This window comes from Mustela lutreola, chromosome 8 (assembly GCF_030435805.1).
Source record: "Mustela lutreola isolate mMusLut2 chromosome 8, mMusLut2.pri, whole genome shotgun sequence".
Lineage (NCBI taxonomy): Eukaryota > Metazoa > Chordata > Mammalia > Carnivora > Mustelidae > Mustela > Mustela lutreola.
Window position 1 is genome coordinate 122,790,235 of NC_081297.1, and position 60,948 is coordinate 122,851,182.

At 35.6% G+C, this 60,948-nt stretch overlaps 1 protein-coding gene across 1 annotated transcript; it reads right to left on the reverse strand.

The window, feature by feature from the left end:
- Positions 1–33,301: 33,301 nt before the first annotated feature.
- LUM (lumican) lies at positions 33,302–40,655 on the reverse strand. The gene is made up of 3 exons (XM_059186502.1): positions 40,319–40,655; positions 37,067–37,946; positions 33,302–34,138 (listed from the first exon to the last, which is right to left on the reverse strand). The coding sequence occupies exons 2-3, from the start codon at positions 37,923–37,925 to the stop codon at positions 33,984–33,986; spliced, it is 1,014 nt and encodes a 337-aa protein (XP_059042485.1). The 5' UTR covers positions 37,926–37,946; positions 40,319–40,655; the 3' UTR covers positions 33,302–33,983.
- Between the last annotated feature and the right edge of the window lie 20,293 nt (positions 40,656–60,948).

Sequence of the window (60,948 nt, forward strand, 5' to 3'; positions counted from 1 at the left end):
AAAACCATACCCCTAAACCCTTTAATAAGTCAGTGTCTTGCAACCCTATGGTCTTCCATTATACAATTGACCCATGAACAATCAGGGGTTTGGGTACTGACCCACCATCTTCCTTCCCCCATCCTGTGCAGTCAAAAATCTATGTATAACTTCTGGCTCCCTGATAGCCTACCATTACTCTGGAAGCCTTAATGTAACATAAAGTTGATTAACACATATATTTTGTGTTAGATGTATTATACACTATATTCTTACAATAAAATAAGCTAAAGAAAAGAAAATGTTGGGGCGCCTGGGTAGGTTAAAGCCTCTGCCTTCGGCTTGGGTCATGATCCTAGGGTCCTGGGATCGAACCCTGCATCAGGCTCTCTGCTCAGCAGGGAGCCTGCTTCCTCCTCTCTCTCTCTCTGCCTGCCTCTCTGCCTACTTGTGATCTCTGTCTGTCAAATAAATAAATAAAATCTTTTTAAAAAAAGAAAAGAAAATGTTATTAAGAAAATCATAAGGAAGACAAAATACATTTACAGTACCGCACTGTATTGGTCAGAAAGAATCCACCCATAAGTGGACTTGTGCAGTTCAAACTCACGGCATTCAAAGGTGAGCTATATTTGTTTCCAACTGCTCTGGCATTCAAGCATCCAACCAATGTATCTGGCTATTAAAGTTTACCCTTTAGATTGTATCACATGATGTTTAGTACGATGGTATTTCTGCAGACCAAAACGTGGTTCCAGGCCAAGGAGTTAACACAATCCAGAAACAGTGAGGGCAAAATTATATTGCTATTCCTGTCTGGTGAAAGAAAACAGACTGCTTCTAGTGATTTTGTTTATTGAAAGAGAGGAAAATGACATTATTCGGATCAGTTGCTTCATGTAAGGTACTCAGAGCTCTAATGACTCGGACCACATACCGAATGACAGCTGCAACAGCAGTCGCCTTTTAATTAAACTTTGGAAAAATCCATTTCCATCCTCTAAAGCTATCCTTCCACCACCACCCACAAATGAGAGTCTGCCTAGAGTCATTAACTCTGTACATTTAAATCTTTGAAGGTGGCACTAATAGTTCTGATTCTTTTATTGAAGTGGCATTACTATTTATTTAATAATTTTATAGTGGTAGAAAGCTCTGTAATTTCCACCTTGATCTTTCCCATCAAAAGGGTACGTTTTTCTCAGATTTCAGATCTGGCATGAGAAATCAGTCATTTTGTGAGGTCATCTTTTCCAATGGTAAGTAAAAGAATTTAGGAAATAAATACAAGAAGGTATGGGTTGAACAAAGGTAAAGTCTTTGTTTCTCATCTTAACATCCGCAAACCCTTACTCATAGATTGCAGAAGTGTCCTGTGTCCCCATGTACTGGTTTTGCTTCCAAACCACATTTTTTCTGCCTCAAGACACTGTTACTCTGAAAATGACCTCTGGTTCTGTTGGGGTAAGACTAGGTGAAATAAATAAATAAATAAATTAGCACAGACTTGTGATATCCATTACAAAGTACTTATTTAAGACAAGATATCCTCTCTTAGCTTTTGGGATCTCTAGATCCATGATTTAACTGAGGTTTAAATATTCAGCGAAAGGCAGAAATTCTCCATCCTTTGTCATAATGGCTTATCCATGGCACTGATGAGGCCGTGCTGGAGGACTTTTTATTTTACAAATCAGATAGCTCCACAGGGGTCTTCACATCTCTTTCCTTCCCAGATCTTTAATTCTCAACTGACCATTAGTAAGTGAAGCTCTTTCAGCAAGCAAAGGAACTTCAGTGGGATCGGGTTTTAGGCATTCCTACTCATCTGGATCTTATTCCATAATCCCTATTCCAATTCTCAGGAGGCTCTTTGTTTCCACATCAATGCTCTAACTTTTTATAAAAGAGAAACTTTTTATAACCGTTTTATAAAGGATGAATAGTGCATTATTTCTGATTCAGACATTATAAGTGCTTGTTTGTCTTCTTTTATTTTTTTTTTTTCAATTTTAGCTCTCATCTTGCAATGGAAAGAAATAAGAACTTTACATTTAAAAAAATAATTTTATGAAGTTCCTGTATCTCAAGCCATAAACTTGAGCTGAGCATTTTTGGAGTTGAGCTTGCCATTCTCTCTTTTCCAGGTGTTCCATGGGCTTTTAGAAGGAGCTGCTCTGCCCTTCAGTACTATTTCATGGCCTCCATATTCTCCGATAACAATAGCAATGTGGCTTTGCTCTCAGGAGATGTGTCCTTTTAGGGAACCTCAGGTGGTAAGTCCCATTTCTATGGGTCATTGTCTTCCAGACGCTCAGCCCTGAATAATTTCAAAGTTTCGATTGCCCATTTACCTAAGCTATGCCCATAACCAATTGTGAGCTCCCCACATTTCCCAACAACCTGATGTCAATAATGGATATCTGGTATCAATACTTTTTCTACCAGATTCCTAAGCTAGAAGCACCAGATAGCAATTCTAGGTGTTGTAATAAAACAAAAAGAAAGGGAGGGAGATTCTTTGGTGGTGATAAGTGGAATCATGTAAGTGAGAAGATCTGGAAGTCTGGACTTGGAATATAGGCAGAAGAGGGGCTTCTGGGTGGCTCATTCTGTTCAGGTCATGAGCTCCAGGTCCTAGGATTGAGCCCCACTTAGAGATTCACATCTGGCTCTGTGCTCAGTGGGGAGTCTGCTTCTTCCTCTCCCTCTGCACCGCCCCCCCCAGTTTTTTTTTTTTCTCTCTCTCTCTCAAATAGGTAAATTTAAAAAAAAAAAAAAAAACTTTAAGGAAAAAAGAAAAAAAAGAGCAGGCAAAAGATAAGGAGGTTCTCAGAAGATAGACAGAAATCTAGCCAGGAAGTCATTACCATTATGCTGACCATCATTGGAACCAAAGGATCCCACAGACAGATTTCACTGGGAGCCTTCACTTGGGTCCTTCACTGGGGCTCATTGCAGATGAACTCTAAGCTAAGAACAGGCATCTACACGGCTAAGCCTGCCACAAATTCCACCCTGGCTTTATGAGGGTGGAAAGACAAGAGACACTTAGAGGCTACTGAACCTTACTCAGATTACAATCAAGAGCCGTTTCTTACATGTAGGGAAAGAGTTTGGAGCTGAAATAGATGGAGAAGTGACTGTCTTTTACTCAGGAAGACACAGCAGCCTGAATAAAAGCATAAATTAGACTTTTTTCATCACAAGAGACTTTTCCACGATTTGTCCCTTTCTTACCTCCAGATTCCCTCTCTTGATGGGATCCCCACCCTGAATCCACAGGCCCTCTGCTCTCGTCTTACTCAGACTTGCAGTTTTCTGATTTTACTCTTATATCTTCTTTCTAAGCCTTGCTGGTGATCCTTCCTCTACCGGAAATGCTCTTACCACCCCTTTGTCAATGGAACACAGTCAAATGCAGCAGTACTTCCTCAAAAGGGTGTTCAGTACTTTGATCCTTCACCTGTAGAAATAAGCATATGCACCTGTAAGAAGCTACTGTACCCAATGAATACTCAGTTCCAACTTAAACAATGTATAGTCCTTTCTACATCTGTCTTCTAATATATAAACTCTTTAACACCAGGCAAGTTTTGTTTGTTTGTTTGTTTTTTTCATTGACGAACACTGTGTTGGGACATCATAGATGCTTATATGATGAGAAGTAGAGATTAAATTTGGTAGAGCTCTCATGGCCTTCTTAGTCAACCTCTAACTCTCTACACAATAATTTTAAGTTACCTTCCCTGTTGAATTTTAAGCATCTAACTCTTAACTCTTTTCTCCATTGTGAGAACTGGTTATGAAAAAATTTTTAATATTATTAATAATTACTATATTTATCCTTTATTCTTTTAGGACTTCAGTTCTAGTGACTAGAACTACTCTTGGGTTTGGATATTCCAATTAACTATTTTCTCTCTCTCTTTTTTTTTTAAGATTTTATTTACTTAGAGTGGGGTGAAGGGCAGAGGAAGAAGCAGGCTCCCAACTGGGCAGGGAGCAGGACATGGATCTTGATCCCAGGACTCCAGGATCATGCCTTGAGCCAAAGCAGACACTTACCTGACTGAACCACCCAGGCACTCCTAAGTAATTACTTTCTTATAGATAAGTTTTTCCTTTTTTTTTTTTTTTTGACAAATACTTCTACTTCTTAAAACTTTATAAATAAAAATTACCTCTGAATAGGGACTTTTTGCATTTCCCTTGAAATTTAAAATGTATTAGAGCAAAATAACTTTAAGTAAAAATACTGCTGTAGCAATTTCCTCACTGAAGGGTAAATTGATTATTTTTTGCAAGACAGCTAAAGATGATGTGTAATTGAATGCTTACCACTGACTACACAAAGGATTTCAGTGGATGCTGAAGTACATTGGTTAGGCAGACTCCAGAGTCAGATGCCCAATGGATGTGACTTTGGGTGATTCTCCTCATCTTCTTCACTAGTAACATGGAGGTAATGATGACACTCACCCCATTGATTGTGTGGAAGACTGGGAATAATTTATATGTAAAATACTCAGAACTTAGGCAATCATCAAAGTTTAGCTTTTAACATCACTTCTATCTGAAGGAATGAGTCAGAATGCTAGAAGGAAACAGTTCAGTTGTTGTTAGGAAAGCTGGTTCATGAAAGTCCCTGACACACATCTTAATGAAGTCAGAAAATGGGTGTTCTATTTGTTTATTTAGCCAGACTTTGAGTGTGTATGATTATGTTAATTTTTCATAATGGCCTCTTTCATATTTTATTGATATTTTGCATTTTTTCCCATTCACCTTTCCTGTGTCTCTCCTCATGAACAATACCTTTAATATAATTAACATACACTGTTTTGTTTGTAAACACTGTTTTTGTTTGTCCTGTAAAAAGTGTATTTTTTGTATGAATACATTTTTTATTTATATAAATGTTATTGGTTATGTATTAGTATTTCTTTTTTTAAAACCGGCAATTATTTTTATGATTCAACCTTATGATGTGTATATCTTGTCACTACTTCTAATTGAGACCCTGACTTTTTCTTGAGGAGATATTCTTTGAGAAACAACTAAAATGTTATACAACAGTGTTCTTTTCTTTTCCTCGTTGGAACAGTCATACATGTTCCTGGCTAAAGATGACATCCATATTTTCCATATTCATAGTTTTGGATAAGATGCTATTTCTTTTTCTAGTAAAAAGATACCAGTCCTAATTGAAGCTTAAGAAAGAAGTTACCTAAGAAACCATAAAGAAAAAAAAATTTTGGTGCTATTGTGTGGTTATAAGAGCTAAAGTTGTGAAGTATTGTCACACAAACCTACTTTTCTTGTGTGTAACTTTTGAATAAAACCAAAAAAAAAATGTGTTTGTTATTCTATGTTTGATGCCAGTGTAATGATGGGGATTCCAAAAACAACTGTGAATTTCATTTATTGAATCTGAACAAATAAACTGCAAAGATGGCAATATAGCCAAAGTTTCTCTATCCTTTATCCACCAAATCATGGAAGCAGAAATAAAGCTATTGCATCAGGAAGGCCTCAGTCTGATGCCTATTGTTCTATAGCCAATGGGTTTAAAAAGACATTTGCTAGTAGTGTGAAGGGAAACTTATCAATTATTATTATTTTTTTTTGCATAAAAAATAATCTCATCACTAATATTTGCCTTTCAGGGTCAAACAGGTTTTTACAATTTTGTATATAGCATAATTTGGTTTTTCTTCTTGAAAAAAACACAATATGAATGAAGCAGTATTTAATGTTGGATGCCACAGCACGGCTGGAGTCGAGGACCAAACCAGGCCCTGACTTGTGTCTCCTTCAAAGTCCGGACACCTTGACAAAGTTAAGGACGGGAAAGTTGAGTGCACTGAGAAAGGGTCTGTGCTGTGTGTCGTGCGCTCGCCTACGTGACTTTCCACACACTCTCCCTGCAGTAGGGAACAATGTGGCCAGAGTCCAGAGTTCTTAGTTAATCCTTGTTGTTCTGTACCTCCCATGATCCACTCCCTGGTTGATTGTCTTGCTAATGGCTCTAGCCAAAACTACCTGGCTTCAGGAGGTTTGCTTGTAGTTCATGTAAACCTGTTATAGGAACTTGTGGTCATCTGACTAGGTACTGATGTAATGCTCCTCCTATTGTGGTCTGCCTTATAAATGCTTGTAAGACGTGGAATAAATTTGGCACTGTTGGACATCCTCCCCAGGGACCCTCCTCCCCCCATCTCTTTGTCTCTTAACTTTTTTTCATCATCCTCTTAGCCCCCACGGTTACCCTGGTCGATTCGTCGCGCTGGCCGTGACAATTTAAATGAACAAAACGAAAAAAGAAAAAGAAAAAGAGAAACAGATTCAGAATTTTAAAAAGAAAAGAAAAAATGTAATTTATTTGTATTTTAATTCCAATTATCTATCAACGTCAATGCTTCAGAAAGTTCAAGGAGGAAGAGATTTTGAAATGGTCATTGTCTTTGATCACTTACTTTGCTTGTAATTAATTTTAGAATTTGGCAATAATTGATGCCCTTAATATAAGCTGTTATTTGGTGAAGAAAAACAACGTAAGAGAGTTGAATAAAAGTAATGTTGAGGAAAGTCTTTGATTCTGTAGCCACTAGAGCCTGTGTTTAAGCAGAGAAATGTCACAGTATTTCAGTGCTAGATCAATATAAACTCAAGTTTGTAGTCATTTAGAAATAGCTATGAGTTACCCTGGTTGGTGCTCTAAAAGATACAAAGGATACCGAAGAAATCGTCTGCCATGGAGTTCATAAGAGCTTGCCCCATCTGTCAATCAAACAGTCTGCTGGACGCATTCATTGTAATGAGCCCCTCAACATCTCAGTGCCATCCTTTGTTTTTAAGGCTATTATGAAGTAATTATATGCATAAGTGCAAAATACATACTAAGGTATTAGAGGAGCTTGGAATACATCCTTTTTGAGACATTTACATTTTGTGACTGAAATGTCACATAATCAAAACTTTCCCCCAAGTCCAGTTCGAATAGCTGTGTTTTCTTATATGTGACTTCTATAATAGAAAGGTCCCATGGAATGATAGCTACCATATTAGTTTAACTGCGTCTATTGATTCTGAAGATTTATTTCTAGAATCCTTAACATGTCAGTGTGTGTGTGTGTGTGTGTGTGTGTGTGTGTGATTGCTATTACTAAAGATGGATTTACTTTGCAGAATCAGAAGGGAAAGTCCAGTATCAAATTAAAATTTTATGAAAGCTTACATTTTCCACTTTTGCCTGGGGAAAAGTGATCAGCGGGGCCCCATGGGGTAACAGTATCCAATGCCTATATCCGAAGCCCTGTGAAATAGTCTCTGTACATTGAAATCAAGCTTACCACTTTCACAAAAGGGCTGATGGACATTAGGTTTTCAAAATATCTTTTTCTTTGTGTCTCCAAACTACAAAATAGTGTCTTCACATTTGCAAAACTTGTAGTGAGCTCCAGCATTTCGTTTATAAAGGGATCTGTATCCAAAATGATGCTGCTGTTATTATATTCACCTTTTTTATCTTTTCCGTTATAGTCAAAGTTATTCCTACATCTGCTTGGAATTCAGTTAAAGAAAATTGTTAGAGGAAAAAAAAAATCCAAGGGGAAAACTGAGCAAGCACACACACTTCATAGAAAAAAAAAAAAAATCTTGTAAAGTAAAGCTATTGGAGTCTAAAGTGACTTGGCCAGGAGTACTTTCCACTAAGCATTTTTCCCCCCCTCTCAGGTAGAGAATTGCAGATTTTATTTGAAATATTAGAAATGTAAAAAGAACTGGTCACATAATCCACTATACATTTCACAAATTTCTCCCAAGCCAAACAAATTAATTCCAAATAATATTTTCATCCAAGGGACAATAAATATTTTCACTGTTAAATTCATTTTCAACAGTTCAAAATGCTTCCAGCTCATTGGCTCCGTAAATGGACAACTCACTCTCTACACTCATTTCTAGGATTTTAGCTCAAATGCATAAACCTGGTGAAAGAATATGGGAAGTTCTTGGCTTTTTCAGTTTTTTTCTTTAACAGTCAACTAATTGCACCCCTTTTAACCTATTCGCTCTATTAATATTAGAGAAAATGCTCCAAAGTCATTTTAAATATATACGTTCACCTTTACTTAGTTCTTAGAAGGACAATGACCTGAATTCAGTCTTCCAAAAGAACGTTTTCTGTAAATAATCCGAAAAGATAAAAAGAAGCTCATTTTAAAGTGAAAACTTCTTCAGATCCTTTCAATAGTCTTTCAGTACCCTTACCTAAGGGATTTTTAAAATTGAGAATCAACCAGGAAGCTTGTCAACATGTCATGCTCTTGAGCCTTAACTTTGGAGATTCTGACTTGGTAGGTTTGAGACAGAGTCCAGAGATCCACACTTCAATCCTGTCTCTAGCCCGATGCTCACTCAGATTGTCTAACAGCAGCACTCTGAGCAAATGTGCTCTATCTGTTTAACTAAACTGTGATTCCTGACCTCAACCATAATCTTTTTCCCTTGCGCTACCTAGGGCCTATAACAGAGGTCTTCCAAAAAAAATTTTTTAAGCTATATTCTAATCTGTCATTAAGGAGTTACTCAAGCTTGACGTGGAGAGAACAGCATAGAATTTCAGTCTGTCAATTCTGAAATATAGCCTTGTTGTCCTTTAAAATTTAGAACTTTCCATAGTCTATGAGAAGGGAGAAAAAAAATAGAAAAACCTTGAAATTACAGTCTGCCAATTGGCTGCTCTGCCAATGTGGGGACAGTAACGAAAAACCTGCCTCATTTTCTTTCCATTTTCACCAGCTGGAATCAATCGTTAACAATCCTTTTGAAAAGCCCCTCAGGCTGGGTGGAGTGCAATGTGGAGAAGCTCCGCTCCCAGTGTTGACAGGATTCCTATTTGTAGGTATCATTTCTGTCTCTGGGGAAACTTAGAGACGTCACCGCAAAAGGCGTTCATTAGTCTTTACTGCTAATTCGTTTTGCTCATTTGTTATCATGAGCTTATTCCCTGGGCATAGAGAAAGGAAACTCTACTCTTTTTCCAACTGGTCTAGCACAGCAGATGCTTTGGCACACTTCACAGATTTTAGCTGCAGGTGGGAAGCTACGTCGGGTCCCCCACTCCTAGCACACTTCTTGGCCAAGGCGTTATCCTTGGTCATCGTTTGAATAAATGGAGAGAGACACCTCTTCCAAAGAACTCATTTGACGTGGCTGTTGTATAAACAAGCTTAGCCCAAGCCACAGGGGGGTGTATGTCAGGAGGCAGTGGTCAGTGTCAAGCGGCTCAGATGAAGGAAAGAAAGAGAAAAAGGAGAAATAGAGAAGGAGAGAGGGAGGGAAGAAAGAAGTTCAGAGAAAGAAAGGGTGGTTTGATTTCATGATGGGAGGACAATAATGGATTTGTGGGAAAAGGGACATTTAAGGTCCCCCCAAAGCCTTCTGGCATGAGGGTGTGAAAGCGAAATGTATTGACCAGTGAGCGTTGAAGCTGGGTCTTAAAAAGTGTGCTGATAGAATTGCTGCTCATGAACACCGCACCAGCTATTATATTCAGTTAATCTGTGTTTAGCCAAGTAGAGGTTCTTTAGGGCATGAAGTATGGTTTAGAAGGAGCCAGAGAACATTCCACAAAACAGCTTGCATTGAGCACCTCAGGAGTTTGTTGTAAAAGACACAATTCCCTTTCTTCTTTAACATTTTGGAGTAGATGATGATAAAGACTCAAATTTCTTAGCTGTGGTAGGTATTTTGGGTTTCTTTTTCCAGATGATGCTTGAAGTTTGTTCTCATCAGTTATATCACTCTTGACTTAAAATGTGCAATCTTTACAATATGTGACAGTTAGAATGGCATCATGTTTTACCACTTAAGCAGATGATTCCATATATTTTTTATATGTTTATCAAATCTCTTTAAGTGCTATTATCTCCCTTCTGGGAAAATTCTACAAGGATGAGTTCCATGGAGAGATGGGGAAGGTCTGGGGTTGAGGAAGGAGAGTGGTGCTAGGAAATCATAGATCTCAGTTCAAAGGAGTAAACCAGTAAGAAATGCTCCTCAGATCAGAGAAAGCATATAAGAAACTATGGGCCCCTTATAACATCTGAATATTTCTCTCACAGTTTGCCTACCTAATCACTTAAGACACTAAGTCACAAAGTTTTCTTTACTGTCTAGTCAAAAACATAAAAAGCAACCAAGGCTAATCTCTGAGAGGGAAGGCTTTTAGAAGAACATTTGAAGAATTTATATATTTCTACTCTTCAGTTATTTAGCATTCAGGAAAGGGACACATATCCTGGTAAAACTAGCATAAATGTCACAATTAACTGATCCTTTCATGATTTCTGTAATGAAGGAAAAGGCACTACAGAAGATCTGGAAAAAAGGTTTTGTGCCATCTTTTAGAATTTGTGCCCATTACACAATATGAACTTGTTTGATTTCTCTGGATGGAAATGTCAGATAATTTATTTTTATAATGTGAGAAAACTGATGGATTGCATGTGGAATAAGAAATCTGGCCTCCATCAAGTTATTTCTATTTACTGTAAGTTTTGGACATCTGCTTTTTTCTCTTAGTTTTTCAATTTCCAGAACCCAAGGAGAAAGGGATCTTGAGTAATGGCCAAGAGCTCACCATGATTCTATGCTGTCCTACATTCCACTGCTCTTCTCCATCCCAAGCATCTGGAGAATAAATGCACAGAAGTCAAGGCCATACAATTTCTTTGAGACATGTTTTTCCTCCTGTAACAATGCTAGTCCACATGGAAGACACTTTTTTTCCTAGATCAGAGTCAGACATCAAGGGTGAAGGCAGCCTAAGATTTCCCTAAACCCACATCCAATTTTTATTATTATTATTATTCTATGTTACTAGAAAAGTGAAAATAGTGAGCCCTAAGCCTGTGCTTGGCAGGAATAATTTTATCCTGTGTCATCCTACAGATCTGTCAACTGGCAAAAATGGTAGACTAACAAGTGAAAGTGGCCTTGTGGAAAAGAAAGAGAGAGACAGACAGATTGAGGAAGAAAGAGAATGAGAGATGAGTATACTAGGAGATTCAAAGTCCTATGTAATGGAAACTATCCCCAACATTTCAGTCCTGTAAGTGCCTGCCCATCCAGCAAATGTTTATTGAATTACCTCTATGTGCCAGGAGCTACTCAAGGTCCTGGACTTAGTGCATTAGACATGAAAGACTAAAATATCTGCCTCCATAAACTTCTATTCTATGAAGGATAAAACACTTAAAGAATATAAATAAACAAAAATATATATGTTAGGTAGAGACAAATGGGGAGGGCAGTGGGAAAGGATGTGTGAAAAGGTTTCAAAAATCAGTTAAAGGTGGGATTTAGAGTCCAAGATTGTGGAAGAGTAGGAGACCTTAGTTTCATCTTGTCCCTGGAATACAGCTTGATAGCTATCAAATCATTCTGAACACCTGTGAATTCAACTAGAGATCTAATAATAGCTGCAACCCTACAGTTAGAAAAGTGACCACTTTCTGCTAGGTAGGAAGTGCAGAGAAATGAATCTGAGGCAATATATGGGAAGATAAATGGCAGGGGAGAGGGAGGTTCTATAAGCAGTTACTGGAAAGTGATATAGCAGTGGAGTGAGGAATCAGAACCTTTAGAAGTCTGCTCTGGTGAGGGATATCCCCGCCTGAAAGGTGCTCAGGTGGTGACGCTGTATGGAATCTTAGGTAGGGCAATGTGTTTCAGGACCCTTAGGGTCATAAGAAGACTGGGAGTGCCTGAGAGTGGCAGAGCTCTAAGGCATTGGAACAGGAAAGCCTGCTGCAATCAGTGAGCCCAGGAGTGTTATATACCACGAACCACGGCACAGTCAGGTGACCACTTTCTGAGCAAGAACCCAGAAACAGCAGAACCCAGCAAGACCCCTCCCTCTTCTTCCCCCAGGAGAAGTGCAGCTGAGCGCTGCAGGAATCTACAGAGTTTGGAGACTTGAAATGGGGTCATGTGCCTGAGATAGAAACAGTCTGTCACAGGCTGGGTGAGCATGGAGCACAGATGGAGACCAGGGAGACAGGACTGATGGACTGCTTTTCCCTGAGGGTACACTGAGGATTGGGGCCCTGAGCTTTCAGCTCTGGGGCTGGAGATTGGGAGGTGTCATTTTCATTCTCATCCTCTAAAGTTGCATGGACAGTCCTCAGGGAACAAAAGCCACATAGAGTAATCTAGAGCTGACTATTTACCTTGCCCACCCACCCCACCCCACTGGAAGGGTGGTGCAGTTCCACGTGGGGCAAAGACACTTAAGAATTAACACAACAGGCCCCTTCCCCAGAAGATCAGCAAGAATATCCAGGCTAAGACCAAGTTTACCAGTCAATGAGAATTGCAAAACTCCAGTGCTAAGGGAAAATAACAGAATTCATGTTTTCCCCCCCATAATTCTTTACTCTTTCATTTTAATTTTTCTCTTTATTTTTCAACCAATTTCTTATTTTATCACCTCTTTCTTTTCAAGTCTTTTTAAATTTTCATCTTTATAGTTACGTTCTATCCTTTCAATATGTTTAATTTTATTTTTGTATATACATCTTTTTCTTTCTTTACAGTTTTTGAGATGCAATCTCTTCTAACAAACCAACCAAAATATACTCAGGATATTGCTCCATTCTGCTCACTTATCTGTTTATAGTCCTCTTTTTTTCCCCCTCTTTTTTTAAAATTTTCATTTTAATAGTTATATCCTATCCTTTCATTAGATTTAATATTATTTTTTCTACATACGTAAATTTTTCTTTCTTTACAATTTTGGAATCTAGTTTTCCAGCAAACATGAAAATACATATCAGATCAAGTGTATTGCTCTATTCTATTCACCTGTCTGATTATATTCTCTTTCTTTGTTTCAGTGGGGTTCTTTTGTTTTGTTTGTTTTGCAACTTCGGGTCTCTTCTGATTTGTTTAGTGTGTATTTCTCTAGGGTTGTTGCCACCATTTTAGTATTTTGTTCTCTCATTCATCTATTCTTCTCAGGACAGATTGACAAAAAGCCAAGACTGACCTTAAAAAAAGAGAACAAGAGGCATTACTGACTGCCAGGGACTAAACATTATGAACATAAGTAAGATTTCAGAACTAGAGTTCAGAATAATGATTATAAAGATACTAGCTGGACTTGAAAAAAAATTGGAAGACACTAGAGAATCACTTATCAAAAAAGAGAACTAAAATCTAATCAGGTCAAAATAAAAAAGACGGTTAATGAGATGCAATAAGAAATGGAGGCTCTAACTGCTAGGATAAGTGAGGCAGAAGAGAAAATTGGTGATATAGAAGACAAAATAAAGGAGAATAAAGAAGCTGAGACAAAGAGGGATAAACAACTACTGGATCACAAGGAGAGAATTTGAGAGATAAGTGGTACCATAAAGTGAAATAATATTAGAATAATTGGAATCCCAGAAAAAGAAGAAAGAGAGAGAGAGAGAAAGAGAGCAGAAGAAGGTATATTTGAGCAAATCATAGTGGAGAACTTCCCTAACCTGGAAAAGGAACCAGCATTCAAGTCTAGGGAGCACAGAGAATCTCCATCAAAATCAATAAAAACAGGTCAACACCCCAGTATATAATAGTGAAAATTATAAATCTCAGAGTCAATGAGAAAATCCTGAAAGGAGTCCCAGGCAAGAGGTCAGTAACCTAAAAGGATAGAAACATTAGATTGGCCGCAGATCTACTCACAGAGACCTGGCAGGCCAGAAAGAACTGGCATGACACACTCAGGGTGCTAAATGAGAAAATTAGGCAGCCAAGAATACTTTATTCAGCTAGGAGGTCATTCAAAATAGGAGAGATAAAAAGCTTCCAGGACAAACAGAAACTAAAAGAATTTGTGATCACTAAACCAGCCCTACAAGAAATTTTAAAAGAGGTCCTTTAATTAAAGAGAGAGCCCCAAAAGTAACATAGACTCGAAAACAACAGAGACAATATACAGAAAAACTGACTTCACAGGTAATACAATGGCACTAAGTTCATATCTTTCAATAATAATTCTGAATGTAAATGAGCTAAATGCCCCAATCAAAAGACACAGAGTATCAGATTGGACACAAAAAAGCAAGACTTACTGATATGCTATCTCTAAGAGACTCATTTTAGATCCAAAGACACCTCCAGATTGAAAGTGAGGTGATGGAAAACCATTTATCATGCTAATGAATGTCAAAAGAAAACTGGTGTGTCCTTATACCAAACAAATTAGATTTTAAACCAAAGACTGTAATAAGAGCTGAGGAAAGATACTCTATCAAAATTAAAAGGTCTATCCAACATTTTCTAAGAAATGTAAGTGTTTATGCCCCTAAATGGGAGCAAACAATTATGTAAACCAATTAATAACAAAATTAAAGAAACACCTCAATAATAAGACAATAATAGTAGAGGACTTTAACACCCTACTTACTGCAATAGACAGATCACCTAAGCAGGAGATCAACAAGGAAACAAGGGCTTTGACTGGCACACTGAACCAAATAGACTTCACAGGTATATTCAGAGCATTCCATCCCAAAGCAACAGAATACACATTCCTTTTTAGTGCACATGGAACAATCTCCAGAATAGATCACATTCTGGTCACAAATCAGGTCTCAATCAGTACCAAAAGATTGGATCATTCCCTGCATATTTTCAGACCACAATGCTTTGAAATGGGAGCTCAATCACAAGAGGAAAGTTGAAAGCTCTCACATACATGGAGACTAAAGAGCATCCTGCTAAAGAATGAATGGATCAAACAGGAAACTTTTTAAAAATTTAAAAAAATTCATGGAAACAAATGTAAACACAATTATTCGAAATCTTTGGGATGCAGCAAAGGCAGTCTTAAGAGGGGAGTATATAGCAATACAAGTCTTTTTCAAGAAACAAGAAAGGTATCAAATCAACCTAACCTTATACCTAAAGGAGCTAGAGAAAGAAAAACAAATGAAACCTAAACCCAGCAGGAGATGAGAAATAATAAAGATCAGAGCAGAAATCAATGAAATAGAAACCAAAAGAATAGGAGAATAGATCAAGGAAACTAGGAGATGGTTCTTTGAAAGAATGAGTAAGATGGATAAACCCTGGCCAAACTTATCAAAAAGAAAAGAGAAAGGACCCAAATTAATAAATCATGAATGAAAGAGGATAGATCACAACCAACACCAAAGAAATAAAATTCTAAGAACATATAATGAGCAACTATATGCCAATAAGTTAGGCAATCGGGAAGAAATGGATGCATTCCTAGAGATGTATAGACTACCAAAATGGAAACAAGAAGAAATAGAAAACCTGAACAGACATATAACCAGAAAGGACATTGAAGCAATAATCAAATATCTTTCAACAAACAAGAGCCCAGGGCCAGTGCCTTCCCAGAGGAATTCTACCAAACATTTAAGAATTAATATCTATTCTTCTGAAGCTATTTCTAAAAATCAAAATAGAAAGAAAACTTCTAAACTCTTTCTATGAGGCTTAATTACCTTGACCTGAAACCAGACAAAAACCCTACCAAAAAGGAGAATTATAGACCAATATCCCTGATGAACATGGATGCAAAAATTCTTGCCAAAATATTAGCTAATACAATCCAACAATACATTAAAAGGATTATTTGCCATCACCAGCTGGGATTTATTTCTGGCCTGCAAGTTTGGTTCAACATCTGCAAATCAATCAATGTGATACAATACATAAATAAAAAAAACAAGAACCCTATGATCCTCTCAACAAATGCAGAAGAATCATGTCACAAAATACAGCATCATTTTTGATTAAAACTCTTCACAGTCTAGGAATAGAAAGAACATACTGCTATATCATAAAAGCCACCTATGAAAAGCCCACAGCAAATATCATTCTCAATGAGGAAAAACTGAAAACTTTTCCCCTAAATTTAGGAACACAGCAAAGAAGTCCACTCTCAGGATTGCTGTTCAGCATAGTACTAAAAGTCCTAGCCTCAGCCATCAGACAACAAAAAGAAATGAAAGTTATTTGAATCAGCAAAGAAAAAGTCCAACTCTCACTCTTTGCAGATGACATGATACTCTATATGAAAACCCAAAGGACTCTACCCCAAAGTTGCTAAAACTTATATAGGAAGTCAGCAAAATGGTAGTATATAAAATCAATGCACAGAAATCAGTTGCATTTTTATTCAATAACAATGAGACGGAAGAAAGAGATATTAAGGAGTCAATTCCACTTATAATTGCATGAAGAACCATAAGATACCTAGGAATAAATCTAACCAATGAGGTAAAGGTCTGTACTCTAAAAGCTACAGAACACTTATGAAAGAAATTGAGGAAGTCACAAAGAAATGATAAAATGTCCCATGCTCATGGATTGGAAGAACAAATATTGTTAAAATGTTTATGCTACCTAGAGCAATCTATACATTCAATGCAATCCCTATCAAAATATTGTCAACTTGTTCCACAGAGCTGGAACAAATAATCCCCAAATTTGTATGGAACTAGAAAGACCCTGAATAGTTAATGAAATGTTGAAAAAGAAAACCAAAGCTGGTGGCATTGCAAGCTCTATTACAAAGCTGTCATCATCAAGACAGTATGGTGCCGGCACAGGTATATAGACCAATGGACAGAATAGAAAGCCCAGAAAGTGGACCCTCAAATCTAGGGTCAATTAATCTTTGACAGAGTAGGAAACAGTATCCAGTGGTCAAAAGAGTCTCTGCAATAAATGATGTTGGGAAATTTGACAGCCACATGCAGAAGCATGAAACTGGACCATTTCCTTACACCATACACAAAAATATACTCAAAATGGATGAAAGATCTAAATGTGAGACAGGAATCCCTCAAATCCTAGAGGATTTTGTGACCTCGGCTTCAGCAACTTCTTTGAATTTAAGAAACAAAACAGACGACCATAGGAAAAGAGAGGAAAAAATAAAACAAGATGAGATTAGAGAGGGAGACAAACCATAAGAGACTCTTAATCATAGGAAACAATCTGAGGGTGGCTGGAGGGAAGGCTGATGGGTGGGTGGGGTAACTTGGTGATGGGTGTTAAGGAGGGCATGTGATTTGATGAGAACTGGGGATTATATAAAATTGATGAATCACTGACCTCTACCTCTGAAATTAATCATACATTATATGTTAATTAACTGAACTTAAATTTTTTTAAATTATATATTATAAAAATATAATTAACATATAATGTATTATCAATACATATATATGAATATATAATTGTACATTATAATACATTATACACTACACATCATAATTATACATTATAATACATTAATACTTAAAATGTCATCTGAGCAAGGTGACATTTTATAAGGCTCTGAATAAGGCAAACCCCCTAAATCAATTTGTTGTTCTTTGAGTTACAACCAAAATCAACTCTAGCTAATTTAAATATTAAAGGAGATTCATTAGAAAGATAGCATGGTTATTTGCATAAGTAAGGAAGAGAAAACCAATAAGCAAATCTGTAACAACCAAAACCAAAACAAAGAAATATTTTAAAGCTTTAGAAGGAAACTGCTTAAGAGATACCCACAGGCTTCTCCTGCCTTCCCCCAGCCCCTATTCCCAGACCCCAGCCCTGGACATGGATGGACTCTGTCCTTAATTCATTTACTGGAGATGACCTCATTCATCTCTGTGTCTCTTTTGAAGGCTTCATATTCTGGGGGAGAGAATATTACTGACTCATCTCAGATCCTAATAAAATTAGCTCTGCCTAGATGAGGCAGAGGAAGTCTAATCTGGGGGTGAGGAGGTTCTATAGGGGTAAGGTCACTGAAAATGGGTGGATGGACAAGGCCTTTGAATTAAGCAAAGAGAGGAGCCAATTTGTATGTACAAAACATAAAACATTTTTTAAGAGTATAAGAATGGAGAAGAATTTAAGGGATTATTTTCTGCTGGGGGTGTCCCTCTGAGTGTCTCTGAGTGGTCTTCAGGTGTGATAAAACTACTAAAGATTTAGTGGGCAGTTGAAACCATTGACTGGGGAGAGATGATGAAAGAGGCAAGAACCCAGAATGAGTCAAAGGTCAATTCTGCTTCCTTTGCAGGGTATAATATGTCTAGCCATGCTCTGTGCAGTTACCTGGAGTACCTGTGTCTCTGTCTTCCACTGGTCAAGGGGGCCCAGTAAGAAGAATATGGAGATAGACAATTAATCTACCTGGTAATCCTAAAGTCTAGCTCTGTGACCTTGAATCAATTGAAAGGCACAGAATCAGCACCCACAAGACTGGGGACTTACATAGTCCAGTTTTCTTGATTCATATAGAGGGGTATCAAAGATCAAAGAAGTAATCACTCAGCCAGACACTGAATTGTCTGTATCCAGCTGTGTCTATAATCAGAACTCTTTACTCCCCACTGGGTCCTTTTTGTGCTCTATGAAACTAGCTGGTTAGAAAACCTTGCTTCATTTTCTTCTTTTCAAAAAAAAAAAAATGGGCATTAATGTCTACAGAATAGTTCATAGTCTTTTTGGATAAGACAGATCTGGTTTAATTCTCAACTACAGAACTTAAAATCTGTGTGCAATTTGACTGGTTAACATAAATTTCCTGAGCTTCAAATTCCTGGTTTGTAAAATTAAAATAGGATTTACTTCATGGAATGTTTGTGATTATTAAAGGAGATAATTACATGAGAATTTTGAGTAAAACTGTTGATTTTCTAAAAAAAAAATAACTTATTTGGGTTGTTTGTAAAAATCCAATTATGTATTTTATCAATACTGTTTATGTCTGTTGTCACAGCTTAGGTTATGAATGGCCGTCAGTGAGGGAAAAAAAAATGGAAAAGGAGAAGAAAAGGAGGAAAAGGTAGGGGGGGGTTGGGGAGGGAAGGAAACCATCACCAACCAAAGCTTATATTCCAGATGAATAATCAAACCTTCCAACGTTGTCCTCACTCTAAACTTGAGATGAAAAAGGTATGAATGAGAGAGAATTCTTTTATTTTTTAAAAAAGATTTTATTTATTTATTTGACAGAGAGAGACACAGCGAGAGAAGGAACACAAGCAGGGGGAGTGGGAGAGAAGAAGCAGGCTTCCCTCCAAGCAGGGAGTCCAACGCAGGGCTCCATCCCAGGACCCTGGGATCAGCACCTGAGCTGAAAGCAGATGCTTAATGACTGAGCTTAATGACTGAGCCACCCTGGCAACCCAAGAATTCTTTTATCTTAAGGTAAATATTCTTATCCTCTCAGGGAGGGAGATTTTGGACTCATGCTATTGGAATTTGCATAGCTAATGCTTCAGCTCAGCAGGTGCTGGATGGGTTTACTTGAGAAACAAAGAAAGCATTTTACTTCTACAGTAAAAGAATTATTTGGAACCTGGCACACTGCTGCCTGATACTTCATCTCTGAAGAAAGAATTAGATACAGTTTAGAAAAAGTACAAAACTGAAAGTCTACTCTGGTACTAAGGGTAGGGAGACATCTATCATGGTTACAAATAGCACTGAAATGTGTCTCCAATTGCCTTTTCAAGGTCTAAGTGAAATCTAAGTCTACTTGTTTCTTATGCCTGGGAAGGATAAAGAAAGCCTAGAGATAAAGGCAAACTCATAATGGTTATCCTGTTTGAAACTGAGAATATTTAAAAATATAGCTATTTCAAAAAGATAAGCTAAAATTGCTCTAGAATTACTTTCTGGCATTTGTTAGCTTACTTTTAGGTGCATTTTTTAAAAGCTATTACCTTTTTAACTTAATAACTAAAATAGTGGATTGAGACAAATAAGACACAGTAAAAAGGTTTTTTGGGGAAAGAAAGTACAACCTTAGAAATAGCTGAGACAGCACTAGTAAAGGTTAGGGAAACTCCAAAATTAGCAAGAGCTGGAATGACAATGAAAATGACCATCAGCTGGCAGTTAGAAGTGGTTATCAAGATTATGATCAACCAGCTTTCTTCTGAAGGCCATTTAAATCCATATCTGGAAAATAACATAAGTGGGTATATTAGCTTCTGAGAATGTGTTGATTTATTTATTTAGCAGTTGTCCCCTGTTAAATAGATACATGTCTACTTACAAGGCACGGTCTCTTACTGAAATGATCTAAATTATGATATGTAAGGCATGACCAAAAAGTCTAGCAAATGGCATTGATTTCCTGCTCTTTTAATTAAAAAAAAAAGAGAAAAAGCCCTGCTTAGAGCAAGTCTTGGTTCAGAATTTGAGCAACTTCTTGACATTTTCAAGGGCTAGGGCATTTGAACACCTCTTTGTATTTCCTAATAGCCATGAGGTCATCATACTTACAATTTCCATCTTAGACAAATAAAGGTCATTGTTTTCTTAAACCAATAAAAGTTTAATAATAAACCTAGAATAAAGAGGGTTGTATTCAAGACTAAAGGCCATTTAAAAAAGTAAAAAAGTGAAATGAAACATTTATCCCAGAATTTTTCTGCGAAAATGCCAAGGAATAGAAATGGGAAGCCAGATGGAACTTTTTTTTTTTTTTTTTTCCAGTGAGTTGACAAATCTAAAAAGTTACTGCAGAATCTTGGAAAGGTTAGTCCAATTAACCAAAGAGAAGAAAAGCCATGTTCCTATCAACAAAATGCTCAGGTCCCATAGCAATGGCTCAGATTTTAAGTCCATGTATTTGTCTGGGGGAATAGAACTACTTAAAAGAAATTAAGACTAGCCAAGTGTGATTAGCAGAACAGAGATCTCTCCAATCCTCCCCCTCATCTTTTCCCAGCAATATTTAAAACTGAACTGATGTGGAGTGAAAATGCACATGGCAACACCCAAAAGAGAATGGAATACCAATCTCTGAATGGACTTATTTCAAGCCAAGGGCTCCTCTACTAATCTCTGAAGGTCTTTCAAGTGAAAGTTCTTGGGGTATTACCCAGCATAAATTCTTAAATGAGATATTGACCTGCAAAGCAAAATAACTCACTCAGGAACTAACTCTGGAAACCTGATAGGCTCAGTCTTGCTAGAGGTTAAGAAGGTAGGCCATGGACCCTATCTTTATAGAGACCTCCAAATATAGTTATTCTGAGGTATTGGGGGTTGGTATTTCAACGCAATAGTTTTTGGGAGGCATGAGTTGAGCCATAACAGGGAGTAAGAGAGGGAACAAAAGGACTAGGTTTGTTGTAGCCAGATTAACTGAAGCTTGCCCTGGGCCTACTGGTCAAGGTGGAGATGGGGAGAAATGGACACATTTGGGGTATATTTTGGTGCCATATTCATTAGAAATTGCTGAAGAACTGGATGTGAAATATGAAAGGAAAAGAAGAAGTAAGGATGCTTTCTAGATTTTTGTCTTGAATAATCTCTGGATGCCATTTATTAGTTGTACAAATCTGGGCAAGTCACCTTTTTTTTCTGTTCCTCAGTTTCTTCCTTTGTAATTTCATGATCTATCTAAAGCATAGGGAAATTGAGAGGGCAAACTCTATTAAAACATGTATGAAGTACTGAATTACATGCTATTAGGTATTTGTATATGCATATATACTATATATTATATAAATAGTATATTTGGTATATATTGATTTTGATTAATTTTTGAAATTAATTTTTTATAACATAATGATACCCAAGGGCATAATATCTAATCTAAGAAGTAAAACATTTCCAGTAACTTCCATCTACTATTTCCTGGTCCCTATGCTGTCCTTCTGCTGACCACTCTCAGTATGAAAATGATTGTCCTGAATTTTATATTGAACATATTTCGTTTTGTTTTGATAATTCATAATCATATATCATATATTTATGCATAGAAAATATATTTTTATTTTTCTTAGTATTGAACTTCATAAGAAGTATATCACACTTGCTTTTTCCTTCAATATTCTATTACCAAGATTCATCCATGTTATTGTGTTTAGCCATAATTCACTTATTTTTTAAAAAAGATTTTATTTATTTATTTGAGAGAGAAGAGTGTGCAAGAGAGAGCATGAGGTGGGGGGGTAATATAGAAGGATAAGCAGGCTCCCCACTAAGCAAGCAGCCCGATGCAGGACTCTATCCCAGGACCCTGGGATCATCACCTAAGTCCAAGGCAGACACTTAATTGACCAAATCCCCCAAGAGACGCCATGATTCACTCATTTTTACTACAGTATAATATTCCGCTGGGCACTATCTTTTATTAATTTTTCTATGAATGCACATTTGAATTATTGCCAGTTTTTTCCTGTTTTTTAAAGGACTGTTCTGGGTATTTTATGCTCATTTTTCCTTGCCATGCCTAGTATCACAGAATATAAAGACATGGCATTGGCTCTGAGATCCTATAAATGAGTAAGTAGTACTGTCTCCTGTTTCTAACAATGTCTGTAGAATGTTTTATATTTTCTATGTAGATAATCATATGGTCTGCAAAAATTTAGTTTTTTCTTCTTTTAATTTTTAATGCATTCCATTTATCTTTCTTTTTTCTAGTGTGTTGCCAAATTCTGCCAAAAAACTATTGAATAAAAGTAGTATCTTTTCTTTATTCCTATTTCTATATTTTAAAGGAAAGCATCCTTACTTAAATTGAACACTAATTTCTAATTCAGTAATAGGATTGAAGGCTATAAATTATACTTGAATTGCTAATATTACAGATTCAAATTCATTTTGATGGCATTAGTTTCACTATTATTTGTATTATATTTTAAGTCTCTATTCAGATTTCTTTTTTGATCCATAAAGAGTTTTAGAACTGTTTTCTTAATTTCCAACTATATGTGAATTACCTTTTTTTTTTTTTTTTTTTTTTTTGGTCAACTGATAAATTTTGAGAATGGGGCCTAAATATTACCTATTCTTTGAAATTTATTGAGACAAATTTGGCTTGTGGTCAAATGTGAAATTAATTTTTACAAATGTTCTATTTGAACTTGAGAAGAATGTTAATTTTCTAATTTTTGGATATAGAATATTATATCTGCCCATTAATCAAAGTTGGACATTTTGTAGTTCTAATCTTCTGTATCTTTGCTGATTTTTTGATCTGCTTGAATATTAAAAATTAAAATTTAGGCTATTTTAGGTTATGCCTTTAGGTTAATGCCTTCAGGTTATTTGTAATATCCTCCTATACTTATATTAATTTGGTATGGATATTTTGATATTATTTCATTACTTTCAGAGATATTTAAAACTATTATATTTTTATGTTATACTTAACTTTAGATTGTGACATTGTGATACTGTGAAGCTTTTCATTGCTAATGATGCATTTTATCTTTTTAATCTTCTTATATTTATTTTTTTCTGCCATCATGAAAAACTGTATTCTTTAGTTGATCAATTTGCTGCAGTTGAGAGTACTAATATACTGACAGTGAATTCTACCATCTTACCTTTTTATTTCTGCCTGTGCAATTAAAAAAAAATGCTTTTCCTTTCTCCTTTTTCACCTTTAATTTTGACTTATTGAATCTTTAATTTTTTTCCTTAGTCAACTTTTAAAATCTTTACTGGCTTTTAATTTATACACTATATTGATTTTTCTCACTCTTAAAATTTTATCATACAGAATCATGCAAAATAAAATGAAATGATATGTTGAACCCCCTATGATAAAGGGCTTAAAACATGTTCACTTATTTTTTACTTTTCCTAATTCATAAAATATATGTATATTTAATATGTATAAAATATATGATCTCTTTTATCTTCTTAAAAATACACAAATAAGATGTAATAATTATAGTTTGATGCTTACCATGTTGTATTTGTCAAATATTTGTCATTTACTCTAATTTTCTTCTTACTCTTTAAACAGTTCTTCTGAGATCATCTTCCTCCTTGAAGATCATTCTTTATGATTTCCCAGGTAGCAAACTGTGAAGTGTCTTTATTCTGAAATTGTTCAAAAATAATGTTTGCAAATACCCAGTTGATCCTTGAAATATGTGGGGTGGGATGTCAACCCTCTACAGAGAGCAAATTCCACATATAACTTTTACTCCCCCCAACTAACTACTAGCAGCTAAAGCCTTACCAATAACAGAAACAGTCAATTAAAACACATTTTGTAGTTTATATACTGTATTCTTACAATAAAGGAAGCTAGAAAAAAGAAAATGCTATTAAGAAAACCATAAGGAAGAGAAAAATTATTTACAGTATTGTACTGTTTTATATAAAAAAAAATCTGTGCATGAGTGGACCCACATAGTTCAAACCCAAATTGTTCCAGAGTCAACTGTATATTATCAGTTGTTTACTCAAAGTGCTTAAAGAAGTTACACCATTATCTCCTGTCTTCTCTGTGTGTGTGTGCGTGTGTGTGTGTGCGCGCGCGCGCAAATCTGCCATCATTCAAACTGATGTTGCTTTGTGAGTCATTTTTCTCTTCCTGGGTTAATGAATTCAAACTTTTTAATCAGCTCAGAGAATTTTTCAGCTATTACTTTTTTCAATATTTTCTCTCCTGCATTCTCAATTCTTTATTGGTCTTCTTTTGGTCCTACATTAAAAATACTTGTTCTAGCTTCCTTAACTCTGAATCTCATTTTTTTTGGTGTTGTTTTCTATCTCCGTACCTTTTTTTGTAGCCTTCTCCAAAACTTTTCCCTTACATATCTTATATATTAGTAACTCTCTAACTGTACTTAATCAGTTCTTTATCTCTTCATTAAGTTTTTATCAAGGATATTGTTTATTTCTAAAACTCCATTTTTTAAAATTTCAACAATTATATATTGTATTTCTAAAATTATCATCTGTTTCTATTTCTCCCAAATGTTTCCTATTTATTCATTTTTTACAACTGCAGTTTTATTTTTTTTAAAGATTTTATTTATTTATTTATTTGACAGACAGAGATCACAAGTAGGCAGAGAGGCAGACAGAGAGGGGGGATGCAGGCTCCCTGCTGATGTGGGGCTGGATCCCACGACCCTGGGATCGTGACCTGAGCCAAAGGCAGAGGCTTTAACCCACTGAGCCTCCCAGGTGCCCCAGTTTTACTTTTTATAACCATAAAAATTGCAGCTCAAGGTATATAATTCAGTGGGGTTTTTAATTATATTTACAGAGTTGTGCACAGTCCCAATATCTGATTTTAGAATTTTTATTATGGCAAAAACACATAACATTACATTTGCTATCTGGACCATTTTTAAATATACAATTCAGTATTGTTAAATATAATCACATTATTGTGCAACAGATACCTAGAATGTTTTTATCTTGCAACATTGAAACTCTACATCCATCAGACACTGACCACTCTTCACTTCTCTTCTCTGGACTTGCTAACCAGGTTTCTGTTTTCTGTTTTATATGATTTTTGACCATTTTACATATTTTTTATGAAGGGAATCATACTTCATATGTCCTTTTGTAACTGGCTTGTTTCACTTAGCATAATATCCTCTAGGTTCCTCCATGTTGTGGCATGTGACAGGATTTCCTTACTTTTTAAGACTAAAAAATATTCATTGTATGTATACATCACATTTCCTGTAACCATTTGTTTGTTGATGAACATTTGGGTTGCTTCCTCTTCTTTACTATTGTGAATAAAGTTGCAGTGAAAATAATAATATCTTGCTTTGACTTTTGGATATTTCCCCAGAAGTAGGATTACTAGATATATGGTAATTTTATTTTTAAATTTATGAGGAACTGCCATACTGTTTTTGATAATGGCTGCATCTTTTTACATTCCAACGAACAAACACACAGGTCCCAACTTCCCTGCATCTTTCACAATACTTATTATTTTTTGTTCTTTTAATAGTGACCATCCTGATGGAAGTGAAGTGGTATCTCATATAATTTGATTTGCATTTCCCCAATGATTAGTGATTTTGAGCATCATTTTATGTGCTTATTAGTTATTTGTATGTCTTCTTTGGAGAAGTGTTTCTTCCCTTGCCCATTTTTTAATTGGGTTATTAGAGATTTTATTGTTTTCATTTCTGTTGAATTGCAGAAGTTCTTTATATATGCTAGATGTTAACCCCGTATCAGATGTATGACTTGCAATTATTTTCTCCCAATTCATAGGTTGCCTTTTCACTGTTGATTGCTTCTTTTGACATGCAGACATTTTTAAGTTTGATATAGTCCCATTGGTCTATTTTTTACTTGGCATCTGCTTTTATTGTCACACTTTAGAAATCAATGATTCTTTAAATATCTGCACTGTTTAAGATATTGAATATTGAAAAAAAAATTTGTCTTCATATATATAAAAGCAAAAACCAACCAAATAGAAATAAATTAGCAAAATCAAGAACATGGGTTTTTGGAATGCTTTAGGAGAATATTTATGGCTTAATTCACTGCTCAACATTTTGTGTAAAGTATTTAGAGCAATTGACGATATTGTTATTCAACCAATATTTTTTTCCATTTTATATTACGAAGTACTATTGGCAAGAACACTGATTATAGGAGAAACTTCAATAATAAAAGCAACAGCAACAAAACTCATGAGTGATCCTCATGTTTCATTTTAATACCAATGTTCTATTAGGAGGTAGTTTTATTTTCTCAGCTTCCATTTTATAATTATGGTAATCCGTGCTAGAGTGAAAGAAAGGGTCCTTGAATACATATGGGTGAAAGTGCCATGAACATAGGAGGGGTTTTATTTTTTCAACATAAATTTATTGAAATCTATATAAAAGCATTGTTCTAAGCACCCAGAATAGAGCCTGGGGAGAAGAAGGGCAAGTTATTTGCCTTTGTGATATTTACTTGGAATTATGCGGAGATAAACACACCCACACGTATACCGTGCATAGTATAATATCAAGGTCTAATGAGCACTAAAAATAAATAAATAAATAAAGCCTAGTCAAGGACAGAGAGCATCAGGGTGTCCTTTTTTCATATTAAGTGATTGGTGATGGCCATTCTAAGTAGATGGTTTTGAACAGAGATCAAAAAATAAACTGTGGCTATCGTTGGGGCACACTTGAGACAAATGCAAAAACCTGGACAAGGAACAAGATTACCTGTGTGGTTGGAGAGAAGTGATTGAGTAGAGTGATGAGGGAACATGACCTTGAGGGTTCTGGTATGAGCTTCAAATTTTAAGTGTGATGAGAAGATATTTCAGGTATAAAATTTGGGGTAACCTGACATATTTTTCAAGACTCCTACTGGCTGTTGTTTGAGAATAAACTGTGTGATTTGCTCTTAAATACATTTTGAAATCCAATGATCCAATGGGTAGCTGTAGCGTTATTCAGAAAAGAGATAGCTGTGGATTGGACTAATGGGACAAACAGATTGGTGATATATTTTGAAAATGCAGCAAGATATATTTTGACAGACTAGATACAAAAAAATAGATTGATATTATTATATCCAATATCCAGGTTTTAAAGTGGAAAACACCCTGTTCAAAATAGAATTAATAGAGAAAAGTAGATGATCCCATGAATTAAAGTAAATGGAAATATTTTTTTTTTGTAAATTCAAAAAGACCAAAACAGAAGCAATTGTACTAGAGCTTGCCAGAAAAGGCCTGACTCGAGAATCACCTTCATGATTTCTTTTTTCCCACCACAGACTGATCTCAGTAAGTCTGTTCAATAGCCACATCTTCAGAACTTACCATCAGGCCCTGTGTTTTGTCAGGGCTGGGAAGAGGAAATTTATAGACACACATATAAACACATCTAAGCCCCTCTTAATGTCATAGGCGCTTCTGAGTTAGACCATTTATTCTGACAGCAGAGATCTTGTTTGTCATGAGGGATACAGCAGTTAAACTAAATCTGACCTTACATTCTGGTTTTTCTACCCTGTTAAGGAGGAATGTATTATATGGGGTTTTTTTTTTTTTTGTTTTGTTTTGTTTTGTTTTTAGCTAAATATATAAAGAGCATTCTCTGAAGTATCTAATACATAATAAAATTTTATTACAATTAAAGTTTTTCTCTAGAAAATCTTCCCTTATCAACTAATAAAAGAACTACCATTCCTTCTCCACCCTGTTGTCCCTTCAGGTGTTTTATTTTTCTTCATAGCACTCATCACTACATGACATCAAGTCATAGAGTACATGTTATTATATTATTGTTTGAACTCCTTGTCAATGTCAATTTTGTTAGGGGAGGAACTTGATGGTCTTATTTTATTGAATCCCAAACACCCAAGCCATTCCTGGAGTAGAGTAGAAGCTCAATAAATACTTGTTGAGTGAATTAATGTCTACAGATAGAGACAGCAGGGAAAGTTGTTATTTCTAGTTCAGAACTTTGATAAAGTATTTTTATCTGTATGATAAGGGACTTTTTAAGATAAAAGATATTAATCCTATCTGAGAAGTTTTTGAGGGATTTATGGGAAAGTAACAGAGTAGCTTAAGGTGAGTCTTGAAAGATGTGTGGTTGTTTTCAAGTGGAAGGGACATATAGAGATTCTTGGAAGAAAGGGCAGAGTTTTCATAAACAACAGAGCAAACCAACTGTAAACTGGTAAGTATGGGGATAGTAGCAAGTGATTTCATATGGTGCATGGTGAAGTCTTGAAAGCCTGGTAGAGATAAGGTGCTAGAGATAACCAAAGACCATATAATCCAAGAACCCTTGATATCCTGGCTGCCTTGTATACTGCCCTGTGGAGCCTGGATCACATCTTGAAAATGATGGTTCATCATTAAATAGTTTTAAGCAATTTAAGCAAGTCTTAAAGTCATGGCAATAGAAAGGGGGTGTATTTGAGACACACTCCATAGGTAAAGCAGCTAAAGCTCTTGAATATTTTTGGAACATGAAATGTATTCTCTTTTATAGAAGAGCAGTTAGATTTTAAGGGGACAAGACACTCATGTTGGTAATAGTCTTTGGGCCAATGAAAATGTGAAGCAAGAAGAACTACGCAATAGAAGTGGAACCTCAGGGCCATCAGAGTGAGTTGAAGATGCATGGGGCCTCACTCATTTTATGTTGCCTAAATAGTTACTTTTCCCTGCATGTAGTTGTAGTTTGATTTCTCATGTTTTGTTAGGAAACAAAATCTACTGATGCATGAGTGAATAAGCAAATATAACTAGCTACATATTTAAAAATGCATTTCTATTTGTTTCATGTATTTATGGCATGTCTTCTTTAACTTTTATAACATTGTTATTTTAGCTCTGTTTATAAAGTTGTTTTAGAGTTCACTTTAAATCAAATGAGAGTCTTCTTTTACTTGTGAGTAAAATTTTAAGCAAGTATTTATGATGGTTGCAAAATCCAACCAAAGAAAAACTAAGGCCATCATTATGATAAAATTACAACTATAGAAAAAACCGGAACCCAAAACATAAAAGATCACAAGGAAATAAATCCATAGTCCTCTGTAAAACCAACCTTTTAAACTCTCCACTATTTCTGAAAACAGTTATTACCAGTTGGAGAACTTTTAACTAGGAAATCAACATTCCTCTGGCTCATTTAATGGTCTATCATCCATCTGTATTTTTTTTACTTATTAAGGCATGATAATTCCTTACAAACCTCAAAGCCTGAATACATCACCATTTTCCTTTACCGTAAAGGCGTGACCTAACCGTGATCTTCACATGGAGATGTTGAGAATAAAGAGGAACATGTCTCATGTTTCTATTTTCCTCCAAAATTAGACTCTACAGTTAACTCTTCCATGACACAATCTTGGGAAAAAAATCTTAGGAAAGAAAGAATCCATATCGATCATTGCTTTAATCCATTCACGTGGTTATCAAGTAAAAGACAAAATCAGAATCATTGTTTTTAACAAGACAGTTGAGAGAACTTCTTAATTGAACTTTGCCCTGTTGTTGACAGTTTTCCCCAGTACCCATTTTGAAAATTTAATCAAAGTAAATTCCGAGTCATATCTCTTTAACAGAGTACCATCTGGAAGGAAAGGACCATAGGCAAACAAAGTATCTACAAAGCAAGAAAAAAAAAAAAAAAAGGAAAAGAAACATTCTACACAACAACTCTCGTTAGTTGAGTGGTAGAATTGTCTCATGATATCCTTATGAGGTTTGTATTTTTATTCCTTGCTTACACTTGAAGTGATTCTTTGCTTACACATGCTTAAATAAATTAGAATACAGGAAAGATAATATTTATTCTCATGTATGTATATTGCTAACAGCAGACTTCTTTTTATTCAGCTTCCTTAGAGAAAAAGATTCTTCTGCTCTTTAACTGTTTGACATTTCAATGGCTTGATCCCACTTAACCATTGCTTTTAAAGATGTGTATAACTGGGTTGCCTAAGTGGCTCAGTTGGTTAAGCAACTGCCTTTGGCTCAGGTCATGATCCCAGAGTCCCAGGATTGAGTCCCACATCAGGCTCCCAGCTCTATGGGGAGTCTGCTTCTCCCTCTGACCTTCTCTCATTCTCTCTCTCACTCTCTCTTTCTATTAAAAAAAAAAAAAGTGTATAACTGAACACCAGTATGAGAGTCATGTACATTCTTCAAAAATGTGAAGGGTCCCTGAGTGGCTTAATCTGTAAAGCATCCAAGTCTCGGTTTTGGCTCTGGTCATGATCTCAGGGTTGTGAGGTCGAGCCCTGCATCAGGTTTCTGTGCTCATTGTGGAGTCTACTTGTCCCTCTCCTTCTGCTCCTCCCGTTGATTTCTCTCTCTCTCTCAAATAAATAAATCAATTAAATATATATATATATTTATATTTATATAAAATATGGAATCCTACATTGCTTAATTTATTGGGTCTGTATATCTAAGACATTGTGTTTGGTAATCTGTATTTAGAAAAGCATTCCATCATGCTAATCATACACTTGAAATGTTGAAAAACACTACCCCAGCTGGGGTAGCGGTAAGGGGATGAGGGAAGAGCAGATAAAGAGAGTCTCTAATCTCCTTTCCTCTGGAAGGCTGTCACAATGAGTGAAGAAGCAAGCAAGACAGATGCTTCTTTTCTCTTGATCTATCCTGAATTGCTGGGATCTGGTCTGTAGAAAGGAGAGCTGTCCCAAAACGATACCTAACTAGTGCCTTCCCCAAATGCTTTTAATCAAAGTGTCACTCTGCTTAATTTGGTCCTTGTCAACCAACCACAACTACAAAGGAAATTACTGTTTAAAAGTTGTACTTTTGCTTTAGAATAATATATGTCTTTGGATAGAGATAAATCAAAGGTTTTTAAAGATAGACAGCTAATGGGGTGCCTGGGTGGCTCAGTGGGTTATGCCTCTGCCTTCAGCTCAGGTCATAATCTCAGGGTCCTGGGATCAAGCCCTGCATTGGGCTTTCAGCTCAGCAGGGAGCCTGCTTTCTCTTCTTTACCTGCCTCTCTGCCTACTTTTGAGCTCTCTTTCTGTAAAAAAAAAAAAAAAAAAAAAAAAAAAAATCTTTAAAGGTAGACAGCTGACAAGATGTTTTCCCTAAGTGATATAAAGACAAAATTTGTGTAGGTCTATAACATTATTTCTAAAAGAGAATTTATGGCACATTCTCTATTATCTACTTGAGATAGGTTTCAAAAGATTAATGGTGACTTTTTATAGATAGGGCTGGGAAATTTTATTTTTATTTCTTTTATATTACAGTTTCATTGAGAAAAAATAGATCTATGGAGGAAAAAATTGATTTAACTTAAAATCAATTTTTTTAAAATAACATTTTAAATGGCCTGAGAGTACAGTCACAGTTTAAGGAACTTATCTTTATGTAGAAAATACATAACAATCAAAAAGTATACAGTGTACCTAATGTAATATATATCTCACACATCTGCCATTCAACTCAGTTGATGATGGTCCTTTGATGATAGGGACTATTTTACCAAAAGGTAGCTCACTAAAAATGTTCTGTTAAAACATAGGACACATTAGAGAGATGTGACCTTTGTTTTAGACACAACTGAGGCTTTATATGCTCTCCTATGGAATAAGTATGCTTTTGATAGCACAATATTTGGCTCCAGACATATGTTTTATTGTTAAGTAGATAAAAGAGAAGTTACTTTTTATAAATTGTTTGCCCTACTATTTCTCATTGTATATAAATCAGCAAAACCGACACGAATGGAAATAATGTTAAATATCCAATGAAGTGAGATTTAAGAATTCTGATACTGTGATTTACACAAAATATATATTTGGTCATTCAGATGACCAAAATATATTTCTCATATATATTTTGTCTTTGTCCATTGTTCTTGGCTCACAACTCCTAAAATATTTGGTATGCCCTTTGATAAGAACAATAAAGTTGTCTTTTGTAATAAGGTGACTTTTGGAAAGCTCTTTGGTAACCTGAGGATGGGGACTGGTTGGGAGAAGAACCAACTAAGCAGTTAGAGGGTTGGAATTTTCAGTGCCTCCTCCCACTTCCAGGGAGGGGAGAGGGGCTGGAAATTAACTTAAATTGCCAGTGGCTAGTGATTTAATCAATCCTGTCTGTGTAACAACGCTTCCACAAAACCACAAAATGATGGCGTTCAGAGAACTTCTGGATTGGTGAATCTGGGGAGAGTGGTGCACCTGAAGAGGGCATGGAAGCTCTGTGCCCTTCCCACCTATGCTGCCCAGCACACCTCTTCTTTCTGGCTGTTCCTGAATCATATCCTTGTATAATAAACTGGTGATCTAGTGAGTAAACAGCATTCCTGAGTTCTGTGAGCCTCTCTGGCAAATTAATTGTGTCCAAGGAGGGGCCTACGGGAACCTCTGGTTTATAACCAGGCAACAGCTTGGACTTTTTGTTGACCTCTGCAACACAAGGGTGCAGGGTGTCTTATAGACTGAACACTTGACCTATGAAATCTCACACTATCTATCTAGAGATAGTGTCAGAATTGAGTTGAATTGTAGGCCACCCAGTTGGTGTCTAGAGAATTGCTTAGTGGGGGGGCGCGGGGGGGGGAATCCCTTCTCCCAACATGAACCAAAACTGGGATCTGCACATTTTTAAGTACACATTTTAAGATGTGTTTTAAAGCTATTTGCAAATGGATGCTATAGGCAGACAACTTATTTAGTGGGAAATTCTATTTTATGTAAGTAAAATACTGTAGGCTAAAGATATTTTAAAAATTCTAATTTACTAGGGTGACTGGGTGGCTCAGTCATTAAGTGTCTGTCTTCAGCTCAGGTCATGATCCCAGGGTCTCATATCGAGCCCCACATTGGGTTCCCGGCTCGTCGGGAAGCCTTCTCCCTCTTCCACTGCCCCTGCTTGTGTTCCCTCTCTTGCTGTGTCTCTTTCTGTCAAATAAATAAATAAAACCTTCAAAAAATAAAAAATAAAAAAATAAAATTCTAATCTATTATTTTCTATATGAGAGATACGAACTTCATAAAAAACACAGTATGCCATTTGCTATGTTTTATTTCGCTATGAGCTTGTTAAACATAACATGCAAATGATTAAAAAGGAACATACACGTGATTTAGAGTGAAAAATAATTCTAGAAAAGAAAAGTTTCGCTAGGTAAGTATATAAATTCTTAACGCTAAAAATATTGCTCTAAGTGTATGTGGCTTTGTGAATTTGGTTTAGTATTTTACAAAATCATTGGTCTCAAAATTTGCCACCCGTTTTTCCGCTAAACAAGTATGAACATAGAAATTTGAGATGATTTGATTCAAGACAGTGAACATCCTTACGTGTGTAGCCCATTCTTTTTGGCACATTAAGTTAAGATTTAGGAATTATAATACTTGGCTGACTTCTATTCAACGAGTAGAAGACTTTGCACATCATTTGACAGTAGAGATGTAGAAAACACTAAATTTACAAATAAAGCATTAGGTTTGTTGTCTCTCTGTGTGTCTATGTCTGTGCTTGTGATGAAATAGGCCTGCCTTTCATCTTTTGTTTAAAAAAAAAAAGTAGTAAAATGTTTACAAAACATTTACCTCAGAATTTGGAATTCATGGAAGTAATAAACAGTGACAAAAAAATGAATACTGTGAAAACTGACACACACAAAAAACATAAACATAAAATGTTACTCCAGGGTACACGTCAATAGAATCAGAATTAGTAGATATTAATTAACAGTGATTTCATTTGCTACACGTAGACATTCGTACATATCAGGTGGCAGACTGGTGTGGGTTAGACGGTTGCCATCCAGACGTAAATGCTTGATCTTGGAGTAAGATAATGGTCCCAGAATCTTACAGAAGCTCTTTACTTCAAACTCTGCAAATTGAAGAACAGACATGTTAATTATTTAGTACATGGGCTTGCAACAGTTACTTTAAAAATGCTTAAATCCATAATAATATCTATTAGGACTCCTTCCCACTTATTGGTTGTATCTCTGAATTTGGCACTGCTAAAGGAGTATTTCAGGCTACCAAATGGCACAGCAATATTTAGTAAAGAATGCTTATGGGTAGATCAGGACATTTGGTGGATTTTTTTTAAAGAACAGAACTTATTAATTATAAGTTCTGTATTTAGAAATACTTGGTTTTAGAAAGACATTCAATTAACGTGTCATTTTATCTAAGCACTCTCTTGAAGTATTTCATCTAGCTCAAAGAAATCTAAGACTGGTGCTGTTGTATGAGTAACCTCACTGATATAAACATCTTGGTTTTTGGCATCTTAAAATCAGAAGGGTTAACTAGATGACCTCTGAAGAATTTTCCAACGAGCACACTTTTTGACAATAATTCAGAACTCCAAAGCAAAAACCAAGTCATAGAATGTCCATGATTGGAGCTCATGCCCTTTTCTTCTGTGGAAAGAAAAAGTTGCCACAAATGAAAAACCAATTTAGGTTTGAATAGAAACAAAGGCTGTTCTTAGATTGCATGCTCTATGTTTGTATGTAGAAACTGTCTGTTTCTACTCAGGTCAAGTTCCAATTAATCTTATCTGCTCCCCTCTAGTGTTATTTTTCTTTCATTCTCCAATTCTAGTTAACAATGACTTCAGTGGAGCCTAACACACTGTTCTCTTTCCCTCTAAGATGTTGTCTTTTTAAAAACTGATCAGGCAAATTTCAGGGATCTTGTGGTGCCTATCTCTGAGAAAGCATGGCATAATGGGACAAAACATGGTTTTAGGCCTATCTTAGCCTTCTATCTCTGCCATTTATCATCGAGGTGACTTTGGAACATTTATCTGATCTTCTTATTAGATATAACGTATCTATCACACTGTGTTACATGAAGATTGAAGTAATTAAGTTATGTGAGTCACTTCACACACAGAGCAAGCACTTAATACGTGTTGAACAGCTATTGATGTCCTTTGAATTTTGCCCTCTTTTCCAAATTACATGAGGAACATCTATGACTAGGCTAATGCTTAAGGTTGAAAGTTTAATACATGATTGGCTAAATATTTTCTAATACTACAGAAATATTAAGGGGCTCTTTTTTATCTTCAGAGAATGTGATGATGAGTATACATAATTTTATGTAGCAAAATAAGCTGAATTGAAGACATACAAAAACAACAAGAATATCTGAAATGTATGTATCTAAATATCAAGAATAAGGAAGGAATTAAAGTGACTAACCAGTCATTTTCAAATGACCATATGTGACAGGGAGTGTAGTTTCAAGCTCAGCTTGGCATGAGTGACCATGTCTTCCATAGACCACCCTTCCCGTCTCCTATGTCACCTCTTCCATCTAGTCTTTATGCCTTCAGATGTTCCTGCATCTGTATTTCTCCCTTTTCCTGTCTCAGAGTATGAGGTAGTCCCAATCATGTGGGACTCCATCAACCAAATCTAACAGGTTTCTTCAGCCCTTCAACATCTTAAATCCCATTAGCATTTTGGGTTGTCTAAGTTATCCTTCTTCCTAACCACCACCAGCTTATAATGTGGGGCCACACATTGCCACATAGTGAATTTTCCACTGGAAATGGCTGTAAGTGTTCAGCTATGATAACTTTACTCTATATTATATGACAAGCAAGCTTTCCAGACACAAGAAAGTTTATATGGCATTTCAAAGCAGGCAATCATGGTCTCCTTCTTGGGAACACCCCAACCTTACCAGGAGTTACACAAAATTGTTGCAGAATTACTAAGTATCATACTATAAAGTCACATTGTAATCTTTTGGATAGAATTATCAATATCCTTATCCTATATGACAAAAGAACCAAATTTCATGGTATAAAGATCATTAAGTACAATAGATTACTTTGCAGATATAATTGTTTTATGAATAAATCAATGTTTCCCACCTGACTTCTTATTCAAAAAATGTTGTCCATGAACCAGAGATTTTCTCTTCTGTCACCCTTCATTAAAGAATAAGGTGGAGAATGGTGAATTTCAGCTTCCCACCTGAATCTTTATGGCTTAAATTTTAAAATTTCCCAGAAGACTACATAAATAGCCCAGAGTGGATCAGGTCAAACATCCACCCAGAAGATAAATAAAAAATAAACTATGGCAGCAGGAGAAAGGAAGGAGAAACTGGAAAAAAAATCAAATGAGATGAAGTGTTGTGTATAGAAAAGGGGGAAATTTAATACCATTAAAACAAATTCCAGACCCTCATCATATTCCTTCTTCCCTCCTTAATCTTCCTCTCCATCTTCATAAGAACACTGTAAGGACACACACTATATTACAGATGACAGAGGTAGATAATAATGGTCAGTGATAGCAGGGTAATATATCGAGTCCCAAGTAATGATGTCAGAGGAGACCATGAGCATATGTGAGTTGCTCTGGAGATAATCAGGAGGGGTATTTGAAAACCTCTGCAAGCTAGCCTTCTTCTGGACTTGTTTATTCCTCCCTCAACCAGACTTTGCCAAGAAGTAAATGTAAGGTGCAAATCTAAATCATGACAGAGGCAAATAATAACAAATAAATATTCAGAGATAACACAGTAGGATTAACTAACTCAAAATATTAAATTTGAAGAAATTCATGTTTAAGTCCTGTGAGCGGAATAGTTTATCTGGACACTCTAAAGAAAGGCTGGATATTGGATATATAACTGAGCTAGAGGGATATCTTGTTGGCATTTTCCTTTTTTTTTTTTTTTTTTTTTTAATGGAACCAGAGACACTATTTATACCACATAGCTTAGGCATTTAAAGACTTGAGGAAACATCAGTCAAGGACAGGCAGAGCTTTCTACTTACTTTCGAGTTCATTGACCTCCAGGTAATAGTTTTCGAGGTTCTCATTGACAGTTGGTATATTTTTAAGCTTATTATAGGAGAGATCCAGCTCAAGCAGGGATGATACATTAAAAGAATTTCCAGGTATTCCACTATCAGCCAGTTCATTATGAGATAGACGCAGATACTGCAGTCCATTAAAACGCTTGAAATACTCATCAGGGATGTTGCTGATCTTATTGTTGTCCAAGTAGAGAGTCAGAAGAGATGCTGGGAGACCAGAAGGCAGTTTGGTCATCTGATTGTAGCTCAAGTCGAGGTACTCGAGGGACTTAAGACCTTTAAAAGCAGACGAAACAGCATCTTCTTTCAGTTGATTGTGTTGAAGGTGGACAAAAGTCAGGTTTACCAGTCCATCGAAGGAACCAAGCTTCTGGATCTTGTTGTGTGTAAGCTGCAGGTCCACCAGAGATTTGGGAAGTGGGCCCACAGACTCTGTCAGGTTGTTGTAGTTTATATGCAGCTTCTTCAGTTGTTTCAGCTTAGAGAAAATTTTTCCTTTTATCTTGGAATTTTCTAGAAGGTTATGATCCAGAATGAGCCACTGCAGATCAGTTACATTTTCAAAGGCCTTTTCGTCAATATGGTCAATCTGGTTATTCCTAAGGTAAAGATACTTGATTCCAGGAGGCACCATCGGCACACTTTTCAATTTCAGCTCATCGCAGTACATGGCCGATGGGTAGCTTTCGGGGCAGTTACACTCTGGGGCACAGTTTGGCGAGGACAGCCCATAAATCGATACAGCAAAATCGTAATCATAGTACTGGCCTCTGGCACCAATGATTGCCAAGAGGAGAGTAAACACACCTAGATGCATTTTTGGCAAATACTTTGAATCCTAAATAAAGTGGAAACATACTGTTATACAAGTATACTTTCAGGAAAAGGATATTGGTTTTGCAATGTTAAATGTATTAGCAAATATGCACTTTATTATTTTATAGTGCTTTTTTTAGAGTAGCTAATGATGTATTTTAATTTTTATTTAAGGATCACAAGAAGGATGACCGAGTACTTCTGATGTGTGAACCCGGTTCAGGTTAGACTGCATACCCATGCGCCCCCTTCTGGGCAAACCAGGGCCAATTGTCCATTTAATCTCTCTAGATCATTCCTTAATTAAATGCCTTCCTGCAATAGATTTCTGGGTGGTGCCCACTGGCCACCATGTTAGTACACTGCCTCAGAACACCCTTCAAAACCAGAAAAATGAAAATGAAAAGACAATTTGAAACTGTACCTTGTACCCTGCCATTCACCATCATTAAAATGTCTCATTAAGAAGACCCTTACTGGAAACACAGGCAATCTATGGTTTTACCCGGAGGAAAGCTGTTCTTATGTATATGTGTATGTGAGAGGGGATACATTCCTTTAAAAGTGTCTGGGTCTTTTTGGTTCTGAGGTGGAGGAACAGAATTCTTGAGGGGGGGAGGCAGTATGCCTATTATTTGACTTTTTTTTTTTTTTTTTAACATTCCATGCTTTTAGGCACACTACACAACTGTGTTCCAAAACTAATATTTAGTACATTAGTTTTCAAAACTATTTTTCATTAATCAGGGAAATGTCACAAATTCTTTAAAAATGTTAAACCTATAAAGAGATCCAGCTGGTAGAGAAAACATATTATTTTCAAGTTTTGAATTAAAGTTTTCCTTTCTCCATAACTCACAAGTTCTCTACTTTCTTCATGCCAAAATTTAAGAAGGCATGGTTCATTTATCTGGATCTTAGTGCCCTCACAGCATGGGAAAGAGTGGGAATTGAGGAAATTCTGTATTAAACAGTGGCATTAGGAGCCATGTAGGAAAGGACAAATTAAAAATGAGCTGTAACAGTGATCTTCTCATATGAACATGGTTCTAAGGTGAGGCTCAATCAAGTGCAGTTCACTTGCTTGGGGAAGTACAGAGTTAACAATTTAGGTAAAGAGATGGGTTTTTGTAGAGTGGAGAGTTATGGCTGGGGGTAACACCAGAAGGGAAATCATAATGGGAGGCAGGATCTACATTCCACTAGGTACCATAAAATAATATATCTTCCTGTGAGAAGTAGGGTATAAGCTTTTGTAACTAGGGAGTTTGGGATAAATAGGATTTTTTCAGTATCAGAACTTGAGACATCTTTTCTTTGCTCCAACTTGAAATTATAAGGCACTTTATTTTAGCAGATGAAACCCTCCAAAAAGTTGTTAGAATCACTCTGATAGCTGACATAATGTAACATGTAGCCAGATCCTTGGCAAATTATTCCCTAAGATTACGATGGCGTCATTTAATTTAGTTGACAGGACTTGGCCATGAGAACAATTACATAGTGTAAATGTAATGACAGAATTCTTTGTAAGTTATAATACATTAATGTTGTGAAGATTTGTCTGGCTTTATTAAAAAGCTTCCACCTTATTTTAAATTGAGTATACACTAAAAATAGTCATGGTCACTATAATATGAATATTGAATAGTAATGAAAAAAATGCTTCCATACTTTTTGGCAGAGGAAAAACAAGGGCTCTGAATTCAAAGAGAGTTTGTGACCATATAATGAAACCACTATGAAGCAAAAGAGCACTTTGCTTTTTCCCAGTTTTTTCCAAATACCTGTGGCTATGGAGGAAATGCTTTTCTCAAAAAGTAAATCATCTTTCCCAGAATTTCTCTAAAACATGTTTTTTCAAGACATACATCCAAAAAACAAATCAATAAAATTAACAAAATAGAAGCAATTCATGAGTGTCTAAGTTCTTTAGCTCACATTTTATAACATGTTTATTATAAATTGTAACAAATTATAACAATGTATTTATTGAGAAACAGTTTGAATATTAATGGAAATGGTCTTTCTTTGCTCCAAAATTAGGTTCTAACAATACTAATATATATAACTAATTAGCATAAAATAGCAAACATTTTATTTGCCACACTTTTTTTTTACCATGTCTAGTTTAAATATTTTCTCATTCCGATTCTGAAACTTTGCATAGCTTCCTTTGCCAAGCAGTGTAGCATATACTTTATAAAATTGATCTCAAATCCATAAATCATGGAAAGTACATTCAGCAAAATGCGAAAGTAAATGCTAAAAACTGTGGATCTGCTGTTGAATAACAATTGGCAAAGTTACTCTGGAATTTTTTCTGTTCCTGTTACAATAAACACTGTCCCAAACAGTCAGCATCCCCAGTGCTATAGTTAAAACAGCACTTACCTTACTGTCTTGACACTGCTTTCCTTAATTCTTAAAGCAGATGCACCATGGACAAGAATCCACCAATATATGCTGTGAACTCTGTCAGGACGGAACTGGCTGCCAGATTCTTAGTGATACAAGAGCTGAAGGGGGAAAACCCAGCCCAGTCACGCCAGTCTCTGGGAGTTATGTCTGGAGTTATGTCATTGTGGGGATCTTGTGGGGTGGCATGTGAGCATTTTGCTCTTTAACCAAGTGCAGGTGGACGTGGGGAGCAAGGACTGCCCCACTCATTCCCTATGGAATGGGAGAGAGAGTCATGCTTAACTAGCCCAAATACCTTAGCTTTTAACCAAGAATCGAGTCCTGCTGCAAATGAAGACATCTACTGTGGCAGCATTTCTCTTGCAAAGCTCTCTCCCTCTGTAGCTGTTGCAACGATTAGATGCTATTCTCTCAATCAGCTCTCAGGTTCACCTAAAGGTCTCCTAAATCATAAACAGAACAAATAATTTCAGGAAAGTGCAAATGAGTCTTCAGAGGAATTGAATCTTTTCTTGCCTATTGCTCTTGAAGTTTATATTGATTTACTCGGACCACCTTAATTTGGGGCCAGGGAGGTAACTTAGTTCCCAAAATGTGAAAATATGCTTCATTGACACTCTGACAGAGAAGGTAAATATCAACATTTCCAGTTTATTTCTTATGTCAAGGGGATTCATTTTATGCTATTCCGATCTGGAATCAATCAGCAATGTCCTGCCTGTTTCTTATTTTGTGGATTTAATTTAGGAATTCATCCAAGACCTTACTTGGGGATGGTATTCTATAGCTTAATGCCAAAAAACATAAAAGAACATGAAAAAATTGCACACTAAAAATATCACAAGGCAGTAATCTTTTACTCTCTCATTGCATGCTAGCAATGTATTTTTTTTTCCTTTGAACTACAAGTCATGCAAAGTTGTAATCTCCCAAGGGCCTGGTTGGATAGATCTTTCATTGTCAGTTCCTGATGGATGCTTTTTACAAATGAGCCATATACTCAGTTCTTGCCTATTTCATTTTGTGATTATATCAGCTGTGTTTATAAGTTTTATTTTTCTTCCAAGATTCTCCTTATGCTTACAGGAACTCTTTAGAGTCCAATATTTTAACATAAATTGCCACATTATAAGATTTTTCCCTCCTAAAATATCTTAAATATGTCACTTTTAGCTATGAGACCTGTGGAAAGTTAATATCCCTGGCCACTAATACATTTGCCTGAAAAATTAGTAGCACAATAGATGCCTTTTCTTTTGGTCATGTAACTGTTAAAAAAAAAAAAGATAATCTTTTTGAAAGTCACTCATAGAATTGTAAAGTGATTCATAGCATCATATTTCATTACTATTATTTTAAGAAAATTATAGAAAGGACTCAGTTTTATAACAGAGAAAATGAATAAATGTAAAAGAAATCAGAAAAAAAAAGACAAGTAATTAAGTGTTTCATTGTAAGGAGATATTTAAACAATTCTGAGCATTAACTTAGAATGTGTCAAATTCTTATAGATTTCATCTCAGATTTTGTTTAAAAAGTTCCAAGTATCTATTCCTAGGACTTTTCTTCATAAAGTAATAAATGTGTTGAGGCATCTGTATTAGAGTTTAAGTACATTCAGTTATATTTACCTCATTGTGAAGTTGATACTATCAAAATATACTTTTTTTTTATAAAACCAGTGGGACCAATAATTGGATGTTGCGAACTTTAAACCATACTTCTTGAGTCTATTAGAAAGAAATAAAATTACTGTTTAAGTGTATTTTATTCCATGCTTTATTCTCAGAATTCTCACATTTTTTTACCTTAAGTTTTGTGCTTTAAAATCCATGTAAGTATTATTACCACATTTTCAGAGGTAGAATTGGAGACTCAGAAAGCTTAAATAATTTACTAAAAGTCACCTAAAGAGTAAACAGAAGAGCAAAATCCTGAAATATTTACCCATTGAGAAGAGGGTGAGCAAGATAGAGCTAAAACAAGGTAGTTAATTAAATCAGTTTAAAATATTTTATAGGCAATACTATTATCAGTTGTGAGCTGAGATATTAACTAGGGGGTGATTTCTAAAACACCAAAACAAACAAGCAAACAAACAAACAAACAAAAACCAAAAAACCAACTACGCCGTACATCACACACTTACATGCACACACACACCCACATCCACACGTCAGACCCCTCGCTGAGGTACAAGCCCTCTACCCCAGCAAATGAGTCAGGTCATCTGCAGCAATAGATTTTCAAGGTTCCATCAGTATCAATGTTCAAATGGTTAAGTTGCCTCCTCAGCGTGCCCACTGCATTCCCTCCGGGACTTGAGACCAGCAAGGATGATGGGGAACATTCTGACCCTTTCATCTACCTCCTTCTGAATCCAGCCCTGCATTTGTCCCAGCTCCCAGGCTCACTGCAACTTGCCTGTTTCCTCCGTCATAGCCATTCGGATGCCGGATTCTGTTTGTGCCATGCTAGCTGGCAATCTCTGAAGGAGTAAGAGAGTAGTGAAGAGCTCAGACTTTGTGGAAAGATAGATACAGATTTAGAAACTTAAGCAAGCTATCAGGAGTGAAAATTTATTTAAACAAAAAAGTTATCTTATCTAGTTTCAGTGTCTTCATCTTTAAGACGGGTCTGATGATGATGTCTGTAGGAAAAGTTACGAGCATCAGACACCATTTTTCTAATGCCGTTGGTGTAGGGCATAGCATAGCACAGTATGAGAAGAAATGCCCAAGCGCCCCACTGGATGCCTGGAACTTCAATAGTACCACACCCTCTATATACTATGTTTGCTTATACATACGCCCTTATGGTAAGGTTTTATTTATAAATTAGGCACAGTAAGAGAGTAACAACAACTACTAATAATAAAATAGAATAATTAAAATGCTATACTGTGATGCAAGTTATGTGAATGTGGTCTTTCTCTCTCTCTCAAAATTCCTTCTTGTACTGTACTCACGTGCTTCCTTCTTGGGATGACATGAGATGATAAAACACCTGCCTGATGAAATCAAGCCAAGAGAATCATGTGGGCAATGTAATGCAGTGTCAGGATCTTACTGACTTTCTTGGTATATTGTCCTCTGCTTCCAGATCCCAGGTGACTATGACTCTGAGTAACTGAAACTGTGGAAAGCAAAACCACAGACATGGGGATGGCTACTGTGTAAGTGATTGCATGAAATGCTTAATATGTAAACAATGAAATGTTTGAAATAGCTGTTACTAGCTATTCTTCATAGAGTCATAGAACCACAGATTTAGAACGAATCTTAGAGATCATTAAATTGATGAGTACCACAAAACAAATTTCCCAAGTTCTAAGCAGGTTGTCCCCCATCCCCGACCATGGGAATTGCTAAGACTAATGTGTTACCACCACCCCACCCAAACAAACTGTAATGTTGCTTTCCCTTTGCATTAAATGAATGTGTTCCTGGTTTCCCCACACTCTCTATATAGTGATATATGACTGGGCATCTACAATAAGTGAATTCCTCCAAAAGCATAGAATGTAATGAAGTATAATGACAATTCCCTGTTGGTAGAAGAGGAGGTTCTATTTTTATCACTTTATGTATTGCAAATTTCATAAACTTTATTTATGAAATTTTATTCATAAAAGTAGTTTGTTTTAGCAAATTTGGAGAATACTTATGTGGAAAAGGATGAAAATAAATATCCTAGCCCAGAAATAATCATTTTTTAATGTTTTTTTCTTAGGGTGTGAGTATTTACATACACAAACTCATAGACACTTTGGTTTTCACCAAAATGTTACTCTATTATCCTTATTACATCCCTTTCCACAAAACAGTAAGTTATAGACACCTTCCTATATCATTAAATATTATTCTCTAATGTCATTTACTACATGAAATTCCATCATACAGATGTACTGTAATGTAATTACTTTTTAATATTACAGTGACCTCTTCTTTTCTCTTATAATTTGCATACTATCACATACAATGGAATTTTATCTTTCACATTGGTCATCCCTAATCTGTCTACTTTGCTTATCTCAATAGGTATATTTTAAATGAAAATTTCTTTTTTTGGCACGTGGTTTATGTTTTTAAATCAGAATAATAAATGAATGGATTTGCATTTTTTTCTTCTTTCATATCAATCTTAACTACCATTGTCAATTTTAGCACTTCTTATAAGCCATGAACTATCCTTCATCTTCATCATCTTTATACTCCTATAGATGTATATTTTTAACTTCATTCTACAATTGCTTCCACTTATCTTGGCATCTTACAGAAACATATTTTTAATTATCAATAATAAGGTTTTCTTTAGCATTAATTGACTTGCATAATAAGAGAGATATACATGGGTGGGGTAACAGGCTGAAACATTTCACAGCATACCAGGACACGAGATTAAATGCGGATAATCCTTCACCCAAATGACTCTCCAATCTCACTCCCTAGAAGTGGTTGTTATTTGGGCTTTGTTTATTACTTCATATATTTCAGACATGCTCTATATACATAACAGAATTTCATTTCCCTCCCTCTCTTTTTCTCTGTCTCTCTCTCTTACCCTGAATGTCTAGCATTTTTCATCTAACATTCTTATTTTGGGGCACGTGGTTGGCTCAGTCAGTTGAGCATCTGCCTTTGGCTCAGGTCGTGATCCCAGGGCCCAAGGATCAAGCCCCGCCACATGGGGCTTCCTGCATGGTGGGGAGTCTGTATCTCCCTCTCCATCTTGCCACTCTCCCTGCTTATGCTCATGCTCTGTGTGTGTGTGTCAAATAAATAAATAAAATCTTTAAAGGAAAATAAAATAAAATACTCATTTTGTCTTATTAATTTTTTTTTATAGTTACAGAGCATGGCATCATGGGGGTGCATCAAAACTTGTTTTTGCCCAATGGTGAGTGATTCAGTGCTTTCAATATTTTTTTGTTTGTTGTTTTGATTACTCCATTGCTATGGCATATAATGGCATATTTAGCAAATTTTATGTGCTAGTAAAGAAGTGCACAAAATATTTTTGCAAAACAAGACCATAAAGTATAATTAATTCTTTTTCTTGATTGTATAGACACAAGGGAAATTTGAAGGTTACAAAATAATGATTTATGGGACAATAACTAAGCTACAGCTTATTGTAATAACAGCTATATACAAAAATAGCAGGGACATAATATTGTTTTTGAGAACAAACTAAATTAATTTCTGAAAATGCATTTATAGTTCAAACCTACTACCATAGAAAATTCTAGAAAATACAAAATACACAAGCAGAAAGTCTATTAGCCACCAGAATGACATCATCACATACCATGTAGCTTCTGAAAAACTCACTTCTGAGAGAAAGTGAAAAATGTAAATCTGATTTTAATATTATTATAAAAATATTTTTTTCAAAATGTTTACATTATGGACTCTTTGAAAAGTCAACACTCTGAGCACTGTTTCACTAGACCTCTTAATTGTTGGTTTGTAGTCACTTAGGTCTCTGCCTCTTCAGACAGGCTTCGAACCACCAAAATGGAATGGAAGTTAGGACATTATAGTTTCTTGCTATTTAGAGTTTCTGGAATTATTTTAGTGGGTTTGTTTGTTTGTTTGTTTGTTTTTTTAGCAGTGTGTCTTATAACTTTGACCTTCTAGGCTGTCACTTCCATAAGAGTAAGACTTTATCTGTCCCTTAGGACACAGGTCCTCCATACATATTTTTTGAATGAATGAAATATTTTTCCAGAATATTTCTTGTCATCCTCAACCTATTTTTTGGATATATTTTCATATATTTTTATTATGTTAAAGTCAATACTATTGGATTTGAATGATATCAGCAGAGATGAAGTTGACATCTTTAGAGTATTATGTTTTGATATGGAAGGATACATGTTTAGCATTTATCTAAGTGATTTATTCTGTGTACAAACATCTAACTTTTAACTGACTCTGTAGGGTAAGTTAATTAACTTTTGAAAACCCTATGCCATGACAGAATCATGGTAGAATATGATCCCTCTCTATTAGAAAATTTTGCATAATTTTTAAAAAATCTTTTCTTCAAGGGCAGTTTTCTCCAGATTACCTTGTTCAGTCAGTGAAATCAAGGCTAGAAGATAAAATTTTATGTTGCACAGTGCTGATGAGGATTTCAATTTTGTTTACAGGATAAGCAAGAAAGAATTAAACTTCCCCGTATTTTGCAGAGAAGCAAGTAAATCACAAGAAATATGCCCATGACATTATATGTTTTTTTCAAATTCAATGTCCAACCCTAGAATTGTCTCTGACATGTCTTCCAAAGTTCTTATGCAAACCACTGCATGTGAAGCATGTCTGACAGATGTTATGATTTTCTGTATGTCTAGTATTATGTATATTATGATTACACATTTAATTGGATTTAAGTGGAATAAAATAGGAAGTATAAGAATAATTTCAAAAGTACATCAACATGGTATTATAACAAAAATAGAAAATGATGACATCAGGCATCATGTCCTCTTCTACCCCCAGGAAACTGTGTGCACGTGTCTGTTTTTACTGGATATATTCTAGTGGTAAAGAATGTTATGTAACATATTTGCTGTGAGATCTTGGGCAATCCACTTTGCCTGTTTGTTCATCTTTAAAATGAGGATGGTCACGGTGCTTATCTCACAAAGCTTATTCATGAGCTTAAATAATTTACTGCATGTAAAACTTTCAGAACAGTTGCTCACATAGACTAAGCACTCGATAAATGTTAGTTATTAGTACTGTTACAGGGGACTACTGTTTTCAGGATGTATGAAAACAAGGGACATGAAGATAGTGCATTGAATAAGAGCAGTAAATTCCCTGAGACAGAAATCTACGCTTCTATCTCCTTTAATTGTCTGCTCTGGAACTAACTTTGTGTACATCAACTCTTTAAATCTCATTTTCCTACATTTGTAAAATAGGATTAATTACTTCATTATTAGGATATTAAGAAGATCAAAGAAGATCAAATGAGTCAATACATACAAGTGCTTAGAACATCATAAGGATGATGCAATTTATCTTCATAAACTAAAAATATGAAACTAGAATTAATATTCATAAATGCTTTGTATTTATACTAATATTTATGTTGAGCAACATGTAAAAACAAATAATAACTACAACTTCTTGTAAGTGTTACAAAATGAAATGATAGGATGCAGCAAAAGAGAATATAGCACGGGAAGACAGAGAAAACATCCTCTTGAATTAAATTATATTTAAACTGGGTAGGAAAAGGTAAAGAAGGGGAGGAAAGAGTGCTCAGCCAAGAGATTTTAGAATTTTTGAACGAGGGCTGATGTTAAGAGCTTGATGCCTAAGTGGCATGCCACTTTTGACTGGACACGTAATGATGGCCAGTTCACATACATCATCATACTCCATACTAGGCACTGTGGATTTTCATTCAAGTCGTTTGGGATGCTGGTGATGTAGCATCATAGAACAGAATCATAAGAGGAAGCAGCAAGGCCAAGTGAGATACAACAGTTTTGGTCTAGGAAAGAAGCAAAGATGGTGGCTTGAACGAGAGAGGTCATGATGGAAAAGGATAGAATTTGGTACATGCAATTGCAGTACAATCAGGGGTTGAGTTAACTGCATGAAATAGTCCCTTCTAATTTCTGTAGCTGGGACCTAATTAAGAACTTCAAAGATTAAAAGCACTGAAAAAAGAAAATCTTATGGAACTACTTCCCAACATATTATTCAAATTAAAATCAAAACTATAAAGAAGATATAAGATAGTTTTTTTTCTTTGATACACAAAGAAAAATTCCAGCTGTGTTAAGATATTACTTTGCTAATAAAGATAGTTTTTTTTTAATTTTTTATTTTTTATAAACATATATTTTTATCCCCAGGGGTACAGGTCTGTGAATCACAGGTTTACACACTTCACAGCACTCACCAAAGCACATACCCTTCCCAACGTCCATAACCCCACCCCCTTCTCCCAACCCCCCACCCCCCAGCTACCCTCAGTTTGTTTTGTGAGATTAAGAGTCACTTAAGGTTTGTCTCCCTCCCAGTCCCATCTTGTTTCATTGTTTTTAAAATTTTGATTTGCCCCTTAAAGGAAAATCATTCATTCATCAGTCTACACATAAAGTTTGATTAAGACTTAGGCACCATATGGCCCTAAAGACCCACGCCTACTGGGTGCTTCAAAAAGCAACAAAGTTTAGGTAGAAGAGATGCAAATAAACATGTAGTTATGTTGCCATGTGGCAATCTCACAGGAGGAAAACAAGAACTACCATTTTACAGAGCAGCAGCATCAGAACAACCTGTGATTTGTTGAAGAAGTTTATATATCATGAAGGGAAAATCAAGATGAAGCTTCATAGTGAAGAATGAATGGAGTTTCGCCAATGGAAGAAAACAAGTCCAGGCATAGGGAAAGCTTTTAAAAGGTTAAAGGAAAAGAAGAAACTATACTTTTGGAAATCAACTGGCTCCCAGTGGCTGAATTCATGAATTGAATATCTGTAAATATACACAAAGTAAAAAATAAATCCCTGTTTTCTTCTCACTAACTCTATGTTAATTCAGAACATATCATCTTCCAAAGAGCTAAATTAACTGAAGGTTTAACTATGGATAAATAACGTATAAGATTAAAAATACTTTGGGCTTAACCTATTTAGAAATCCACACTTCCTAGGAGTCCAGTAGGCATATCCTCATAAAACCACAAAACTTTGAAGACTCAACTAATCCTAAAGTGTATTTTTTAGTACCAATGTCATGTGGCATGTTTTGAAAATGACACAACAGTGACTCATTATAAAATAGGTTCCACAAAAAACAAACTGATTTTTAACATCAAATGGTAGGAGTACTCATTACTTTTATTTTGAGAATCTTAGTCCTGAAATATAATATGTACCTTTCATTACAAATATTCCTCTTCCATTACATTTGCAAGGAAATGTTTGACTTATAAGATTAAGTGGTTAATATACTTTTTGATGACACATTTTTCAGAGTTATATGGTTTCCCCTAAGCTTCAGAAGGAAATTTCAGAAAATAGATCTGGGGTTTTAAAATACAAGTTGAAGTTGACTTATTCATAAACCACAACAATTTTTTATGGTAATTATTTCAATATTGAAAATTCCAATGTGCTTCTAAGCTTCCCCTCATAGTATATATATGTTTTTGGATACTCACCCAAACCTATTATATTCCATTCCATACCCAGTTTCTTCCTTTGCACAGCAATGAAATTACCATGATGTCAGTAAAAGTCCTTCTAAAGTTTCCAAAAAGAAAATAGGTCAAGGTGCATTATGGTAATCTTGGCAGTGATTTGTTGGTTTAAATATTTCTCTATTTTTTTAAAGCCATGTTTTTGGTCCCTTTAGTTAGTGTTGGCCCTAACTCAAATTTTTAAATAAATCAAAGATAATTAAAGTTGGTTGTTGATTGAAATCATTCAAGGAACCTTAAAAAATATAAATTCCTGAGAAATTTCCCTTGGAGATTCTGAATGAGTGTGTGTAACTGAGAAAGCTACATTTTTTTTAAACAAGCACCGAAAGTGATTTGGATAACCAAATGGAAATAGGTAAATTCTATTCTATTCTTTCTTCTGCTTTTGTTTCTCTATTCAGTAGAAGATTCTATTGCCTAAGTCTGTATTCTATTCATTCCTCTATTTTTACTTCTCTGGGTAGTAGCAGATCTCATCATCCTAGATTGGGAGGCCTTAAGCTAATATCAGACATGAAGAACCACCTACTATTAAAATTATCTTCTCCTAAGGACCTCAGATTCCAATGCCTTAATTCTTTTTTTTATTATTAAAGTAATCTGTATTACTGCATAATATAGTTGACATACAATGTTACATTAGTTTCAGGTGTATGACATAGTAATTTGACAATTCTATACATTACTCAGTCCTCACTACAGAAAGGGCAATCATCATTGTCACCATACAAAGTTATTACAATATTATTGACTATATTCCCTATGCTTTAAGTTTCATCTCCATGACTTATTTATTTTTTAACTGGAAGATTGTACCTCTTAATCCCCTTAATCTACTTCACCTTCCTTCTACCAACCTCCCTTCTGGCAATCACCAGTTCATTCTCTGCATTTAAGAGTCTGTGTTTTTTGTTTTTGGATTGTTCATTTGTTTGTTTTTTTAGTATTCCACATATTAAGTGAGATTAGATGATATATGTCTTTCTCTGTCTTACTTATTTTACTTGGCAAAATACCCTATAGGTCCATCCGTGTTGTTGCAAATGGCAAGATCTTGTTCTTCCTTATGGCTGGGTAATATTTCATTGTGTATATACCACATTTTTATCCACTCACCTATTGACAAACACTTGGGTTGCCAAATGCCTGATTTCTTATGGTCTTCTGCACTTAAGCATCCCTTTATAACTTATATGCTTTTTCAATTGTATGGAGATAATGTCTCTGCTTTTTCTTTTTCTTTTTCTTTTCTTTCTTTCTTTCTTTTTTTTTTTTAAACAGAAATATGAGTGACTCCAATGGAGAAAATTCAGGGTTAAACAGAAGAACCCCACAGGGGAAGCAGAGATGAGTTCAGCATAAGCTGCTGCCTCGTGCCTTTGTATTCCATCTACAAATAATTGAAATTGGAGGAATGAAGATATTTAAAAATTCAGAGTCTTCAGGAATATTCCTATTGGTCAGATGCGAACTCAGGTAAACATGGAAGCTACCTAGTCTCAGAGCATTGATTGATTTTATGTTTGTTAAAAATTAATGCACTTTATTTAGTTGTACAAAGTACTAATTGACATTTTATTAATTTCTATCTCTTTAAATGGTCTCTTCTGATTTAGATTGTCCCTTTGGCATTCCAGAGTTTAACTTGCTCACCATTATCTTCAACAAGATGGAGTCTCAGCGTGAGAAGGTTTAATACATCTCCTAGGGGTCAGGGGACTGAGGTAACAAAGGATTGGCTGCTGGGATCTGTATTATGTTTGTTTTGCTCTTCTTGGCGTCTTCATTGATTAACCTTTGCACCTGGACGTCATGGCTCCTGAGTCTGTGGCCTTTTATGTCTGAAGTCAGTCAAGTACTCATCAATCCTCCATGATGATTCATCTCATACCGTTTCTGACTGACTTTAAGAAACTCCCTGGGGTTTGGCTAGGACTCTCAAACAAATCCCAGCTTGGATGGTTGACTCTGCAGTAACAGAATCAAAACCAGAGTGACTGGAATGTAGTGTGGGGGAGCGAGAAGGGATGTGGATGAATTCCATTAGTTTCTTATTGCTGGTATAAAAATATTGCCACAAATTTAGTGACTTAAAAAGCACCAGTTTATTATCTATCTGTTCTAGAGTTCAGAATTCCAAAAGGAGTTTCACTGGGTTAAGTCAGGGTATTAGTAGGGCTGTGTTCCTTCAGGAGTCTCTCAGGAACAATTCATTTCTGGGCCTTTTTCAGGTTCTAGAACACCCACCCTTGTCTCTTAAACCCACATCTTCAAAGCCAGCAAGGGCCAGTTGGGTCTTTTTAAAATCACATCACTCTGACACTGACTCTTTTGCCTGTTTCTTTCACTCTCAGGACCCTGTGATTATATTAGGTCCATCAAGATAAGCCAGGATAATCTCCCTGTTTTAAAGTCAGCTGAGTATTGTCCTTAATTCCATCAGCTACTTTAACTCCTCATTGTCACATGAAGGAACATATTTATAACTTCTGGCTATTAGAATGCAGGTATCTTTGAGAAGTTGTTAGTCTGCCTATGATAGTTTCCCAAACATTATGTGGAATTCTAGGTTCACTTCAATAAAATCCCCAAAGATGTTTAATTGGAAGAAACTCTGCTCTTTAGATCTAGGGCGTCTAAAATATTTGATAATTTTTCCAAAAACAGATTAGAACCGTACCATATAGTATCTCCTAATTTATACTCTAACCTTAAAGAACTAGACCTTTTTATTTTTAAGTCTTTTTTTTTTTTTTTAATCCAGTCAGGAAGGTGAGTTGAGATGTGAGCTTTAGTAGAATAATTCAGTGGTGATGTTGCCAAACTGTGAATTTAATTTTCCTTTGGAAGCCAGGGAAAATAAAATTATATAATGAATTTATTCTGGGTCTGGTTAATGTCCTTTCTGGGAATAGACTTTGGAATAACTAAAAAGTACACTGAGAAATTTGCTTGTGGGTATGCGGGTTTTCTTCCCAGAAGTGATGCTGCACACTAGACTGGGCAACCAGAAAAGGGACGGAAAGAGGGAGTGCTCGTGAGTCTGCATTTGTTTCTGTGATCATCATGATTTTGACTCAGAGTGGAATCCCTAAATGAATCATGATCTCATTTGCCACTTTGGAGAAAAAGTAGAAGAAGAGTATCTAAATAGAAAAACAGTTGTGCAGTCGTGTTTGATTGTGGATACCAACCAGGGAACCCTTCCCCAGATTTCTTTTTCCCCCCAAATTACTAATACCATTTTGTCCATGAACTTTATCAGGATCCTTATTAATGCTCACTCCCTTCCTCACCTCCCCTTCCTGCCTAACTTTCCAAATATATTTCTTTTTACTGTTTCTCCAATCACAACTGCTTGCCATTGTTCTATGAATTATATTGAATGCATATATTTATGCATTTAGTACATATGCTGTCCACACAGATGGAGACCAAAAAGAACAAGGAAATAAGCAAAGAATGGGATGTACCATTACTTCTGGATTCATGACTTTTATTTGATTAACCTTTATATATGATTCTTGCTTAAATTTATTCAGGCCTATAGAATATTGTTATGGTATATGTTTGGGTGACATTTCTTAGAACAAGAAAAAAAGAGGCAAAGTAAGCATTCCTTGAACATAGTTAACATGTGGTTTAATTCGAACCCAATGTCTCCCTTCCTAAATTCCAAATATTACTATCTTCCTAAAAATGTTTCAAATGTGGAAAAGAAAAAGTAACACTGGGAAATGAGTAGGAATTTAAACACTAATGAGATTCTCTTGTCCCCCCGTCCCCCACCACCACCAATACACAAAGCGTCCTGACCGAAGTGGTGAAAGAAATCCAAGAGATCATTATATGATGAAGACTGGTCTAAACCATTAGGTCCAGTCAGGTCTCTCTACACTGAATCCCACGTCTTATTTATTTTATGACTAAAAGTTCGTTCCTTTTAGTCCTCTTCTCCTATTCCAGCCATTTCCCCATGCCAGCAATCACCAGATTGTTTTCTGTATCTGAATCTCTTCCATGTTTTCTTTGTTTTCTTTTTCATTTGTTTTGTTTTTAAAATTCCACATATAAGTGAAATCATATGGTATTTGTCTTTCTCTGACATATTTCACTTAGCATTTGAATTTTATTCATGTTGTCACAATGCCTATTTTTGGAGAAATGTCTATTTAGGTCTCCTTCCCATTTTTTAATTGGATCTTTTTAAAATATTAAGTCTTAATATACCATGTTGTGTCCCCAGCAACAGTGCACAAGGGTGCCCTTTTCTCCACATCCTCACCAGCAATAGCTAGTTCTTATCATTTCAACACTAGCCATTCTGACAGGTAAGAGGTGGTACCCTACTGTGGTTTTCTTTATGGTAATGATAGCCAGAAAAAAATAACACACCAGTTTACCATTCTTGGCAAATACAATGATGTTCATTAATTAACATTTTAGTGATTCACAATATAGAAAGCTCTTTTGTGTGTCTTATTTGAACTGAACTCTATCAAAACCCAGTAAAATAGAGTTTATTAAACCCATGTTAATGCTTTAAAAAAAATCGGGCCCCTCGGGAGCAAGATGCCTGCCTCCAAATTTCATGACTTCTCCCCTCTACCATCCCTAAAATAGGTAATATTGACTCTCATGTTTTCCTTATTCCTTTGGGTACAGTTCTCTCACAAACCCTCTCCACCACACCCAACTCAACTCAGTCTTTCCCACACCTGGTACCCAAGAGCCCTTGGGCCTTGCTCCCAGAAAGCCGTCTGCCAGGCCCCGGTTATTTTTTCATTCCTTTAGAGCACCTACCACAAGCTGCCTTTTGTTTATCTTTCTAATTACTGTGTGTGTATGTGTGTGTGTGTATACGTGCACGTCACTCCACAGAATGAGATCATACTTGCTTTTTATGTTGTTATTTTTACTACAGTGTCTCCAGCCTCTATGGCAATATTCTGCTCAGTCGGCTTTCAAATAATTGTTGAGTGAATGGATACATACATGAAGATCATGGGTAATCTATGTGTAGTAAAAATATTATAATATATATCAAAGGATTCTGAATTCTATTAGGAGTCTGTTGAATATCTTTTAAGAGTTAAACCATAATGTAGCTAGTCCTAGGATTATGTGAGGTTTACCAGATGGCTGGAAGGAGCAGGATTTGCCTGTACTTCCAGGTGATAGAGTGAAACTGGTTGTGTATGGTTCTTCTGCACTGCAGAAATCCCTTAAAATTTCTATTTCTCTGGGGCACCTGGGTGGGTCTGTTGGTTAAACAGCTGTCTTCCACTCAGGTCATGGTACCAAGGTCCTGGGATTGAGCCCCTCCCACTCCCCCCCATCATCGGACTCCTTGTTCAGTGGAGAGCCTGCTTCTCCCTTTCCTTTTGCTGCTCCCCCTGTTTGTGCTCTTTCTCTGTCGAATAAATACATGAAGTACTAAAAACAAACAAACTTGTGCTTCAACAATTTGTGTTTTAAAAATATTAATACTCTGAACCTCTCAAATTAAAGAGTCTCTCATTGTCAATTTAACATGTACTGCATGTAAATCGTAGAAAGAATAATAGGACTTGAGAACAGGGGATGTGTTAGTTCTTCCACTATTTGCCTGGGCTTTTGGGTGTGTGTGTGTGTGTGTGTGTGTGTGTGTGTGTGTGTGTGTGTATTGCCCCTAGGAGTCATTTAACTTCTTTGAGCTTTATAGTCTTTATAATCCTAACAAAGTTAGTAAAGAGTAACTAGTTAAATAACAACAATAGAGAAAGAGAAAATTAGTTATCACTTTGAACCTATGAAATGATACTAATTTTAAAAACTAATTTGTTAATTGGCAAAATGTACTGAAATGTTTATAGCTATTGATCTAATAATCCCTATATCTAGATATCAAGACATGAAGTGATTTATGATCAAGACAATGTTTTTCAACACTATATAACAATAGAAAGTTGGAAGAAATTCGAGGTTAGAGAAGTAAAAGCATGCATAAGTGACCATCTGGTAAAATCACATAATGAAATATTATGAAACATTATTGAAATATACCCAGACTATGTAAAGAAGTGAAAATATTTCTTTTTTTTTTTTAAGATTTTTATTTATTTATTTGACAGAGAGAGAGAGATCACAAGCAGGCAGGGAGGCAGGCAGAGAAAGAGGGGGAAGCAAGCTCCCTGCTGAGCAGAGAGCCCGATGCAGGGCTCCATCCCAGGACCCTGAGATCATGACCTGAGCCAAAGGCAGAGGCTTTAACCCACTGAGCCACCCAGACACCCCAAGAAGTGGAAATATTTCTATTTAAATAAATCAGCAAAAGTGCCCTACAGAAGTTTATCATTTCTATTTGTAATGATGGAAAGGTATGCACTTGCTTCAGCATACTAACAATAAAGCAAATGAAACTGAAATCATCAAAACAATGATCTCCTTGACCTAAGATTCCTTTTAGCTTTAGTACCACAATTTTGTACAACTTAGCATTAAGATAATTGTTTCACTAATGGCAATTTCTAATTCCTAAGGATGAGTAATTCCTAAATGTAGACACAGGATTCATTGTTTTATAGACTCTTTTTATAACTGTAAATTTAATTCTCCATTTTATTTTTGTATTCTTTTCCCAGCAAGAAATAAAGTGGAGGATTGCCTGTTAAATTTTTGTGTACACTTTAGATAAAACATTGAAAACTTTCAATTTAATTTTTACATATTGACCATTATGGTAATTTTATAGAATAATCTTAAACTTTCTGATTTAAACTTGAGAAAAGGTAAAATAAAAAAATAAAAAATTCAAATGACATATGCTAGAAATTTCATCATGTTTTCCAACAATGTGATAAATATTATGATATATTTCATCAAGCACATCTCTCCTTATTTTTATGCTTATATTTATTTTGAAAAAAAAAAACTCTGGATACTCAGAAATCATAACCTCACCTCAAAAATAAAAATGTTGATTTTTGGGGTGCCTGGGTGGCTCAATGGGTTAAGCCTCTGCCTTCAGTTCAGGTCATGATCTCAGGGTCCTGGGATTGAACCCCACATCGGGCTCTCCGCTCGGCGGGGAGCCTGCTTCCTCCTCTCTATCTGCCTGCCTCTCTGCCTACTTGTGATCTCTGTCTGTCAAATAAATAAACAAAACCTTTTAAAAAATGTTGATTTTAAATATATATACATTCAAAAAATAAATAAATAGATAGGTAGATAGATATACATTCTGATGACCAGAGAAGGCTTTTCAGACATTTTGCCCAATGTAAACAGGGGCAAACCTCAAATAAATTCTGATTCAGTTTGCAGAGAGGTGCATTTTAGGTGGTTGTTTTAAACTTCACTAACTCTATTTTCCATTTCACCAGTAAAAATATTTTATAGGTCCTGAGGACTGTCCCCAAAGCTATTTATCACATCAACATTGAAAGAATGGCAAACGTAGTACTGGTACTACAGATGTGATTTTCTTACATTTTGCTTGCTGAAAATAATGTGGTGTTTTACCACAACTGCGTTTTTCTGGGTTCAGAACCCAACCCAAAGTATTTCATTTGGTTTTCTTAATTTGGTCCAGCTGTTGAAATAAAACTGGTTTGCCTGCCTGCCTTCCTTCCTTCCTTCCGCTCTTCCTCCTTCTTCTCTTCCTTCTTTCTCTCCTTCTGTCTCTCCAAACATTCTCTGGACACTTAGACAACATGGAAGTAAACTTGTTGAAAAGAGTGGACTTTCAGGATCAGAAATGCCTCTAGCACACACCTATTTCATAACGCATATATCTGCGGGTATTTACAGAGTGTGCTATTGTGTCATCTTGAACTTATTTTTTTCTCTTCTAGTATCCAGGTTACTCCCTCAGATCCTTCTGGCAGAACCCCTCTTCCAAAACATCTCTATTAAATGGACTTTCCTCCAAACACTCTAAATTAAGGAAAAGGAGATAAATAAAAACAGCTAGTTTGTTCAGTTTTAAATGGTAATTAATTTCAAAACTTCCAAGTAGTTAGTTGTGAGGTTGAGTGTAGCGACTAATTAAATAGTCTCCTTTGCTCAGGCATTCATTCATTCATTTAATCATTAATTCACTCACTCTAGATAAATGGAATGCCCAGCTACATATATGGAATTATTCTGTGTTCTTGGCATATAGAAACAAACAAGACAGACAAGGTCTGTGCTCTCAAGGAGCTCATCTGTTGGGGAAAAAAAGTAGGTAAACAAGATAATCTCAGAAAATAGTTTAAGTACTATGAAAAATAAAATAAGATAAAAGGATAAAAATGTTTTATGACAAACAAACAATTTTTATTTTATAAAACAAAAACATTTTTTTATAAAGGGTGGTCATGGAAATGGCATTTTAGTACAGATTAAAGTGTCTCAGACCAAGGGATGAGCAAGTATCAGTGTCTTGGGGTAAGACAAGTTTGGCGTGATAGCGGTGAGAGTTCAGCAGAGGGCTGAACAGGGACTATTCATACACAGCCCTGTAGATTGAGTTGTTGCAGAACTGGAGTTACATAGTGGTAGAGTAGAGAAGGTGGAGAGTGGAAGCAAGAAATCACAATATGTCACATCCCTTGTGAGACTTGATGGTGTTGAATTGGCTGGTGGCAATGGAGTTGATAAAAACAGGAAAGACTGAGGATATGCTTTTGATATAATCCTCATAATACTTACTGATAGATTAGGAAAAAAAAGCTTCCTAGATTTTGGGTGAACAAGTTAATGAAGCTATAGTATATTTACATGAAACCATCTTTGTTCATTGCAATAACATGAAGGCATTGAAAACCATATTATGTTTCCTTGGATTACTAAAGGCTAAGAATAGTAATAAGGATGAACAGCGGAGTTGATGAACAGGTACACTAATTATCTTTAATGAGTTGAACTCATACTCTTTGATTAAAATTCATTGAGTTTATTACCAGTACATTATTTGGTTCTCCAAAATAGTGATTAATTAATTAATTAAAAAATAGAGCAAAAATGCTCTACTTGCATTTGCATCTATTGCTTCTTAATTCAGTTAACAAATATTTACTGATTGCTCACTGTAACTCAGGTCTTATGGAGATATGTAAAAGAGGACATAGATACAGTCACAAAACTTTCTGTCAAAATTCTGACAATTTTCTTCTGAAGTTTAGTGCTATAGAGAAATCCAAGATAGATAGTCTTTCTGTAGGTAGACTCTTATTTGTTGTGACTTGTCCTACCTTATGTTTATGTGACCAATTGATTGATTGATTGATTTTATGGCTGGTATTGTGCTCATCTCTGAAATCCAAGTACTTTGCCAAGTTTCATTATGATCGGTTTCTTTTCTTTAATTTTTTTTTTTTTTTTAATTTTTCATGGGCTCCCCTTTAAGCTACAGATTCAAATCTTCACCTCAGAATGTTTCTCCTAGTCTGCCTTTGGTTTTTCCTTCTGTGTTTTTGGAATTAGTTTCTTTTTAAAGAAAACAGTGACCCATGGGATAATTATTTCTATCTGCTTTTATTTGCTATCATATTAGATCATTCATCTTTTTTTTTTTTTGCCTTCTTCCTGTTATGCTGATTTCCTTCTTCAATGTTTCTGCAACTGTTATTTTTCTCATAATATATTTTCATTTCTTCTAACTCAGCATACCACTCAGCTCTCTATTTCCCTCTGTCTTGGTATCTCTTGTTGCAAGCCTGCTACTTTTTCAGTATTTATTTAGACTAGAAGGCAGAGATTTTTTAAAATGTCAGCTTTCTATATAAATGGTTTTCAAAGCAGTGCTTTGCTCCCCATCCTCCAACTTTCATTCTCCTTTTCTTTCTTTTCTTTTCTTTTCTTTTTTTTTTTTTTTTTAATATGACAGGATCTTTTCATAAGGCTCTAACTACTTTTACAATGTTTTCTTGTCCTTGAATGATTTCTATCCAGGCTGGCATTTTGCCAATCAACAAACTTTTCAGATTCTTCTTGTTTTTTTTTTTTTGTTGTTGTTGGTGGTGGTTTCTTTTTACCATTTTCTTTTGGCTTTTAAAGAATAATCCTTTCATATATTAAGCGGGAAAAGTAAGTGGTGTGTAGCATTCTGGTCTTTTGAATCTTTTCTTGAACATGAATTTACTGACCTAAGGAAGAAATTCCTGGTTCCCTCACTTGGTCATCTTCCTTTTTAGAAACAATGAAAAGAAGAAATTTTTAAAAAATAACTTAAAAGTTAGGAGTGCACAATTTCTGTAGCTCTACCAGGAAGCATAAAAACAAAATGCCTGTAGAAGATAATACAAAAGAGAATTGCCTCTCCATTTGTAAATTTACAGTGTTGGGCACCACATATTATTTTCTACCCAATTTCTACATGTAACTTCTTTGAACTTCAATCTGAAAGTAGTGCAAAAAAAAAAAAAATGTAGTAATTAGGGCGTAAGTTTAGAAATTTAATATCTTGGGGCGCCTGGGTGGCTCAGTGGGTTAAGCCACTGCCTTCAGCTCAGGTCATGATCTCAGGGTCCTGGGATCGAGTCCCGCATCGGGCTCTCTGCTCAGCAGGGAGTCTGCTTCCCTCTCTCTCTCTCTGCCTGCCTCTCAGTCTACTTGTGATTTCTCTCTGTCAAATAAATAAATAAAATCTTTAAAAAAAAAAAAAAGAAATTTAATATCTTTTGCTCTCCCAGAAATTGACTCTAGATAAATAGTGCTGGTTTCCTCACTCTGGCCAACAAAGAACCTGTATTTTTGTGGTAAAATAATGACAACTTGTCACCAACAATATATAATATTTATAGTTGTTCCATATCATTATAGTTACATAGTATCTTGAGTTTTACTTGCTTAGTTTTCTGTTTTTAAAATAAAATTATATATATTAAAAGTGTACATGATGATTTAAAATACACATAAATAGTGAAATGATTACTATACTCAAGCAAGTTAACATATCATGTCACATAGGTACCATTTCTTTCCTTTGTGATAAGGACACCTGAAATCTACTCTCTTCAAAAGTTTCCAGGATTCAGTACAATATTATTAACTATCGTCATCAGGTGGTTTCCATTAGTATCTTCTTGATGACTATAGGTATTGAGCTTATTATGCATTTTTTGTTGTTATTTGTATATTTTCTCTTGTGAAGTATCTCTTTTTTTTTTTTCAGTTCTTTAAGGTTGTTTGCTCTTAACTGCATTTCTAAAGTTTATCTCTAGCTAGCTAGCTATTATGCAAAAGCACTTTGTTAAATATATATATTGCAAACATTTTCTCTCAATCTGTAGCTTCTTTTTTCCTTAAAATGTCTTCTGAAGAGTAAATATTTTAATTTTGATGAAGCCCAATCTATCCACTTTCTCTATTACGGTTTACATTTTTTGTGTTTAAGAAATCTT

Excerpts from the sequence above, each read along its gene's own strand:
- LUM (XM_059186502.1), bottom strand. The coding sequence starts at position 37,925 with ATGCATCTAGGTGTGTTTACTCTCCTCTTGGCAATCATTGGTGCCAGA. Across the intron at positions 34,139-37,066 it reads GGAGGTCAATGAACTCGAAA|AGTTTGAAGTAAAGAGCTTC; the intron begins GTAAGTAGAAAG and ends TTCAATTTGCAG.